This window comes from Octopus sinensis, linkage group LG20 (genome assembly GCF_006345805.1).
Source record: "Octopus sinensis linkage group LG20, ASM634580v1, whole genome shotgun sequence".
NCBI lineage: Eukaryota > Metazoa > Mollusca > Cephalopoda > Octopoda > Octopodidae > Octopus > Octopus sinensis.
Genome location: NC_043016.1, coordinates 28,099,019 through 28,168,977, shown reverse-complemented (window position 1 = coordinate 28,168,977; position 69,959 = coordinate 28,099,019). Strand labels below are relative to the sequence as shown.

The following is a 69,959-nucleotide window of genomic DNA, read 5'->3' as shown; positions in this document are numbered from 1 at the left end:
CGAAGCACCTACCTTGACATGGCACAGACTACAAGGGTCATAGACGCTGCTGTTTTTCATCAGAGAAAAGAAAGAAGAATTGTGTGATTTAAACTGTAAGAGAGATTTGCAGCAAATTAAGAGACCTTGCAACCAAATTGATTGAAACCCTTCTAATGCAATCCAAAAATCAGAACTTTTGCTTCAGTGTAGAACAGACAGTGGTGAAGAAAATACCAGTCAGTACAAAATAACAGTTCATGGCAGACTTCGGGGGAAGAGATGAGGAAGACGGTTAGATAGACAAAATGAGGAGGAGGGGGAAGGGGAAAGAGAAAGAGAGGGGAGAGTGAACGGGAGAGATGGAGAGAGACAAACACAGCATGAGAAAGGTGAAGGGAAAGAGGGTCGGAGGAGTCAGAGAGAGGGGAGAGAAAGAGGAAATTTGTGTGTGAGAGAGAGAGGGGGAGAGGTAAGTTTATTTGAATTTATAAAGGCGGCTACAAAGAAGGAAATAGTGATGTATATATGAAATGAAAATAATATAGTGAATCTTTGTTGAAGTATGCTAGGAAGCGCATTTTAACCCAATTGTCAGCTTTCACACCGCGCTATTTTTCATGGATTAACGGGGCTCCAAAGGAGAATCACGCTGATGAAGGAGGAATTCGGACTGGGGGGGGGGTCAACAAATAGTTTAGTTGTCTGCTCGTGCGAAGCTGAGTGGTTGAGGATCCAGAGTTTGCTTCTGGGGCTGTTAACACAAAGACCTCTACGCCCAAGTTCCGCGATCATTGTCTTCGCAGTTGCAAGTACCTTGTCAGTGTTATGTAATCATCACAACAAACATGAACAATCAACGTTGCCCATTGTCTCCCTTGATACAAGGACATTCAGTAAGTTTCCCGCCACAACAAATACCTTGTACAACAACGGCAGTCTAATAAAGTATCTCGTATCGTTAACACGTTTTTTCAGTCTCTCTCATTTTCTTAATCTTTCATACTAAGTACTCACTACTTCCTTTAATACTCAATACATTATATATATATAACAACAACATGGTGTCAGAATACTAAAAGAACCCAAAATACAGAAACCAAAAGAAAAAGAAGTTGAAATCATACTTCAAAGACGAAATGGAAAATTTACCGCATCCAAAAGACCTAGACTTTAATCAGGAAAATCTAGCCGCAGCATGGAAAAAGTGGAAAAAAGAATTCAATCTCTTTTTGATAGCAACAGAAAGTGACATGAAGCCAGACAAAGTAAAAACTTCAATGTTTTTAACTTGCATCGGTTCCAAAGGCCGAGACATCCATTCCACTCTGGATTTCGATTCACCCGACGAAGAAATGAACCTTCAAACAGTAATCGAAAAATTCGATGCATATTGTGAACCCAGGAAAAACATAACTTTCCTGAGACACAAATTCTTCACATGTGGACAAGCGGAACATCAAAAATTCGATGAGTACGTGGTAGAGTTGCGCCAAAAGGCACAGCAGTGCGAATTCGGCAACCTCACAGACAGTCTCACCAAAGATATTCTGATATGTGGAATCAGAGACATGAGATTAAGAGAAAGATTATTGAGAGAGCCAAATTTAGACTTACAAAAAACAATTCAAGCAGGTCAGAGTGCAGAGCAAACACGACTCCAATCAAGGATGCTAAATGCCACATCCGAAACAAGAGATAACGAAATCTCGAGGGTATATAGTCAACACGACAGAAAAGGCGCCAAAACTCAAATAACTCGCCATATGCAATCCAGACATCAAAACGAACAAGGCGGAAGTGACAGAAAGCCCGCGAAGTTTCAAGCGCCAAGTCAACACTACGTCACTAACTGTCACTATTGTGGTTATAATCACAAAAGAAATAAATGCCCAGCATTTCACAAGACATGTGAAAAATGCAAGAAACAAGGACACTATGCAAAAATGTGCAAATCAAGAAAATTTGTACATAAAGTAGAGATACATACCGACGATGAATCAGATGACGATACACATGCACTCGAAATGATCACTTCAAATAATTCCCGCGTGCACAAAATCGAAAAATTCAAGACTCCAAAAGACATTTGGACAGTCGAACTAAAAGTGAACAACTCGAATGTAACATTCAAAATGATACTGGAGCAGACGTAACCGTACTGCCATTCAGAGAATATAAAATATAATTCCAAAACCACAACTGCAAAAAACCTCAACTCGATTATCAGCTTACAATAACACAGCTATAAAAGTGCTAGGAAAATGCACAGCAGTCATTAAATACAAAGAATTATCAAAACAAATAAAATTCATTGTTGCAAAAACAAACTCGCACGCAGTTATAGATGCAAAGACAGCTAAAGATCTGAACCTAATTCAGAGAATTTCAAAAATAAACTCGTCGAACACAAACGACATAATAGAAAAATATGAAAACTGTTTCGGAGAAATCGGCACTTTGTCAATAACACATCATATCACAGTGGATCCACAAATAACTCCTGTAATTCATCCACCCAGATCGGTTCCTTTTTCTATAAAAGAAAAACTCAACAAAGAATTAAAAAGAATGACAGAATTAGGTATCATAAAACCTGTTAGTGAACCTACAGACTGGGTAAATTCCCTAGTCATCGTTGAAAAAGCCAACGGAAAACTCCGATTCTGTTTAGACCCCAAGAATCTAAATAAAGCCATAAAAAGGCAACATTTCAAACTCCCTACAGCGGAGGACATTTTTGCACAAATGCATAACCCTAAATATTTTTCGAAACTCGATGCATCTTATGGATACTGGCAAATTCCAGTTGACGAAGAAAGCTCCCATCTGTTAACGTTCAACACACCTTTTGGAAGGTATCGCTTCACACGACTACCCTTTGGAATTCACAGCGCCAGTGAAGTTTTCCAAAAAGAAATTGCAAAAATAATAGAGGGCATAGAAGGAGCAAGAAATTCACAGGATGACATCATAATCTGGTCCAGCACTTTAGAAGAACACACAAATAGACTACAACAAGTTTTCGATCGAATCCGAAAGCACGGATTAAAGTTAAATAAATCAAAGTGTATCTTCTATGAATCACAAATCACGTACCTAGGGCATCCATTAACCAGCGAAGGGATAAAACAAGATCCAACCAAAGTACAAGCAATCATTCACATGCCACTGCCAACAAGCAAAAAAGAATTACAAAGATTCCTAGGTATGACAAATTACCTATGTAAATTTTTATCAAATTACTCCGAAGTTACAGCACCATTACGCCAGCTTCTACAGAGTGACACGTTATGGTCATTCGACAAACCACAAATCGAAGCAATAAAAAAGCTAAAAGAAATGATTACCAGAAAACCAGTGCTACAATTTTATAATCCAGATCTACCAATAAAAATAACTACAGCTGCTAGTAAGCATGGGATCGGAGCGATACTTGAGCAGAAACACAACGGAAGATGGCTACCTGTTTCGTTTGCATCTCGTGCAACAACTCAAGCGGAACAAAACTACTGTCCGATAGAGAGCGAAACTCTCAGTATAGTTTTCGCATGCAAGAAATTTCATCAGTTTATATACGGAACTCATTTCAGAATCGAAAATGACCATAAACCGTTGAAGCAAATATTCAAAAAATCGATCACTAAATGCTCCCCCAGAATCCAAAGATTTCTACTAACATTACAAAGATATGATTTTGACCTAAACCACATACCTGGTAAAGAATCAATTGTTGCAAATACCCTATCACGTGCATACCTTGAGCAAAATACTCCAGAAGTATCAGACGAAGATATGAAATCGCACATACATGCAGTAATAAAAAAATACCCCATAACCGACACAAAATTAAACGAGTATAAAGAAGCCACTGCAGACGACCCGTCACTACAGACACTCATCACATATACAAGAACAGAATGGCCCCCAAAAGACAAAATACCAATAAACATCAAACCATTCGTATCCGTTCGTGATGAAATATCAATCGTCAATGGTCTCGTTCTAAAAGGTTCAAGAATAATTGTACCTACGTCATTACGTAGAGAAGCTCTACAGGAAATACATACCGGACACATGGGTATCGAAAAATGCATAGAGAGAGAGCGAAGGAATGTATATACTGGCCTGGCATTAACGCTCAAATCAAAGACATGATTAACACATGCTCATACTGCATCGACTACAAAAACCAACAATCAGCCGAACCACTAATAAATCATGAAATACCTTCTACACCATGGACCAAAGTGGGTACAGACGTATTTCACCTGTCTGGAAATTCGTATGTCACAATTATTGACTATACAACAAGATTTTTTGGTCTACACGAAATAAATGATTGCCAGTCAAAAACCGTAATCAAGAAATTAAAAGAAACTTTTGCTAAATTCGGAATTCCGCAAACAGTTGTAAGTGACAACGGTCCAGAATTCAATTCGGCTGAATTCAAAAAATTTGCAAAAAATTGGCATTTTCATCACACGAAGACAAGCCCGCATTATCATCAAGCGAATGGCATGGTTGAGAGAAATATACAGACAATAAAAAATACGCTAAAAAAGGCATTCAAGAGTGGCGAAGAACCTCAGTTAGCGCTCTTAGCATTACGCACGACTAAATTACAAAGTGGTGCACCATCCCCTGCAAATCAAATAATGAATAGAACATTGCGAACAAATCTCCCAAACTTACTACACGACAAAATTGGTATCAGGCCTCACGAAAAGAAGAAATCAAACATTACAACAGAACTCCCAGAGTTAAAACCACACGACACGGTTAGAATTAAGTTTAACAACAATTGGTTTAGAAGGGGCAAAATAATTAAAAAACTAGAGCAACCTCGTTCATACTTAGTAATAACAGAGGAAGGTAATACAGTCAAACGAAATAGACAACATATTCTTAACACAAACGAACACGTTCGCATAACAGAAGAATTAGATTATGAAAATATATTTCCAAAGTCAACAAACACGCATGAAAAAACAAAAACAGCACAACTACAGAATTCAACACAACAAAATAATAAAACCACAAAAAGTGGACGACGAATAATTATTCCCTGTAGATACAGATGATAATAAAAAATTTTAAAAAAATAAAAAGGGAAGATGTTATGTAATCATCACAACAAACATGAACAATCAACGTTGCCCATTGTCTCCCTTGATACAATGACATTCAGTAAGTTTCCCGCCACAACAAATACCTTGTACAACAACGGCAGTCTAATAAAGTATCTCGTATCGTTAACACGTTTTTTCAGTCTCTCTCATTTTCTTAATCTTTCATACTAAGTACTCACTACTTCCTTTAATACTCAATACATTATATATATATAACAACAACAGTCAGGAGGGCCTCCCAAACAAGCATTATCGAGGTACCAGACATTTAGGTCTAGGTCGGCTCCCATCTTGATAACATTATCTATGCCCCCTGCGAATAGGTCAGGACCAAATGGATCATCCTGTTGGACCTCAGTGACAGATGGTATGAGATGGTCACCAAACGAGAAGTAAGAGGGCTCTCGATAGGCTTGCCAAGCAAAGTGATAAAGTGGTGGGGAATTCTCCCTTACTGCACAGAGGATGACGTCCCGATTGATAGAGTTAAAGGTCTAGTTTGAGGATGACCTCTGGTGATTCAGAGGGCAAGTTGGTGAAATCCCTGGTGGCAAGAGCAGCAGACTCACAGCCTAGCTTAGTACCTACTCCTAATTGAATAGGGGAAAATTCCTCTGGTAGTTAGAAACTGGGGACAGGCACATTTTTACTGCGAGCCGTCGCAGAGTACAACCAACTGCTAGGAGGCAGAGGTCACCGTTAGGCTTGGTGAGACCAAATAGTTTGGCCCCAAAGAACAAGGGACGAATGGAGGCAAGGACACTCTCGGGCGAGAACAAGTTTATGAACTGTGTTAGGTTCTCCATGAGTTCGAGCCCAGCATCACCAGTTGATAGGGAGATACCATCCTTGAGATGCTGAGGTCGTAAGTTATCGATCCCAGCGCCAAAACCCACTGGAAAAGAGGTAATTGCCCTCCTGACATTGTCAGGGGCGAAGATGGGTTGTTGAAAACTTAGTGGGTTGGGCCAGTATGAGTGATCACCTTAGTGGGATGGGCCAGTGTAGGTAATCAGTGTAGATGATTATCAGTTGGTTTAGGGAGTCGGTGGTACACGGGACGAGGGAGGACAGAGAAGAAAGAAGGCGAACAGCCTCTTTAATGTCAAATTCGCTGAATTTGGCATTAACAGCCTTCTTTAAGTTATGTGGTCGGCCATACCTTAGATGAACAGTGGTTGGGGTAGATTTGAACAGCTCGAACTGCTTCAAGGAAGAAGTGAAGGAACCACTATTCCCATTCGACACGTGGAGGGAGATCAAAGGAAACAGGAATAGTTTCTGCTAATCCAAGGTGCTGTTGGATAGGCAGACGTTCTTCAGCAGTTTGGAGAGAACACGGACAAAACAAGTCCGAGCACCCTTAGGGATCCGATTGACAAGCTTCAGCTTGGACAAGCCCCGGAGGGCGGCGGAAAATCTTCAACAGGGATCTGGACTTCAGAGCAAGGCTCTGTCCTACTCAGGACGTCAGAGCTGAAGTGACATCGGTTGTATGTCTAGTTAGAAAAACTTTCGGCTTGAACCCGACGTAGTAATCAGCAATACAACATCTACCACGACGACAGTGCCGACGTAGCTCCTGTGGCAACTTAGACTACACAAGTGTCATTTGATGGTCTTCAAATAGCGATTTGTTGGGGTGCAGAGAACTCAGTTCTGGAGTTGTCCCGGGGTTATACAGAAGTGATGGAAGGAGCCCAGATGGTCTTACCCTCTGTCCCTGGGTTAGAGGTAGATGCCTCATTTGGGACGCCACTGTCTGCAACTCCTTTGCTCCTTTCCACATTCTGGATGTTGCAATTAATGGGAAGGTTACTGCTTCTATAGCCGAACGGAAGACAACCTTGAAGTATCGGTATCTAACAGTGAACTATCTCTTCCAACCTGTGGAGTGTGAGACAATCGGAGGGAATGGGCCACTAACAGCGTAAATCTTGCCAACGTTGGTGTCAGGTGATGCCCGTGGGGGCGCTTGGCTTTCCCAACGCCTTAGCCTCGCTCGTGGTAATGCTGCGAGCGTGCTGGCTTGCTTCAGTACGTTCTGTTGAACCTTGTGGTGTGTGACCAGTTGCTGTGATGAAAAGAAAAAAATCCCCACGTATTGTTTCAATACAGTTTTAACTGAAAGATTTGGAAGAATTAGTTCTCTGGAAATTTCTTTCATGTAAATAAATGCTTATGTGAATTCAAGAATTTGCCAGCAAAATCTTATAAAATGACAATGTTCTAAAGATGTACATGTTTATGTGTTATATATGAAAATAAAAACTTCCATGGCTTGAAAAAAAAAAAAAAATGATTTGTCTTTATATTGCAACCATAGGAAATAGACGAATATAGCCAAACAGAGAATTACTTTTCGCCATAATGAATGATGTCTCTAAACTTATTATAGTTATAATAGTTTCTAGTTTGTAATAAAGTCTATCTCGTTGGTTGTTGTAGTTTAGTCCCAGGTTAATTTAAATCCAGCCGACCTATAATTTGGCTGTTATTTCTAACAGGTCTTGCAGCAGTCTAGCGGCTCCTTAAGTGGTTCATACCTAAGTTGTATGGTTGTCAATAGATGGAAATATACTTTTTTGTCTCTCTTTCACTCTTTTACTTGTTTCAGTCACTTGATTGTGGTCATGCTGGAGCACTGCCTTTAGTCGAGCAAATCGACCCCAGGACATATTCTTTGTAAGCCTAGTACTTATTCTATCGGTCTCCTTAGCCGAACCGCCAAGTTACGGGGACGTAAACACACGAGCATTGGTTGTCAAGCGATGTTGGGGGGACAAACACAGACACACACACACACACATATATATACGACGGGCTTCTTTCAGTTTCCGTCTACCAAATCCACTCACAAGGCTTTGGTCGGCCCGAGGCTATAGTAGAAGACACTGAACCCGGAACCATGTGGTTCGTAAGCAAACTACTTACCACACAACCACTTCTACGCCTGTAGTTTTTTTTTCTCTCTCTAACGAAGGAACTAATTCTCTAACTTGATTGTACGTACCGTTGTGTCTTCATATGGTCGTTTAGCCAGTTAGAAATAGCTGCTAATTCTCTCTACTATAGGCACAAGGCCTGAAAATTGGCAGGAGGTGCTAGCTGATTATATTGACCCCTGTGCTCAATTGCTACTTATTTTATTGACCCCCAAGAGGGTGAATGGGAAAGTCGACCTTGGTGAGATTTAAACCCAGAACGAAAAAACACGAAAGAAACGCCGTTAAGCATTTAGACCGGCTTGCTAATGACTACCTTAGATAATGGCAGAACGCATTACGTAATGTAGTGCAGATAACTCCCGAAACAAGGAACGGTCATAATTTGGAAAACCTTTTGATCAGGATTTTGCTTGAAAACTGCTGATCTGAGGATAAACAATGACGACGACAAGATGACAGTACCAAATCAGCAATACAACATCTACCACGACGACAAGAACATTAACAATAACATGTCACCACCACCACATATTCGTCCGATAAGCAGACTGGTAAAGGTAATGAATATGCACACCCGGTGGTTAGGGTTTTTGTTGCACCGGAAACGGCCAGCAGACTTATTCATCAATACCACATACAACTCTGCTTCCTGCGGTCTGTGGAATATTAACCCTCGAAGTCTATAGAGGGTTAAAAGTGAGCGAGAACGATGATATTCCGGTTGGTGCTTTTGGACTACGTTGAGGATTACGTTGAACAGTTCTGAGGCGGAGGTGTCTTTCAGATTCTTCCTACACTCGCTCAGTGACTGAACATTGCTCACTTGCAAAGTTAAGTAGGGTAACAGCAGGACGAATCCAAGCCCTTCATGAACATCACCATAGCACCTTTTGGCAAGGAAAAGTAGGCAGTTGTATGAAGAAAAATAGTGATGACTGCGGACAGAGCTCAACTTCTGCAGTCAACATTTTAGGTGGTATTTTTTCATTATGAAGTATTTTGTGAACCATAAGCATTGATTTCCACTGAGCAGTAGCAAGTTGGGCGAACTACGACAAACGAAACATTGCCACAAGTTGTGTTGCTGATGATAATAAAGACAAAAGAATACTTATGCAACACAAATGGCATAATAGCTGGTCGAGGTGATGTGTGTAGTGCGACCATCTATTAACGACTCATATCAAAAGGTTGAAATAATACATATAATGTTCCAGTTGGAAAAGAGAAGAGACACAACAGAGTAGAAGGCTTATGAAAGATTTATTGATATATTTACATGCATCTGTGTGGGTTGTATGTTTGCTGTTAACCATGGTGTGAGGTAGCTTACGAACAGCACTATGTTAGAACCTGTGCAGTGTTGCTGGTGCTGTGTATGTAGAGACGTTGTTGACGACGTTTGTGAGAGACATGATGGTGGCGACGAAGATGGAGGTCGCTGTGATGCTGTTGGACAGGTGTTGTCTGGCTGTGTCGTGTGGTCACTGGTTAGACCTTAGAAGGTTTGGAATCAAAAGATTCCGAGATGCGGAGAAGTTAAGTTTTTATAAGTCTAAAATTGGAGTTTAGAACAGACTGTCTCATGTGATCTTATTTAGGGACTTTGATTGGTTGGGTTGCATATTGGCGCGATAGAATAAGAGACAAATTGCGCCAATACCAACCAATCAGAGTGATGGACATAATGGGATCCAAATAGTGTTCAAAGGTTCGCTGTTACTTGCGACGTTCGAATGTATGTATATATAATGGAGAGAGAGAGGAAGTTCACTAAAGTTCGCTACAGTATAAATACTACATGCTATTTTTGATCACGCAGTGTTTGTTGGTAATTTTCTTGCCGATGTGAATATCTTTTATGTGTGAATTCCGTTTACGTTTAGAGGTCAAATTCTGCCGAAGTTGACTTTGTTTTTCATCCATTCGGATTCGATAAAATAAGTACCAGTTGAGGACTGGAATCAATGAAATTGACTTCCCCATCTCCTGGAGTTGCTTGCCTTATAACATGATTTGAAACCAATGTATGAGTGAATTTCGATATGATCGTAATCTAATCCATCTGAAAGGTATTTTTTAGATAATTTCATTAAAAAAGTACCCATTTTTCTGAAAGTGATCTGGAAACAAAATCTGTAGGTATGCCGTCTAGATAAATGGACTGCTTTTGCCAGTTGTGGCAGAATTTTTGGACAATGTCAGGACAATCCAGGATTCATGTGAAGTTTTTCTGATTAGTTCTGTGGGGATGAAGTGAACCGAAAGTAAAAAAGAGTCAGTGACATCAATGGTTTAGGGGCCCTACTGGAAGAGGAAGGGCGAGTGAGGAAGTGGGCGGAAGTAGGACCAGTGCAGGCCTCTTTGGCCTCGGACAGCGTGAGTGGACTGATGCGAGTAGACGTGCGAGCTAGAAAGGGAATTAGCCGAAGATTCTAGCGATATGTCAGACGAGTAGTGCGTCTCAGATTTAACCCAGCTGGAAAGTCGACACTGAGAGGTAGGTGGGTCGCACTTTGTTCCTCGTATTACAGTTCCCTGTATTACAAGCTATTTCGGCACTTGTATATGTGTGTGTGTGTGTAGTGCATCTTGTAGGCATGAAGTAGATTCGATCCACCATATCCAAATTTAAATTAACACTGCAACAGACCTCTTCTCACGGTGGAACAATAGTTTTTTTCTGTGACAGCAGTTTTACATTTTCCAGATTGCTAGGCCGAAATAATGTCTTCACCACTTGACCCTTTCTAACTTCTTCTATTTCAGCAAAAGCTAGAAGATAACAAGACCACCAACTAAATCTATTGCTCTCAACGATATGTCTATCCTTCTGGATAGTTATAAAAGCAAGAACCCCAAACAAAAATCAGTTAGTCACTACACAATATCAAAACAACGGCTAAAAATTTTCTGAAGCAGTACCCCAACTAATTTTATCTACGAACCGCCACTGCTTGTGCCCATCTGTTGCTTGTACCCTGGTCGTGAGGTGTATTAAAATTAACAGCTAAATAGGCCTTAAGTTACTCCCCCGCCATCCATTTTTTTTTTTTTTGCTTAATCGTATGAATTCCAGTGTGTAGAGTACAAATTCGTAAAACTTTTCTGAAATTTTCTGAAATTTTCTGAAAATTTTAGAAAAGTTATGAGGGGTTACATGTCATACGTTAAGTAGAATTTGATTTGTTTAGTTTCATTTAAAAACATGTATTATTTTCAGAATGTTGACAACACGTGCAGTCACGCATAAAATGACAGCTTCTAAATCCTGTTTCCTGACTGGATGAAAATGATCAAACTTTAAACCTCTATAATTTTTGAAAAATATTTTTCTAGAAAAAGTGGAATAACTCCAGTAATTCAGCGCATACTGTTATAATCAACAGCTGTGCAATAGCTCATCTCCAGTCCTTCAACACAAAACCTCAACTCATGAGTAAAGGAGAAACACTACTGTTCTAAGGGGAAGGGTACCACCTTCAAACCATGTCTCTTTCCCCATTGACAGACTCCATGCATCCTCGACGCGTGCATCGCCGATACATATTCCCATCACGCATGGTAGAGAAAAGATGCTTCTTTGTTTTGCATAATTTTCTTTTTGGTATAACACTCTTTTCTTTCAAGTACGAAACCGCATTCTCCTCTGGTGCATGATTTTAGGCTTACATGGCTACTATTTTTAGCACATATGACAACCATCACAATGACTGGAACATATTAGCCAACATGTGCTTTCTCGCAGACAAAAACATTCTCATGTTCGGCTTGTTACTATGGGAACAAGCATGAATGTGTCTGTGGCTTACGAATGGCTAAAATTACCCAAAATTTTCAAACTTTAATAGCTACTAACGTTTCTCGTGACCCCAGCGGTGACAAAAAAGTGGAATGGGAAGAGTAGTGTTAGGGCGGTCGGCAGCAGTGAAATTGGATGCAAGGGTAGCAGCAAAGTGGAGATGGCAGTGCGCACACAACACTGAGACTGCGGGTGATTGTGATCGACCATTTGGTAGATGGAGTTAATGTGGTAATTGGCATGGATATGATCAACCTCTTAGGAAGTATTAGCTGGTGAGATATAAGGGCCAGACATACTGTTTGAATAGGTTGGGTTTCGGACTAAATTCTGCACCAAAGATCGTGGCAACAATGCTCAAAACTATCCTGGGAGAGGTGGACAAGATAAAAAAAGCCCACCAATTCCTATATAGACGACATCCTGGTAGACGAGACTGTAGTGCCTGCCGCAGAAATCATAGGTCACCTAAAGAAGTTCGGACTGACTGAGAAATTATTGGAGCTGCACTGGGGAGTCAAGCTTCAAAGAGACAAAACAGATATGTTGATGTTTCGGAGAGGAAAAGAGATTCCGGAACTGGGTACTGGCATCAACAGAGAACTATTCTCGATGTATAGGAGACTAATGGGTCACTACCCAATTGCGGGGTGACTTTGATCAACATGCAGTTTCGTTAAGAGACAAGCTAGGGAGACAAAGTGGGAGAGAGGGCAAGAGAGGATAAGAGATTCTAGAGAGGGTAAGAGCAGAAGACTCAATAAGAGGAAGCTGGCATGAGCCCAAATTGGAGAACGGGACCATATGGCGCGATGCGAGCAGCATAGCAATAGGGCTTTCCTGGAAATCGGGGGTACCAAAGTGGAGGACGCAGCCTGGCTCGGTAACCAACGTGGCTGAGTTGGACTCAGTGCTGAAGGGGATGAATCTGGCCCTAAGATGGGGGCTGTGCTCTATCGAATTCAGAACTGATTCTGCCAGTGTGCTTAGATAGGTGGGATCAGTGATCACCGATGAAAGGCGGGTTCAAACCAAAGAGGCTGCAGAGATGTCATTAAATCACCGGCTAGGAATTCTGAGAGAGCTAGCTGCCGAATTTAGTTTGATGCAGAGCGTGGTCGTTGTGCCTTTAGAAGGGAAAAAGGCAGACATTCTAACCAAGGTGAAAAAGACCTGGTTGGCGGTGCCGGAAGATTTGGAGCGGGGCATAGCTAAAGTGTGTCGGCTAGGCGACTCGGAACTAAGGACTGCATGCCATGCATCATATGAGCGTGGATAGAACCCTATATTTTGCCAGGAAGGTTGAATCCGAACGTTACTTATCAGAACATTCAAAAGGTGGTCGGGAGCCTAGAAACATCTCAGTAGAGCACAACTGGAGACGATTGGCGGAGGAGACTAACATATTAACTGTCAATTGAAAGACTTTTCCCGTCTGAGACGAAGAGGTCGTCCCGAAACGTCAGATTTTTCTTATTGGTTTGTCATAAGAATTAATCCAAATCCATGAATTTCACTTTTGTTTTCCACTTGATGTAGAATAATAAAGCCCCCTAATTTTTTTATTCGTAATATCTCAATGCTTGACTGTGGACCGGATGGAATGGCGATATGGAGGGAAATGAAGACGGGCACTGCAGATGAGGTTACATGTATCCCAAAGGAGATATTTCTGGAGCGGGGCCCTGTGGACGAATTGCTGATGGACAACGGCACTGTGTTTCGTTCGGAGATGCTCGATAAGTGGAATGTGCACAACTTTTTCGGAGCGGCATACAGGCCGAGAGGAAATGGGATCGTGCAAAGACACCATCGCACGATCAACACCATGGTAGAGAAAGGATGCATCTCACTACTGGAAGCGTTATTTTGGTACAATATATAATATATCACCCCGACCAGGACAGGCCGAGGAATCCATGTCACACAGCAATATTCAGGTATGAATGGCGACATCCGTGTACAGCATCACAACACATTTTGGAAGCGAGAGCCTACTTTCGTGCAGGTAGTAAATGAAGTCTGGGTCAAACCCCAAAGGCACGCTGCACACCTCAGCTTGGCTCTGTGGATGGAATGCTGCGTCAAGTCTTGCATGTTCGCAGAGTTGTCGCTTCGTCGGACGACGAAGGTGGTGAAGAGGAAGCGAGCAGCGCTCTATCCCTGCGGAGATCACACCGAACGAGACGTCCGCCCAGGTGGATAGCAGATTTCAGCATGGAGTGAAAAGAGGAGGTGCTCTTTGAAATCAATGGAGGCGTGTGGGGATGAGGTGAACTAGAAGGAAAGGGTCAGTGACGTCAATGGTTGAGGGGCCAGAGTGAGTGAGGAAGTGGGCGGAAGTAGGACCAGCATAGGCTTCTTTGGCCTTGGGCAACAGGAGTGGACGGACGTGTATAAGCATGCGAGCTAGAAAGGGAATTAGCCGTAGGTTCTAGCGATAAGCCAGACATGTAGGGCGTGTCACAGATTTAACCCAGCTGGACACTGAGAGATAGGTGAATCGCACTTTGTTTCTCGTATTACAGTTCCTCGTATCACGGGTTCTAGACAGCAGTCTTTCTTTACAAAGAGTGGTAAAAGTAAAGACCCCGCCCCACCTCGGTCGTGACTCCGAGGCACAAGTTCGGGAAAGGTTGTTGTTTAAGGAAGACCAGCAGTCGCCCATGCATACTAGCCCCCTCTCAACACAACCGATGTTATCCAAGGGAACGGCAAAGGCCGATGCAGCTTGGCACCAGTAACGTCACATCTCATTTCTACAGCTGAGTAAACTGGAGCAACGTGAAATAAAATGTTTGGCTCAAGAACACAACACACAAAAGCACAGCTATATAAGCATTTTCATTCTTTCATTTGCTTATAAGTAAATAAATAAAAGATACTGGAGTAACTGGTGGATGTACGTTTTCAATGAAAATTAAACAATGAAATTCATGAATTTGAAAAAGTTTGTATATCAGAGAGGAGACTAACATATTAACTGTCAATTGAAAGACTTTTCCCGTCTGAGACGAAGAGGTCAGTCCCGAAACGTCAGATTTTTCTTATTGGCTTGTCATAAGAATTAATCCAAATCCATGAATTTCACTTATGTTTTCCACTTGATGTAGAATAATAAAGTCCCCTAATTTTTTTATTCGTAATATCTACCTTTTATCGATCTTGTGGCAAGAAAAGAAATTATTAGATTACATCAAGAAAGAAAGAAAAAAAAAATTGTTTTTTTAACAACACAAAACATCACCGCTACCGTCACCGCCGCCAAGACAATAATATTGTTGTTAAAGCTTTCTGAAGCGGGGGCGGGAGAAAAATAGTAAAATATAAACAAATACAGGCAAAACCGCCGCCGCCGCCATGGCGATCAGATGATTTATGACACGCTTTAGCAGGTTGCTGTCTAACGTAAACATGCGCACTGACGGTTTCTTATCAGACAATTCTATAAGAGTTACCTGCCTTAGTTATTGCTAGTTTCCAACATGGCGCCTTCCTTTATAAGACAGTGTTGTCAAGTGCTCCGATGGCTGCCCGTAGTCTTCATAGCGGCCGTTGTCGTTTGGTCCTATTACGCTTACGTTGTTCAGATGTGTATTTGTAAGTATTTCTCATATGTGTATTTCAATCCTAAAAGTAATTTTTTTTTTAAATTACATTTATTTTAGTTCTTTCTTTTTTTTTTTCTTCTGTCAAAACCTGACTTTCGTTTTATAAAAGAAAGCGAAAACGCAATATCTACTTTGTATTTATTTATTTACACATCACATTTCCTTAAATAGATACAAGCTATATATATGTCTATATATATATATATATATATATATATATATATATATATATATATTCGATGCGATTCTATTTATATCAATTACTTATTTTGGTAGTTGGGCCGTAACGTTTGTTTCTTTTCCTATTTAACATTGCTAAAATGATCGTCTCCAAAAACAAAACACATTTGTTTAATATAAGATTTATTAATTTTTTTTTTGTTATTACATTGTCACCTGTTGGTAGACAGTGAACATTCGATTGTCAATTGTTTCTTATTCTTTTGCTTTTTACCGTAAAAAGTCGCATCACAAGCGTCATATCATTAGAAAAAAAACATTATCAATGTATGCTCTTTCTTGATAAGTTCAGAAATATGTTAGGGTTGGGTATCGAAATATTTTCTTTAATTTTGTTATTTGTCGATAAAACAATTTCCGTATCGAATTCCTTTTTGAATTCAGTTTTTGATAAGAATATTTCCACAGTGATAGATAAATAAATAAATGAATAAAACAGAATAGTCGACGTGACATTTAGTATTAAGTTTAAAGAAAGGAAGAAAAAGAAAGCAAAAATTAGAAATAATTTTGTGTCAGTTATGTTTGGGTATCCGAAAAGTAGAATCGTCCAGTTCAGCCTTCTGATGCTGTTCGGAATCCTGGCAACTGGAACCATTCAACACAAACACAGAACCACTAGGATGATGAAGGCGTCTGATTTACCAATTCTATATTTTAACGATGTCTTCTTAGTTCAACATTAAGAGTAGGATTGATAAAAATCTGTAATCAGGATGTTGTGACGTCCATGCTTGCCCAAAGAACATTAGCGTCTCCAGTTGCAGTTTATATCAAGAGGAAATGTCTAAAATCAGGTCGTGGCAGTATTAGTGTGAATAATTATAATAGATTAATGTTTTTATAATGAAAAACAATAAGCCTAGGCACACTTTAAATGTCACGTGCAGGCGTTTTATTAGTAAAACCTTCAGAAAACAATAGACAAAGTAACTTAGTATTTTTACAAATGTCAGTCTTTGTTTAAGTTGGTGCTGATGAACAAAATACGTTGTGATGTTGGTGGCGGTGTAACTTCGTATCTCTCGATTTAGCAGAAGGCCAGTTTCATAAGGAGAATTACCGTAATCGATTGAATGAAAAGCGGTTTACTACTGAAATTAATTTTATCGACCCCAGAGGGATGAAAAGCAAACTCGTCCCTGACGTGTTTTGAATGCAAAAAAGATCGCATTTTAAATAGTAATGCAGTATTTAAATTACTGTTCTCTATTTACTCAACCACCGCCAACGCTCTAGCTATTGTACACATACACTCCTTTTTTTGATAAGAGAAATAACAACCAGTTTCAACTTTATACAGGCTAATAGAAAGGTGCCCAACTACTAATTTAAAGGTCATAGACTGAAATAAGTATTGTGGTGTTTTCAATTAGTAGAAGGACCTTTGCGGCATTATATTAGGGCCTTTACGCAGTGTTTATAAAAGAGGGGTTCAGACTTTGAATTCTTGACTCATAATTGATAGTTTAATATCATCATTACTCAACTTAAGAAAACACTCCTATCTCGTGTGAGTTTTTTTTTTTTTTCCTCACCTATTGGGTCATCTAGGCGTAAACAAGTTAGTAATATCAGTGTAAATATTGGAATTTGCTGAGTCACCTAACACAGAGTAGTAACTGATATAATAAAAAGTTAGAGGTGAAACTCTTGTTATTGTTTACTGTTGTAGTATGAAGGATCACCGGATTCCCTATTGGATCGAATTTGAATTTTCTAAATTGCTTTTTATACTAATCCTTTAGCGATTTCTTTGGTCCTTAGCTATCAAGATTTTAAAATATCAGCCTATATTTTCCGCGTTTAAATCTTGTTTTGATCTTCTAAATCATATCACCAGGTTTTAGCATTTGTTTTTCTATCGTAGTGTGTTGCCATACAAAGTATGCTTTGGTCTTATCTTTCACCTGTAACACACACACACAGCTGCCTCACCTTCCTTTGTCTTCTGTTATGGCCATGGTCATCTTTCATAACTTTCGAGTAACAGTGAACTAAATTAGTGACTGAAAATTTCACAGTTCATATATTATCAAACACTTAATCTCTGAATGACCCAAGTTCACTTGCCTGTAAAGAGTTCCATGGATATTGAGTTCAGTTGTTAGGTAGAAACTATTGGGCTCCATTTGGCTAAATTAACTTACATACACTTAATCCCAACTGGATACACTGAAATATACCTCTGTATACTCACGTATGGTGTGTAGTAAGTAGTTTGCTTACCAACCACATTGTTCTGGGTTCAGTCCTACTGCATGACACCTAGAGTTAGTGTCTTCTACTGTAGCCTCGGGCCAATCAAAGCCTTGTGAGTTGATTTGGTAGATGGAAACTGAAAGAAAGCTATTGTGTGTATTGTATATATATGTGTGTGTTTGTTTATCCCCCACCATCGCTTGACAACCGATGTTGGTGTATTTATGTCCCTGTAACTTAGCAGTTTGACAAAAGAGACTGATAGAATAAGTCCTGGGGTTGATTTATTCAACTAAAGGTGGTGCTCCAGCATGGTCGCAGTCAAATGACTGAAACAAATAAAAGAATATATATGGACATGTTACCTTGACATGCTTAGGCTCTTCATCAACATCTCTCCTTCAAGTACCATTCTCCCTACCAAAGTATAATATGGGGTAGGACTGCACCTCTTCCTGCACAACTCACTCCTCTGTCTCTTTTTACTCTCTGAGTCACTAAATTCTGGATGCTATTTTTTCACTTCCTCTCCTATTACTCCCTTTCCTTGCACTGTCTCTATTAGTCTGTCTCCTACTGCCTTTTTTCGGCTATGAACCTCTGTAACTTCAACAATATGAACTGATTTTGATACTGATGAAATATATATATGAACAGGAGAGCACTAGGTCCCCCCTATTTAACCCACCTCATCACTAGACCCCCCTCATTTCGTCCTTACTGCCTTGTCCTCCTCTCGTCACATTACTCTCTCTCCTTCCCAGTTTCTATAGGTTTATAGATCATAAAAAGGGGTATTACAGAAATAATCCTTTCCGCAGTATCCCAGTGTACCAGCTGAATGCAACATTTCTGAGGGTCATGCAATGGAAAGACAGAATTGATGTAACAGAAAATAAATTTGGCATTGAGCTTCTAAGTTTGTGTGTGAGTTATTATTGTTGTTTGAGATCCCACATAGCATGCTTGCTGAACAGTCATTATATGAAAATATATTTAATGGATATTTAAATACTTAGCATGGGTATGGCTGTGTGGTAAGAAGTTTTCATCCCAACCATATAATTTAGGGTTTAGTCCCACTGAGTGACAGCTTGGGCAAATGTCTTCTATTATAGCCCTGGATCAACCAAAGCCTTATGAATGGATTTGGTAGACAGAAACTGAAAGAAGCCCATTGTATGTGTGTGTGTTTGTTCACCACCACCACCACCACCACCACTTGACAGCTGGTGTTGGTTTATTTATGTCTGGTACTTATTCTGTCAGTAAAAGAGACTGATAGGAAAGGTGCCAGGCCTTAAGAAATAGTACTGGGGTTGATTCATTCGACTAAAAATTCTGCAAGGTGGTGCCCCACCATGACCGTAGTTTAATGGCTGAAACAGAAAAAAAAGGAAAGATACTTAAATTGTGCTGTAGAATAATATTAAAGTTATACCACAATATTTTCAACAAGCAAGGACAGAATTACAGGTTTTAGATTAGTTAATCATTCTACAGTAGCTAATGTTGAGCTATTACTAATCAACAGTCACATGTATAGACATGACAAATGTTAACCAGATAAAATTATTTGACATGTGATACAGTACAATACGTGAAACAGTTCAAATTGATACAAGAGTTTACATTTTGACATTAAAGATAGGAACCTAAATTACAACTTCAGCTCAATAGGAGGTATATGAAATCTAAAGTTCCATGAATCTGTGCTTTTAAGGAAATTATCAATCCTCAAATAGTTTTGATATTTTATTTGATGGTCCATTCTGAAAATATTTGGTACTATGTGCTCTTAAAAAAAGATCTGCAAATCTATGTACAATTATTTTATCCCTGTAAAGTACTGTGTTTATGATAGCGGTATAAAATTTTGAATGTCAGTTTAGAGATAACTAAAATATACTTGAGAATAAACAAACAAGGAAATCAAATATATCAAAGTTTATATGATATCAAATGCATGAATTACAAAGACCACACCTTAAATCATTAAAAACTCCAAACAGTTGAAATTTGAAGAAGACAAAGATTTAATGCATTAAATGAAAATGAATTTCATTTGAAATTAGAAAAGAAACCAAAATGCTTTCTCTCACCTCATTACTTTATGCTTAGGAAACACAGAATACAAAGCAATGGCTATCCTGGTCAGATAGTATATCATTTTTCAAGTTTAAAGGAAAGTAATTCTGTTTTGAGATGAGAATAAAGTTCTACTATCCCCTTGTATCATTTACCAGCACAACTGAAAGAGGTTGTGATGCAGTTTGTTTGTAAGCTGTATTCTAATGAGTTCTGCACTGATGATATCAGTTTTGATCTCGTACAAGTCTACATGTTCTATCACAAGAGCAGGGATGTGTGGAGATGAGTGATGCCTTGTGCTAGCATATCAAAAAAGTGATTTTCATGCAAACATTAAAATTAACATCTTGCAAACCAATGATGATCTGAGCAAGGTCCTTGCAATCCTAGATGGATTGAGAAAAACAGAAAGCTAGTCCCAGTTTAGTAGAGGATGTCTTCAATCTTGACATAAGATACCCTTCAACAAAGACATATTAACTATACAAGCATAAGCAAGTAATTAACTTTTAACCTGTCCCAGATGGGGATAGTAGAACATAGGGGTTAGGAGATGAAGTTATTTCAATTTTGTTGTTTGTTGCGAGGGGAAAACCCTGAAATTACAACAGATAAATAATTGGATAAAATAATTAATTATTGAAAATTTATAAAGCAGGGAATGCAATTTTGTATGTTTTCTCATTATTATTTATTTTCAGAAACCATTGAAATATGTAGTTGGCAAAAAGCATGATTCTTTATATTCACTTTTCACTTGGGGTTGAATGACAGATATCACAATTTCTATTTTCAGCTATCTCTATTTGAGGCTGTTTAATATTTCACTTAGTTGTGGTATAGTTTATTGTACTCTGTCCATGACCAACACACTTAACTGTCAACAGTCCAATCTACCTAGCTGTAAGTAGGTACCACAGTGCGGTATAGTTTACTGTACTCTGCCCATGACCAACACACTTAACTGTCAACAGTCCAGTCTACTTAGCTGTAAATACCACAGTGTACTCTGTCCATGACCAACATACTTAATTGTCAACAGTCCAGTGTATCAAGCTGTAAGTAGGTACCACAGTATGGTATAGTTCACTGTGCTCTGTCCTTGACCAACACATGATACACTGTGATACTTACAGCTAAGTGGACTTAATTGTCAACAGTCAAGTGTTTCAAGATGTAAGTAGGTACCACAGTGTGGTATAGTTTATTGTACTGTGTCCTTGACCACACATTTAACTTGTCAACAGTCCAGTCTACCTAGCTGTAAGTAGATACCATAGTACCATTCTTTATTATGTCTTTGAATTAAGTATCAATGACAGTCCATTCAGCTGTGATTTGGCCCTCTCAGCAAAAAATGACTTTTCCTTTTAGGCAATGAGATTGTATCACCAATGTCATAAAGGCTGTGTTTTTACTTTTCTTTAGATTAATACATTTAATCCTATTTATGTCAAGTGAAGTCACTTTCCATAAATTAGCGTCTTATTGTCCAAGTTTCCATTAAACCAAGAGGTTCATGAAAAGATGTGTGATACTTTTTTTTATATATAGCAATTTTTATAGTCCATCATCATCATTTAACGTTCGTTTTCCATGCTAGCATGGGTTGGACTGTTCGACTAGGGTCTGGTAAGCCATGGAGGCTGCACCAGGCTCTAGTCTGATTTGGCAGTGTTTCTACAGCTGGATGCCCTTCCTAACGCTTACAATTTTTATAGTTATTGTAATGAAAATAATAGTGAGTTGGGGTCATCATCATCATCGTTTAACATCTGCTTTCCATGCTAGCATGGGTTGGATGATTTGACTGAGGACTGGCGAACCAGATGGCTGCACCAGGCTCCAATCTTCATCTGGCAGAGTTTCTACAGCTGGATGTCCTTCCTAACACCAACCACTCTGAGAGTGTAGTGGGTGCTTTTACATGCCACTGGCACAAGGGCCAGTCTGGTGGTACTGGCAATAGCCATGCTCAGATGGTGTTTTTTATGTGCCACCTGCACAGGAGCCAGTCCAGCAGCACTGGCAACGACCTTGCTCGAATGCTTTTTCACGTGCCACTGGCACAAGTGCCAGTAGGACGACGCTCGTAATGATCACGCTTGAATGGTGCTTTTTACGTGCCACCGGCATGGAAGCCAGTTAGCCGCTCTGGTAACGATCATGCTCGGATAGTGCTCTTAGCGCTCCACTAGCATGGATGCCAGTCATCGAATTTAATTTTGATTTCACTTGCCTCAACAAAGCTAGTGACATGCATTCTTATTTGTCCAGCTTTGTTAGATATTGTTAAAATGTTTTGTGTGTATCCTCTTCCCTACCTGGCTTTTCTGGTAATTTTTCCACTTTAATTAGATTCTTTTACTTGTTTCAGTCATTTGACTGTGGCCATGCTGAAGCACCACCTTTAGTTGAACAAATCGACCTCAGGACTTATTCTTTGCAAGCCTAGTACTTATTTTATCAGACTCCTTTTGCCGAATGGTTAAGTGATGGGGATGTAAACAAACCAACATCGGTTGTCAAATGATGGTGGGGTGGACAAACACAGACACAAATACATACATATATATATACGATGGGCTTGAATCTCCTGCCATTTGGCTCAGCTTGAAGAATCCATTTTGTAATTCTTTCCTGTGACAATCTAATCCTGTCTGGTACCAAAGCTCTGTCGTCTTGTTGCAGAGAAACATTGGCTTGACCTGAAGAGACTCCCTGATCAATGTTACTTTATCAAATAACATCACTCCAGTGGTCCTTCAGAGGACCCCTATTTGATCCACTTTGTGATCATACTCTTTTGGTCATTATCCAACATTTATGACCATAGGTGAAGAAAGGTGCAAAAACTGAATTGAAAGCAAATTTGGTTGTTTTTTTTATCAATCTCTTCTGTTCTGAGGATTGACTGCTGAAGCTGGTGCTTTACTGATTGCAATATTTCAATTATAACTAACATTATTTTTGTATTGTTCTTCCTTCTTCATTGTAGAACAATTAAAAGGATTAGGCAGTAGTTATTTACATTTTAATATTTTAAAATTCATTTACTGCTTCTATCCTACTTTGTGAAGAAAAAATTTGGTGGGGGGGGGCAGTTAATTATAGTTTGAGAAAAATTAATGAAAATGTAATTTGAACTGAATTTGTTGTTCCTGTCTTGGGAAGGATGTTGAAGACGGGGCAAAATGAAGAACACAGGTGGCATGGGGGCCTGTACGGTTAACAACCACTGCTGGAGCAAGGAAAATGGTCTTGGAATGTTTGTTGTTGATCTGTTCAATTTACAAAATCAAGTAAAATATGGTGGAAACAAAAAGAGAAAATACAATGATGAAATAACAATAAGCATCTCTTCCTGAATAGATAAATATTGTGTAATAAGTCAATATAATTTTAATATAATGCTACAACTGGTGTTGCTGTTGCTGCTACTTCTACTATTTCTACCACCACCACTGCTACTACTACTACTCCTGCTGCTGTTGTATTTGATGAGATATAAACATGTGGCTATTTCATATTGTACTCACTTGTAATTTAATAGGTTCTGTCTAAATGAATATTTAGTATTGTTCATAGTTGGATGTTTAGTTTGTGACATATATACACACATATATTGGTTCTGCTGGGAACATATCTAGACTGTGTATATATCCGCTTATATAAAAAATTGTCTTCGGTGTTTTGTGCTGCGCTTATATATATCCGGTGCATACCAAGAGTAAATACTGAGCATGTGCAGTAGACATTAATATACAATAGATAAAATTGACATGCCTGAGTGTGTGTATTTGTGTGTGTGTGTGTGTGTGTGTCTGTGTCTGTTTGGGGATGGGGCAGGAGTTTAGGATGTGCAGGTGCTGACTGGTGATACAGAATGGAGAGGAGAAACAAAATAGTAATAGACAAGAGAAGAGTGAAAGAGAGATGGAGTGACATATGGGTGAGTAGGTTGGAAAAGTTTAAGTGGAAAGACATAGTGTATGGGGAGAGTAAGAGGTAACATCCTTCCACCATTCATTACATTCACCCTTCAACTCCTCCCCATCTCTAGTCATCATCTACTCACCCCCTACTAACCATCTCATATTTATCATTAACTCCCCCCCATTTCAACCCTTGTTTATCTTCAGTATATTTGTACTAGTCCTTGTCTCTTACCATCCCATGCTCTCTCTATACACCCTTGCAACTTCTACAAACAATTTCTCCTATTCTTCTTCCTCCAGGGCCCTATCTCAGACACTTTGTCCCCCAAATCTTTCTTTCTCTTTTCAGCTCCACCCCAGTTACTCACACCCACTCATGTTGAATGTAAGCAACCCTGTATCTCCTCTACAGGAAGAAACTCATTCTGTTCAGGACCAACCCCTCATATAACATAAAGCTGCCTCCTTCTCTACTGTAGCTCCATTCAGTCAATGGAGATCTTTCTCTTGCAAGTTACATGGTGACCTCACAAGTGCTGGTTCCACAACAACAACAAAAAAGTACCATTTTCAGTAAAGTGGTTGACATCCAGCCATATAAGAGGGCATCCAGCCACATAAATTTTGCTGAATTGGCATGTGCTGGATGCATATAAGTACAGCACAAAACACCAAGGCCAAAATTTGTGTATGGTGGAATCTCAGTATTCTCTTGCAGACATTCAAGCACTGCTCTATGACCTACCAGATCCTGTCAAACCAACCATTCAACCCATGCTGACATGGGAGATAAACTAAAAGAGGAGGAGGAGGATAAATACACACACACACACATATCATTATATATCATATTGAAATATATGTGTATGTGGTGTGTATATATGAATGTGTGAGAGGGAGTTGGATTTATGTTATGGAATGGGGGAAAGACCAGTGAGAGAGAAAGGGCCAGAGGAGAACAGATTTCATGCTGTAGATGAACTACATGGTTACTCAAATTGTAGAAGGTAGGGTGGGGTTGGCCAGAGTGGATCTAGGAAGAGATAAAAAGTAGTGGTGATGAGGTGTCTGGGTGAATCCTCAAGACAGGGTAAGTAACCGTGGGTGAGGACAGGTGTTAATAAAAAGCATATGGGAGAGTGAGATGTGGTTAGAGAGAGGAAATGAGTGAGAGGTGAATGTAATGAAGAACAAATGTTGAGGGATGATAAACAGTGAGATGGGTAAGAGTAGGTGATAACTGTAGAAATGGGTGTGTGGCTAACAATATATGAGTTGGGAGAAGGTAGGAGAGATACAGAGATATGTACTTGGATAGGCTGTATGTTGGGCAGACACAGTAAATAAGAGAAGGAGAGATATATGGCTGTGGAGGAGAGTTAGTTTTGGGGCTTAGCAAACCTATCAGTATATAATATGGGTGGAAAGGACATATTAAGAATGAAAGAAGGAGCAAGTGAAATGGTTCCAGGTAGTGAGCAGGAAAACTGTTATTGGGGAGAAAAGTTTGTGATATATGCAGTTCTGCTCCTATTTAATTACAGCAGCAGAACAGTTAGAGAGATGATGGGTGGTGGGGATGTTGTGAGGAGGAAATTAGACAGAGAGGTAGTGCAGTAGTGTACTTTGTGCTTCCTGAACCTTGCAAATTATTTTATTTTCTAATTAAAGTTTGAAACCTAAGGTCCAGCTGTAAAACATGGTAAATGTTTTTATTTTTCATCCCTTTGAAATTGCTCTTAACTGTGGTTTGGACTTTTTGACTGTTCCTTCTAGTAGGTAAGGTGACCTTTTATGGCTCACCTCTTCTGTGTTTAAATGTACACTAATTTATATATATATATATATATATGGTTCAGATGTACAGAAAACAAAGGACAGACAGGTAAGGGGACAACAAGCCAGTCTATTAGTTTGATGATATATATCTTAATATATAAAATCCATTCTTTCTGTCTGTCTGTCTGTGCACTTATAACTGAAGTATGGTTCATCCGATCGCACTGAAATTTTAAACACGGATACATGAGAGAGCATGGCATTCTGTAATCTAAAAAGATTTTCAAAGTGAGAATCGCTATTTTTGTAATCTTTATGTCCTGTTTGTTCTGCCATTAAAACAACCAGTTACTCAGATAGTCGGCACATACCATTTCACTAGCAACAAGGGGAGTACAGGATGACAGTCAGCTAAGACTGTCACTATGCTGTCTCTCTTCTTTCCTCTCTCTGTGGGGTTAATAATCTTAATCTTTAGTTACAGTTTCTCAATAAAACTACATAATAGGCAGAATGGTTGCTATTTCTACCAGGTCTAGCTATCATGTAGAGGTCTCTCTACATGTGTATATTATATATATATATATATAATATAAATAAAATACTTAAAGCAACAGACATCAAGTACAAAAGGCAAAGTCCATGCAGTGTCATGGGTCAAAAAAGTTTCCAACTTCTTGCCTAATGCAAGCACAGAGCAATCTGTTATCTCTTACACTATTTCAGTATTATGTCTGTATTGTAATGTGAGATACTGTTCTATATATTATATGTTCCTTATGCTTTCCAAAAACTGAGTTACAGATTTTGACATATGGGATATCGAAAGATTCAGTACTATTTTGACAACAAATTAAACTTAATTTCCATTCACATATTTGCATTTCCAAAATTTAACATAATCTTTTCCATAAATCAACTATTGTAAAAATTTTATATGATGCCACATTTTCTATATGCGTGTGTACCTTAAAAGACATCAATCATCACGACATACACCTTCACTCACTCACTCTCCCTCACATACACACACAGAAGCATGCATGCATGCACACATACACACACATCCATTTCATATAGACGTACATACGTCTTTCACTTTCTTTCTCTGTTCTTTTTGCTTTCTCTTCTTCCAATTTCTGCTCTCTTCAAATGAAATTTTTACAGATACAACTGCTTACAAAAATAGGGATTATTGTACAATTTCTTTCTATGTTCATAATTTTTTGTTTACAATATTGGGGAAAATATGCCACCAAAGAAAAGATGTAATCTCTCCAGAAACAAGTATAAAGCAAGGAGGATTGTAGAAAACTGAAGGTGAGAGTCTGAAGAGAGAAGCTAGATGAGATTTTCTCAAGATCAGCAAATGCATGTTGCAGCACTTAATGCTGGATCATTAAATCAATGATTAGACAGAGGTCCAATAGAATACCTCTCTGAAACAGGCTACGTACAAATTTGTTCTTCACAACTCCTGAAGCTGTTTTCGGATATGATCTATCCCATTCTTATAAAAATAATAACTCTGTCTGAATTGTTGTGCTAAACACAAATTGTCTTTTCTGTAGAGCTGTAAAATTTTCAAATGAAACAAATGGTATGTGCTGCTCAGGTGGTCAGGTAACATTGTCAGCACTACCGGCTTCTTCTCAGCCTCTTATGGATCTTCTTGAAGGCATTTCCATCCAGTCAAAGGATTTTCTGAACAATATCAGACAATACAACTCTGCAAATGACACCGTTTGTTGCATCTAAGAAGATAGATAAACATGAATTTATGCCAATGTTCAAAGTTTAAGGGCAAGTCTATCACCTCATTGGTTCCCTGTTACCCACAAATGAACAACCACAGTTCCTCCAAATTTACTTTATGAGTGATGAAGGACAACAAACCCAAAGAAGTGTCAACATTTCAGATGACGGATTTGTTAGACACAGCACTGACTGCTGCAAAAGAGAGTATATCCACTGACAGCTTTTTGGTGCATTAAAAAAATCACATAACCCTTACAGATTAGGGCCTGAAATACTCCAAACAGATGCATAGCTTGTTGCTTAGTCAAATTAGCCCATCATTTACTCCACAAATGTTTTGTTGTCAATGCTGCACTTTCCCATATCACCTGTTTCAACATAACTGTAATATATTATATACAAACTATGCCATTGTAATCCTTTAATCCTGGGCAACACCAGGTGTCTCTGCTAGTATATATATATGTTGTGTGTGTGTGACCACCACTTGACAACTGGCATTGGTTTGTTTGTGTCTCTGTAACTGAGCAGTTCGGCCCAAGAGACTGATAAAGTAAGTACAAGACATGGAAAAATAAATACTGGAGTTTGTTTGCCCTAGCATGGACACAGTACATTGACAGAAACAAATAAAAGGTGATAAAAGAACAGTACTGAAAAGAAAGAATGCTTATTTCAAATACCCAAGTCCTTGTTTCTTATAGTAGTAAATTGAGGACACTGGTGCTTGTAGACAATAATTATTCGTCATCATAGGCCCAGATGTCCAGTGTATATTTTTGTTTATATTTTTTATCCAACAACAATAAATTGAATCAGAGATTAAGAATAGCTGGGGATTTTACTTCAGGGTTTATTTAATTGTTTGTTTAATGAATCATCTTTTAGTAGATTTAATTAATCTTATTTACCACTAAAGGTTGAATGAAGATTCATTGATGAATAGGAAAAAATGTGTCACCATCTGTTAAAGATATTGCTTTATTTTTTTTCTTCTCTTTTCTGATATACATTTTAATTGCAATGCCACTGAAAAATTCTATAGTCTATTTGGAATTTCTAGGATTTCAAGGTATCAAATGGTCAACTGAATCTTTTCTTTCTTATTAAGTTGTTAGTTTTTAAGAAATTTTGTCTATGCTGAACATTCAAACCATTCACTAACAACTAATTAAACATTCATCACTTAGCATTCCTCAGCTTTCTAGTAGTTCATGTGTAGGTAGGTGTGTATCTGTTCAGCAGATATACATCATGCTGTGTTGATAAGTTTATGTCTATTAAACATGTATATACCTGCATTGTAGACAGGTGTACATCTATTCAACTGGTATACACTATACTCTACAAATAGGTGTATGTCTATTGATAGACATACATCATGCTGTGTTGTGTAGATGGGTGTTTGTCTCTCAGTACGTATGCAGGATGTTGTGTAGATTAGTGTATGTCTGTTCACCAGGTATACACCTTGCTGTGCTGCATAGATAGATGTATGTCTATTCAACAGCTATACACCATATTGTATTGTGTAGATAGATGTAATAGGGGTATGTCAGTTGAACAGGCATACATCATGCTATGTCATGTAGATGGGTGTATGTCTATTCAACTGGTATACATCATGCTGTGTAGATGGGTGTGTCTGTTCAACAGGTATATACCGTACTCTGTTGTGTAAACAAGTGTTTCTTTTCAACAGATACAGACATGCACTCATCATTATTAGCATACTATTCTATGTGTATAGGTATATATCTATTCAACAGGTGTACACCATACTGAACTGTGTAGAAAGGTCTTTAAGAAGTGCCTATTCTGTGGTTAATTACCATGCCATATGAGTCACAAATTTGATGGCTGAACTTGCTCCTGCAACATTTATTTTCATTTTGAAATTTTTTCATGTCTTTCCATTGTCACTTATCCACCAACATTTCTTTTTTAATTGTGCCTTGCTGCAACAACAACCAAATCTGACCTCTTTTGTTAAAATTGTGCTCTATTCAGCAACTGATATAAATGTTGAAATATAAGCATGACTGCCTCTCCTCTCTGGTGGAACCCTCCGCCTTGACACAGACAACACACATGCACACTTACTCTCTCTCTCTCTCTCTCTCTCTGTACCTAAACAGAATATATGCAGAAAAAAAACTGGTGTGGTCTGAATGTTATTGACAGTTAACGCCATTAAAATTACACAGTAAGCAGGTGATAATAATATCCATGCCTTATGTGTGTGTCCACATTAATATTGATCTATGATCAAAGGGGATCCAGCTCTGTCTCTACTATTTCTTTTGCCATTCCAATATTTTTGTATATCTGACACTACATAGATTGATGTTTCCTGCCTATTTTTTTTTATGATTTAAGAGAATTTGGCAGCTGTTTGAGCTAGTTGAGCAATCACATGAAAGTTTTGATTCCAAACTTCTTATGTTCTTCTTCTCAGGTTTGGTCTTTTATATAGCTTTTTAAATATTAAAAAAAAAACAATGTATGACTTTATATCTTAAAAGTATAATTAGATGATTGTAATTCCTAGTTAAGTAATATATTTGTGACATTGTGTTGATGTAATTGTCTCTATACACCTACTTGTCATTTGTGAGACAGCTAGTGGTAGATAAATGGTTTGTTAGAGCCGTCCAAGCCATGTACAGGGGTGCTGTCAGTAAGGTGAGAGTTAACAAGGATTACAATGATAGGTTTAATGTGCAGGTAAAAGTTCAACAGGGTTTGGTTCTTAGTCCCCTCCCACTCATCACAGTTTTCCAAGTTATAACAAGGAATCTAAGACAAGTTGCTCTTGGGAACTAGTATATACTGAATGACCTCATTCTTGTTCCCTAGTTTGTAGTAGAATTAGAAAAGAAATTTCAGGTTTGGCAGCAAAACCTGAAATCAAAGGGCCTTAAAGAGCAAACTTGCTTTTGTGAAGACCAGACTTCTAGTAAACTGGAAAACATAAACAACTAATCCTTTCAGAACAATGGCCCTGTTCAATATGCAAAGGTATAGGTATAAATTCCATAGCTATGAACTCACAAAAGGTGCAGTGAAATCACAGCTGAAAATTAACAGAGAAAGTAGACTTTATTTATAGCATTTGCTCAAATGCAATAAATGCTAAGAACACAGGAAATAGATTTCCTCAAATCTGCAGAAAGATTCTTTTAGGTAGTGGATAGTTTCTGTTAACATCTTGGAAAAACTGAGATTCTGGAAGCAAGTGTTTGTGTAAATACACATATACATTCCTGGGCCTCTTGCCCAAATTCGTTCTAAAACCTTCCCCATGATCCACCATCTCTCTGTCATTGGTCCTTCCATCACCTGCCTAAACTGCAGTATTCAGCTGCTGTAATTCAGAGCAAAATTGCATATTACATCCTTCATTCTTCACATTGTTCCTCTCCACTCACTTTTACATGGATCACACTTCTGTGTTACCAAATTATCTCTCCTCCTCATTCACCATACATCTTTCACTGTCTCTCTCCCGTGTACTATGTTTGCCTCTCCCTTTACCCTCTTGCAACCTACTTATCCACATGTCATCTCCCTTTCTCTCATTCGTTCTTCTCATCTAATTTATTATAGTATTGTGTTGCACTTCACCTCTTTCCATGCCATCAGTCATCACCTAACCTCCTTTATTTTTCCTCTCCGTCTCATGTATCATTGATCATTCTTTTGCTCTTGCCCACCATTCACTACATCCACCCTTCAATACTACCCAATTTCTACAGTCATCACTCACTCTCCCCTATCTTTCTTTCAACTCATAATTGTCATAACCCTTGTTCATCATTTATTATATTCACCCCCTCATCCATTCCCTATCTCTCACCATCCCACACTCTCTCCATACATATTTGCAACCACTACCCATTCATCCTTCCAGTTCTGTCCCCATTCACTTTTATTCACCTTATACCACAAGAGTCTACCCCGACACCTCCTCACCCCTACTTTATCTCTCTTTCTAGTTCCACCCTTGCCATTCCCACCCTCACTTCCATTATTTAAGTAGTCATGACATTCCCCTACAGCAAGGAACCTGTTCTGTCCCCTTTCATGTTTTAGCATATGATCTCTCAACATCTCTAGTGTAACTCCACTCAAAGGAGATTTTAGTCTTGTGAGCTACATGCCGGTGCCTTGAAACATTATTCAGTACATTCTGTGAAGTGGTTGGCAACAGGAAAGGCATCCAGCTATAGAAACCATACCAAGGCAACCAGTAGAGCACAATGGACCTGTGTGGACGTAAAAAGATAACATCAGCATAACCCATCTGTCATATCTGTAGTATAATGTTTATGTAATTAACTATATACACCTACTTGTCATATTTGAAATGTGGTATCAATGTATGTAATAAATACTATAAGCAGTCAGCACTTCACATATTGCTTTCATGATTTTATTCTCTTTTATCTCTATTTCCCTCTATATGTATCTCTCTGTTTCTTTCATATCCACTTTGTCTTTCTCTATCTCTGTCTGTCTGTCTCTCTCTCTTTCACACACTTCATTGCTCTCTCTCTCTCTCTCTCTCTCTCTCATACACACAGACACACACACACATACATTATTGCGTTCTCTTTTTGTAACAATAAAAATAATCCACAGTTAACAAGTATGTCTGTGTGGTGAGTGACTTGCCTTTTCCTTGACACCAAAGCTGAACATTACTTCCTTCCAATCTCAGCATTTTCTCTCTTAATCCCAAAGTCAATGTTATTTCTTATTATTTCACTACTAAATGTTTCTATATTAATTACTACCCCCCTCCTTCCATATTTTTATTTATTTATTTATTTATTTATTGGTGAACAGTATTTATTGCTGAATTAGCTGTAAATGTATTACTATACACCACAATGTACAAACCCTCACTAATGTCCATCAGACATTCATGCAAAAGTAATTTTTCTTTTAATATTATGTTAGTGCTAAGTATGTTCAAATCCATGCAACCATCTTGGTTTCTTTGAAATTTGTCCCTCTTCCCCCCCCCTCACTTCTCTTCCTCTTTCTCCAGTTCACTCAGTATGTCCTTATGTGTGTTTAATTCATTTTACTACAGTGTCAATAGCCACAGGGGAATTTCTTCAGTAGTCTTATGGCAATACAATGGCAGTGCAGCTTTGGTGTGTAGTAAAAGCATGTGTCTTCTGTTTATTTTGCCATTCCATGTCTTCCATTGAGATATAAAACAATGCTGATCAGGACACTTTTTATTGATGCTACACTTTGTCCAATGGTGATCCAAAGGATTGTCATGTTATTGATCCATAATCCAAACTACCAATTGAGGGCAGTTTATAAGTTACACACACCCTGTCATTGCCGCTAAGTCCCATAAAGCTAAATTGAGAAGACTCTTGAAAGAATGATTCATGTTTCAGGAAATATAACTACTCTGCTATTTAAACTGGCCATATCCATCCAAAATATGCTTCCTGTTTTATGTTCAAACTGGCCTGATCTAACCTCTCATACCTACCATACAATGTCATTCTAAGAAATAGACAATAACATCATCCAAATCTAAAAGCTATGAGATAATGCATAATTTATTCAAAAAATATGGATAAAGCTTTATATATGGCAGGGTAATTTGAACACTATATGGTACATCAGTGTATGAATACAACTGGGTTCCTTACCCAATGATTTTGTCAAGTCTACCTCTGCATTTCCACCTCCTTTTCTTCCTACTTGGACACCTGAGCTCCATCCCTAAGCCCATAGTCACATCCCACCTATTTTTGGAAGGTTAATATATGGTCTCAAATCAAATCAGCTTTCCAGGCAAGTACGTATCTGAAAATAAGAAAAGTTTATTCTTTTACACGTTTTGGTCATTTCACTACAACCATGCTTCGAACACCACCTTAAAGGGTTGTAGTCAGAGAAATCAACCCCAGGACTTATTCTTTGGAATCCTAGTACTTCTTCTGTCAGTCTCTTTTGCTGAACTGCTAAGTTACGGGGACATAAGCATGCCATCATCAGTTGTCAAGTGATGGTGACGGAAGACAAACACAGACACACACATAATAAATAAATAAATAAATACACACACACACACACACACACACACACACACACATATACGATGGGCTTCTTTCAGTTTCTGTCTACCACATCAACTCACAAGGCTTTAATCAGTCCGAGGCTATAATAGAAGGCAGTGGCCCAAGGTGCTACACAGTGTGACTGAACCCGGAACCATGTGGTTGGTAAGCAAATCTTCTTACCACACAGCCATGCCTGATTTGTGAATTAAATATTCCTTTCTGCTCTAGGCACAAGACCCGAAATTTTGGGGGTGGGGGCCAGTCAATTAGATCGACCTCAGTATGCAACAGGTACTTAATTTATCAACCCTGAAAGGATAAAAGACGCAGTTGACTTCAGCAGAATTTGAACTCAGAATGTAAAGACAGATAAAATACTGCTAAGCATTTCATCTGGCATGCTAACACTTCTGCCAGCTCATGCACCTTCTGTGAATTAAATATTAATGAAAGTATGTTCAGGTGAGTGCAGGAATCAAAGTACAGTGTATATCATCACCATTGTAGGGAAAATGATATTTCCATGACAAGACAGTTGGTACCTTTAACCTTCCATTAGCACAATCTTTTCAAGCTTGCCCATACTTTCTTCTTAATATGTAGCTATGGAAAATAAAAAAAAACTACCATGCAGTAGATAAATGTGTCTTGTATTTAACCATAAAAATCTTGTTCAATTTTCTGGAAGTTGCACTTGAAATTATCCCTGATATTAGAATGAGAAAATACGAAAATGGAATATGTTTAAACAACTCTTGTCACTCTCTTGTCCCCACAGAACCAATTTACTGATAAAACTATTTTAGACAATTTCATGTTCAAGTAACAAAAAAGCTGTGTGAACTTTTCTTTAGAGCCTATTTTTTATGCGTTTACCTAAAGACACACTCTCTATCAAACTAATATGGTTAAGTCAATATTAAGTAACTTTGTCATAAATGTATGTTGCGCATCACTCTGTTATCACTTGCTTTTATAATCACAACTGTCGCAATATTGAATTTGTTTTTTTGTTTCTTGTTAAGATCCTTAAATGATTCTCTTTTTTTTTTTTCCAGTTACTGTTGACAGTGTTCTTGAGAAAGGTAAATATCATTTTCTTCTTTTTATAATGCTAAAGAGAGACGAAAGTATTAAAGCTTTACAGCAGTAAACATTTCTGTAGACTCTCTCTCAAAATTTAATATATATATATATTAGGTGCAGGATTTGGTTTGCATATATGGGTCAGATCGAATTTGTTGATGCAGATTTTCTATGGCCTTCTTACTGTGAACTCTCACCTGTTTCCAAGTATGGTAACATTTCCCTATGGCCAAACATAGAAGACTGGAAATGAACAGCGCTATTTATATGATGCTGATGCACATTTGAACCATCACTTGCAGTCAAGACAAGAACACACACACACATGATGGGCTTCTCCCAGTTTCAATATACCAAATCCTCTGGTTGACCCTGGGCTTATAGTAGAAGACACTTACCCTAAGAACCATACAGTGGGATTGAACCCAAGATCACATGGTTAGAAAGCAAGCTTCTCAACCACACTGTCACTCATGATAACAAATATTAAGAGCACCATTTATATACAAAATCATGTATATAGTGGATTTAATGTCATGCCAGCTAGGTTACTGATTTCTGAAAATCAGCATGACAAAATAGTGATAAAACACTGTTATTCAGCATAATAATTTAGTGTCGTTTATTATTGATGTCAGTTGTCTTGCTATAACATTGGAGATCGATGTAACACAATATGTGTATTTAGTCACAGAAACACCAGCTGATTACTGATAAACTAAGAAAATCAATGTGCACAGAATAGTTTGTGTTGTGCTGTTAAGCTAATACCCCCCCCCCTTACAGTTTTCACAAACAAACCACCATTTGCTATGGCCTTCCAGGGAATAGCACTTACCTTCACAATTCTGGCAACAGATGTTTTGTATACAATAGCTGGAACCATCATCATCAATGAAAAATATCAATTAACATTGTGTTCGTTTTGGTGAATGAACTAAGATTTCTTTTGTGTCAGCTGAACAAGTATGTCTCTGTGATTTGTTTTTTGTTTACCTTTAAACAATTTCACCCTCTACTAATAACTGATGAGCTGAACACATTGTAGCATATGTTTTCCCTCTGCAGAAAAGAAATCTATCAATTAAGCACATCAGACATTGTAGTACATGCGAGACTCACGTAAAATTGCAAAGCATACAATCTTGTTTCGACTTCTCTGTTAACAATCAGAAAATAATTTGACACTTTGTAAATGGTTCTTTCATTCACACACGCATACACACAATGAGAATGTTTGAATCATATTTGATTACAGGTTTTGGTGATAGTTTTGCTCATCTTCAAACAAAATTTAATTTCCTTCTGGATTATGTCCCTCTCTGGACTAATTAAACAAGAACCAGTTTGTAGAAAAGGACTCGGGAGTTTTGTGTACAGGATACCCAGTATGAACTATGGAGACACATAAAGTTCACGGAGTCACAGGCAAGCTGACAGAGAAAAACTTCATATAAACAATTGCACGGGAGTGGTTAGCATCGTCACCATCATTTAATGTCCATTGTCTATGCTGGCATGAGTTTCAGGGGTTGACTAGGGCTGGGAAGCTGAGGGGCTGCACCAGACTCTTGTCTGATTTGGCATGGTTTCTACAGCTGGATGACCTTCCAAATACCATCCACTCCAAGAGTGTAGTGGGTACTTTTACATGCCACTGGTGTAGTTGTCATTAGCATGACACCAGTATTTGCCACAAGTTTGCTTGATGGGTCTTCTCAAGCACGGCATATTGCCAAAGGTCTCAGTCATTTGTCATTGCCCCTGTGAGGCGCAACACTCGAAAGGTGCTTTTTTATGTACCATCAGCACAGGTGTTGGTTAGCAGTTGAAAATAAATTCTCAGAGGACTTTCCTAGGAATAGTTGATGGCTTCTGTTACCAAGGTGATCTAATTAACAGTGGAAGGGAGTGCTCTGAATACATAGTAGCCAGGGTAAGAATGGATTGTAAAAAGTTTAGGGAGCTGTTACCTTTGTTAGCACCCCTGGGATTCTTTCTCTTTCTCTCAGTGAATGGTGGATTGTATGATGATTGCGTATGAAGTGTGGTGTTACATGGTGGCTAAACATAAGCAGTGAATGTGAAAGGTGTATAAAGGTTGGGCAGAAAAGAGGCCATCATACTTTGCTGGATGTGTTATTAATGCTAATGTGAATGAAGGACAATGCAAAACTGTGTGTAAGAGAGAAGACTGAAGTGGTAGAGACATGTGATGTGTGTGGAGGATGACAGTTGGATAACGAAGTACTAATGGAAAGATCTTGTGTTAAGAGGAAAACTGAAGAAGTAGTGAAGTCTGATTTCAAGATGCTGAACCTTGTGAAAGAGATGACTGAGTGGTGAGAGGTTGGAGATCTATTCAGGCTATGCAAGCAAAGACATACAGACATAAAATAATAGTGATGAAGATGTCATTTTACTATATTCAGTTCTAGAATGTTCTTGATAAATATTATATGTATGTGTATGTATCTATTAAAAATTTTGAATATCTATTTAAAATTTCATATCTATATCTTCCACAGTATTATATTTACTCTTCTACCATCCTTTACTTATACTGTTTAACTGGTCATATATACAGACCATCTTCACACCAAATGGAAAGGTACCCAAAAATGTAAGTATTGAGTATTTTAAAATGTTCTTGTTTTCTCAATGAAAATATTATTTTTAGACCATTTAAATCTATTTTCAATTTAATACCTTTTTATTCTAGCCTCTACATCTGATATTCTTGTCAAAAAATTTTGTAATTTCATATGAAAGTTGACTGTAATACATCATACTGTAATATCTATCAATACTATGATTGATATTAATGGCAACTGTCCAGTGAAATCAAAATTACTTTAGCAAACTGATAAGAAAAGGAAATTATTAAGATTTACTTTTATATGAATTATCCATTGGGTGTGTCCTATTATAACAGTAGAGGCTATTGACGATAGAAGGTTTTTTTTTATAAAAGTTTTTACAAATTAATTGAATATTTATCTTTCACTTTTTAATTGTTTCAATCATTGGACTATGGCTATGTTAGGGTACCACCCTGAAGGGTTTAGTTGAATAAATTGACCTCAGTACTGATTTTTAAGACTGGTGCTTTTTTTCTGCCACTCTCTTCTACTGAACCATTAAGTTACAGGGTTGTAAACCCTAACCCTGGCATTGGAAGACTCTGTGTGTGTGGAGGTGCATGGCTCAGTGGTTAGTGTCAGGCTCACAATCATGAGGTAGTGAGTTTGATTCCTGGACCAGGCTGTGTTGTGTTCTTGAGTAAGACACTTTAGTTCATGTTGCTCTAGTTCACTCAGCTGTAAAATTGAGTTAAAATGTCACTGGTGTGTCACAAGCTGTATCAGCATTTGCCTTTCCCTTGGATAACATTGGTGGTGTGGAGAGGGGAGGCCGGTATACATAAACAACTTTGTCTGGACTTGTGCCTTGGAGGGGAATTTTCTAGGTACAATTCCATGGTCATTCATGAATGAAGGGGATCCTTTATTATATATATATATACACGTAACCTTTTCCTTCTTTGGTCACTAAAACACTGCTTGCGAAGACCTGTTGAGGCAAGTGAAATCAAATCAATCAAAAGCAAAATCAAAATCGATGACTGGCATCCATGCTGGCAGGGTGCTAAGAGCACCATACAAGTGTGATCATTGACAGAGCGGCTAACCGGCTTCTGTGTCAGTGGCACTTAAAGGGCACCATTCGGGTGTGATCGTTACCAGCGTCGCCTTACTGGCACTTGTACCTGTGCTAGTAGGGTGCCAAGAGCACCATCCGTATTTTTTTTGCATCTTGCACCTTTCAAGTTTACTGAAAAGGTTGCAAGATACAACGAAAATTTTAGGAAAATAAAAATAAGAGATAAGTGGAAATTTTACCGGTGAGTGTATTAAATAATAAGGCAAAAAAAGAAAATGACTCTCCCCAGACACAACAGAATATTTTTAAGTGATTTCTCACTAAACCTGGTGCTTCCTGCTCATATTACCTTTTCCTCGAATTATAAAATGAATAGTTATAACATTTGTTTTTTTTAATGAAATCACTAATTATTGTTTTCTTATTTATTAAGTTTCTTAATTGTTCAGATAGCAGCACTGCTAAGTTTCTATAACATACCTTAATCTATCACATTCTGTAACTGCTTGTTATTTCTTTGGACAGTTCTACCTCAGCCAGCAGGAAGTTGAAGCACTGGATGCTGAATTAAGGGAAGATAATCAAAGAGCCCTCCTTACACATTATGCTAAAAATTTACCTATACAATGTAAAACAATATCTGGAGGTGAGTAATAACATTTACTTATATACTTCGATAATATTTAAAGAAAATAGCATACCCTAATGTACATTCCATTGGCTTATAAAAAATTTTCTTTTTTCTTTTTCTGTTGACAAACTATCACCAGTTGTTGGTTTTCTGCTCATAAAAGATTTTGAAAAATTGTTAAACAGATATTGTGTGTTGTTTCAGAATATATTTCTGAAAGTAAAAAAAAAAAGAATAAAATTGAAAAATCAGTCCTTTCAGCAATCATAATTAGCTCCAAGTTCTAGAAACATCTGTGTTTAATAGTTAAATCTCCTCTTGGATGTGACACTTGACAATCATATCTTTTGTAGAGAATCCTGTTACTTATTTCTCATGAGGCAATGTAGAACAATGGGATGTGTCTAATGTATTCATCATCAACATCATCATCATTTTAGCATCTACTTTTCCATGCTTGCCTGCCCTCATCAGTTTCCAAGTAACATTAATATTTCCCCATCACCTGGGTTGTTCTCACTGAAGATTGGAAATGAAGGACACTACTGACATGCAAATGACACTCATTTACAACTATTGCACAATGCCAGAAGAACACACACACACACTGGGCTTCTTTCAGTTTCCATCTTACCAAATTCACTCACATGGCTTTGGTCTATAGTATGACACTTGCCGAAGATGCCATGCAGTGAGACTGAACCTGGAACCATGAGATTGGGAAGCAGACTTCTTACCACACAGCAACATTTATGCCTATCATTATCATTGCTTAATGCTGCGTGTTATTTAAACAACAAACTTCAGAAATATACTCTGGGTAGACAGGTGAGAAAATATTGATTTATTATGTCAAAACTAGTCTGTTTTATTTTTATTGAGTGTACTTAAAAATAGAAAACTTAAAAAAGAAAGCACAAACAATTGCTTATAGTTTTCAACTATTATCTATCAAAATTAAAGTGACACAATGGTTTAAACTACTATGCGTGGTTAGTTAACTAATTAGTAATTCTTATTTAAACGCATGACTTGGCACAAACTTTACAGTAAGCAACAAGTGAAATATCTAGGTCATATCTAGTTGTTTACTTAATGCATTAGACTGTGTGGGAGCATGTTCTAGATGTCATATCTGAATAGCTCTATTGTTATTTTATAGAGCTATTTCGAGATAGAAACTGAATGACACATAGTAATTCCATCATTATATTGTGTGTTTTTCCATGTTTGTATAGGTTAGACAGATCTCTTTCACAACATCGTGACACTTGTTGTGATCCTTTATAATCTCCTTGGTGATGTTCCACATCATGAAATCAGACTCCAACACTTCTTTCCATGTCATCTTCTCTCATGTTCCTTTCACATGGATCACTTTGTACTTCATTACCCAACTGTCATCATCCATACACATCACGTCTCAACCATTTTGGTATTCTCTCTTACACATTACATCTCATTCTTCTTATACCCAGTTTTTCTTTGTTCTTCATTCACACTAACACCACACACCCAGTAAAGCATGCTCGCCTCATTTCTGTTCAACCTTTACACTCCTTGCACTTTCTTACTCTGGCTACTATGTATTAAGAACAATCCCTTCCATTGTTAATTAGATCATCTCAGCAACAAAACCTATTAACTTTACCTAGGAAATTTTCTGAGTATTTGAAAGTAGTAGGATGTTGGATAACTTGACAAGGCAGAAGAGTCCTAGATCAATGGCTTCAAGATTATTGCAGCCAAGCAGAAGATCTGTACCATAAGACAGCAGGTGATCATCAACAACTGGCAAGTAAGCTGCAACTGTGGGGCAGCCTCATCATCAACCATGCTCATCGCCCTCTTGTACATCACTTGGTACATGGTGTGGAGGCCCAGAGAGGCAGTCTGGTTGGGGAATGATGCCAACTGTCTTACTAACCATCAAAGGCATTTTGTTTCAGAGAAGTCTGAACAAAATAGCCATTGTTGATATGGGAGACTGCTGATGTATACGAGTAAGTAGTGTGTGTTTTATTTCACTGGGTGTTTTCAGCATCTCAGTTAAAATCCCTGGTGAACTTCCTTCTTTCCATGCATGGTTAATTTTCTTCCCACTGCACTGCACCTTGGGCTAGTATCTTCTAGTACAAGTCTGGGTCAACTGAAGTCTTGTGAGTGGATTTGATTGCCAGAAACTGAAAGAAGCCTGTCATTTGTGTGTATGTGTGTGTGTGTCTTTGTGTTTCCTTATGTTGATATTGCATGGAAGTTGTAAACAAGTGTCACCTTTATTGAAATTGTGTCATTCATTTCCAGTCTACTGTGAAAACATGTCCACCATGGGGGGAAATAGTAATTGCTTGGAAACAGATGAGAATTGGTATCAGGAATGGCATCTGGCTTTAGAAAATCTGTTTCAGCGAATTTTGTCTGACCTATGCAAGCATGGAAAAGTGGACAGAAGAAATATGATTTATATATATATTATGGTATATAGATATTTATCTGTTTCTTTCCAGCACCACGATACTGTGAAAAGTGTAAATGTATCAAACCAGATCGTTGTCATCATTGTTCTGTTTGTTCTGTGTAAGTAATATATTTTTGTAATAGATTTATTTGTTCGCTTTTTATTAACTAGTATTCCATGCAAAATAATATAACTTTATATAAATACTTGTTTGTCTTTTTACATTCATTATATATATGGTAATTTGCATCCTAGTTTGACTAGGACTTGCCTAGTTTAATAATCTCCCGGTGTCCCAGCCAGTTTGAGAATGTTGTTTTTTTTTTAACCCAGAAAAAAATTTTATGGTTTGTCAGAAAAATTGCTAGGTACTGATATTAATTAGTTTTCCTAGTACATTATGAAACACCTGTATTGATAACCCAACCAGGATTTGAAACTAAAGCCCTCTGCTTCACATGCATAAACCTAAATATTCAGAATTGTTCCTTTGATTGAAAAATACAAGAAAAAGAAAAAGAAAAAAAACAGATGGTCTCTAAGAAAACCAGCTGGTAACAGGAACTTTCATGGGCCGAGAGAAACAATGGAGTTCTCTAAACTCTGATTTATATACACATTGATAACTGATATTTGGCCTTATATGAGACAAGTTTTACATGAGAAACAGAGACAAACTGCAGAGCTTTTCACAGACAATTCACTAAAATTGCTTGAGGACCTTATACAGCTTGTCACTAAAACATGTCTTTTTACTTTTGATTTTTATCTTTTACTCTGTATTAACCAATCAACAGAGAACTGCTGGATTTTCGACAACCATTCTTTATTACTCTTTCCCTCAAACATACACCTCTTTTGAGAGTATTCATATTTTATATTGTTCATGGATTTTTTTAATTAAGTAACATTGAAGTTTTTAGTTTCATAAATAAGCAATTCAATCTGCATGTTTTACTTGCTATATTATTGACTGTGTATGATTCACTGTGAGTCAAACGCTCAATTCAAATCTTATATTATAAAAGGCAAGTGGATCTCTGTGTCTGTCTTTCCATTGCAATATCTATAAGAGGTGTGGAAGAAGAGGTGGAATCAAAATATATGTCACTATATGTATTTTTAGAAGTGGGGAGAAAGTTATCGAAAGGGAAATAGCGTGTGTGAAAGATAGATAGATAGATAATGTTGTCACCATAGTCTGTCTTTGTTAACATCTATTAGAGGGAGGGAAAAAGTTGTTGTGAGAGAGAGAGAGAGAGAGAGAGAATGTGTGAAAGATAAGCAAAATAAGTTGTGTTGTCACTATCGTAACTAACAAGTTTTGAAAGATAGTTATCTTTTTTGTTTGTTTGTGTGTGTTTGTTTCTGTCTTGGAAGAATAGAAAATGCAGTATACACTTTAAAAAAGACTTTTACTTTGAATAAAATACGAGGAGGAGAAAAGATTGTTGTTGAGAGAGAAATACAGTGTGAGAGAGAGAGAGAGAGTGTGTGTGAGTGCGTAAGATAAATAGATAAACAGGTAGTTATGTATAGTTGTCAGCATTGTAACTTACAAGTTTATGAGAATTTTTAAGTGCAAGTCAGTATTTTAAATAAATGTCATTGTTCAACAGTATTCAAACTGTTAATAATCTTATCTGAGGAGGTCAATCTAAACATTATTTGCACAATTTATGAAGGTACATGCATGATTTAGAAATATTTTTATCTGGCAGCGTAGCAACAGGTATTGAAGTAGTTCATAACAATGGAATTGGATGGCAACAAAGAGTCATGGGAATCCACTAAAGCAGCCAAAAGAAAGAAAAGTTCCTCCTGGTTGGAACATCTCAGAATAAACCAATTGTGAAACATATTTCATATTTTACTTTACTTTGATATTTACCTTAAAAAAATTAGAATGCTGACTGGTATCCGTGCTGGTGGAGTGCTAAGAGTGCCATATGAGTGTGATCGTTGCCAGAACAACAAGCTGGCCTCCGTGCCAGTGGCACGTAAAAAGCACCATTCAAATGTGATCGTTACCTGCATTGCCTTACTGGCACTTATGCTGGTGGCAAGTGAAAAAAACATTCAAGCGAGGTCATTGCCAGTGCGACTGGACTGGCTCCTATGCAGGTAGCACATAAAAAAGCACCATTTGAGCGTGGCCGTTGCCAGTACTGCCTGACTGCACCAGGCTCCAATCTTGATCTGGCTGAGTTTCTACAGCTCGATGCCCTTCCTAACACCTACCTCTCTGAGAGTGTAGTGGGTGCTTTTACGTGCCACTAGCACGAGGGCCAGTCAGGCAGTACTAGCAACGGCCACACTCAAATGGTGCTTTTTATGTGCCACCTGCACAGGAGCCAGTCCAGCGGCACTGGCAACAATCTTGCTCGAATGTTTTTCACGTTCCACTGGCACAAGTGCCAGTAAGGCGATGCTAGTAACGGTTACGTATCACCAGCACTTCATGCCAATTGTATGTTGATTGTAGTTTTGCAAATTTGCATATTTCCTCATCTTTTGAATTAAAGCTGTTTTTCTTACCAAAAACTGCTATTTTGTTCTGACATCATAACATCTGATATATATATGTGTGTGTGTGTGTGTGTGTGTGTATTTGTCATTCTACAGTGATACCTGTTTATTATTACTTATTGCTGTATTTGTGAGGGATATGTAGTCCAGAGAATCAATATTCTTAACTACAGTACTAAGGTGTTGCACTTTAACATCACCCAATCTACTAATTTGGTTATCAATTAAAATGCTTTCTACCTGTTATATTCAAAATTTCCTATTGGTCTTTTTTCTTATTCGTGTTAATTAGTATCAGGAGTACTGTTAAGAGTGAAAAGTCAGGTAGGATACCTTGTGGTGTCTATTTGTCCCTTTTCTTACCCCTAAAAGTTGACTTTGTTTTCAGTTCATCTGAGCTATTTAGCACAATTCAAATACTGGGTTTATCAAATTTATGGCTGTGAACTAATGTAAAGAATTATTTCATTATAAGCATTATATAATTACCTGACTCTCCATCAGTTACAACAATGAGTGTTTCAGTTTAATTTGATCACCTGAACAGCCTGCTTGTGAAATTAATGTCCAAGTGGCTGAGCACTCCACATACCTTTAATGTAGATCTCAAGGAGATTCAGCATGACACAGAATGTGATAAGGCTGGCCCTTTGAATTATAGTTACAACTCATTTCTGCCAGCTGAGTGGACTGGAGCAACAAGAAATAAAGTTTTCTTGTTCAAAGATACAATGTACTGCTGGGAATTGAACTCATGACCTTACAATCATGAGATGAATGTTCTAACCACTAAGCCATATGCCTTCACATTATATAATTATAATTTAATTAAGCGGCTTAAGACTGGTTATTTGGATACATTTCTGCTATATATCTCACAATATTATCTGTCAGGTTTTTCCAGTTTTTTTTTATAAGTGAAGCTTTATAAAAATGGTGACAGCCATCAAAAATTGTCTTTAGGTTCCTTTCTGCCTTATTTCTAGCATTCTTTCCCGGGCCTTTTTTTTTTTTTTTAAATAAAAAAAAAACAGTTTGGTGTTAATGGGTAAAATAAAATCAGTTTGGTGTTGATGGGGGATGGGGAATACAGTTTGGTGTTGACCGGCAAAATAAAAATTGAAATTGTTAGCTATCCATTTAGTTGGTCTTAAATATATTGTCTGAGCAAAATAAACAATAATCAAGACTGCAAGCTCTTTGATCATTGTAGTTCTACTGGATCATGGCAAAATTGTGAAAATTGTGCAAAATATAGCATGAGTAATAGAAATAATATTCTTATGATGTTTTTGTGTGTTTGGACATTATTATATTAATGTTAATGAATCTTGATGTAGATTTTAATTTTTTACCTGAAGAAGAATTGTGACTTCTACTTTTTTATATTTCCAGCTGTGTTTTAAAGATGGATCACCACTGTCCATGGTATGTTGATAAATTCAATTTTATTTGTTGTTGCAGTTTCAAATATTTAATTTCTGGTGTGGTGATATTTTATAAATAAGCAACAAATCAGTTTACATTTATTCTGATTTCTATTATCATAAAAAAATTCAGACCCTTCAAAGTTCAAGTGAATACATTATGACTATACAATCTCTTTATGGGCAGGAAAATGGATCTGATGTGACTATTTTCAATCCCTTTTGAAACAACATATCAAAGACTCTGCACCCACCTGTCTCTCAACAGAACCAAAGTTAGCAAGATTCTCAACCAGTGGGGGGATGGTTATACTCTTAAAGAGATTATATAGGCATTTGTTTCTTTGTCCAGTGAATCCAGTTATACACACTGTGTTAGCTAAAGCTTATACAATTATATAATAATGTTTACACCTGTCAAATTCCAATTTTTTGGTGGAGGAGAGATTTTTTTCTGATTCCATTATTATAAAGTTTTAATAAACCCTATTTATCCTTATTAATGCCTTCTTTACTATCATAAGTATTACATCTAACCTTTTTGGCACCAACTCGCCTAAGACCTCCTGTTTCTGTTATACAAATTTCATGCTTAAAGTGGTCTAAATTAAAATATTCCATCAAAATTTTATGTAAATTTATGCTCCAAACACCAGCTTGATAATGAGTTATTTTACTAAACTCTTCATTATTAACGAAATTTAAAATAAAATAAATAGGCAGTGAATTTCAACAGAAATGTGGTAACAAAGGAGTTAAGCTCTTCAACCTGTTATTTACGTCCCATTTTATTTCTTAAACTTTCATTCCTTCTTGTCTCTTCAGTTTAAGATTTAATCATTTCTGTCCTCCATTAAATGTGAAATCCCTAATGTGGAAATTCAAACTAATTTAGTTTATGCTGCAGATAATTGGGTGTGTTCCTTAGATATAGAGATTATTAATGTAGAAACTAAACTGAGACTGTTAATTTTATTTTCACTTAATCTTTTGAAAAAAGAAATATTATTGAAATACAGTAATAAGTATAGAGTAGGGTGTTATAGAAAAGATTATCATTTATTTGTTGCTTGTTTCAATCATTGAACTGCAGCTATGATAGGGTACTACCTTGAAGGGCTTAGTCAGGAAAATCAACTTATTTTTTTAAAGTCTGGTATTTATCCCATTGGTCTCTTTTGCTGAACTCATAAGTTACAGGAATGTAAACAAGCTAATACTGGATGACAAGTAGTGGCAGGAACATACACGCACATACACCAAGTTTCTGTCTACCAAATTATTGATCAGCTGTGGCTAGAGAAGACACTTGCACTGTGTGCCATGCAGTAGAATTGAACCTTTAACTGCATGGTTACAGAATGAGTTTCTTAATCACACAGCCATACCTGCACCTATTATAGTAAAAAGTTGTTTTAGCAAAATTAGTGACGGTGAATACTAATCTGTAAAAAAAAAAAAATTCTTTTAAATATTTGAATTGATTCTATAACCTTTGCGTAATATCATGTATTTTAACCCTTTGCCTCTGCTATCTACCACATGATGCACAAAATATATTTCTTTAGCATCTGTGCATCATATATGATATACATTTCCAGTTTTTTTTCCTAACTACTAGAATAACTTAGGACTTAATATTACTCAGAACATATGAAACCAGAGCTAACTAAAGGTCTGAAACAAATATAGGCATTTCGGACAAACCTATGAAAATGATTTGGACAGGCAAAGGGTTTATTCATTTTATTCTCATTTATGCTTTTATTTACTTTCTCCCCCACCTTTCGATTTTCATAATTCTTTTTTTTTTTTTCTTTTGACAGGGTGAATAATTGTGTTGGTTTTTCCAATTACAAATTCTTCATACTCTTCCTTGGTTATTCTCTACTATACTGTCTTTATATTGCTGCCACCTCTTTGCAGTATTTTATAGAATTTTGGACAGTAAGTGTAGCTTCCTCTTATAAATCTATTTTTATTCCTTTCGACTCAGGTTTCCAATTAACATGTGAGTTGTTTCCATTAAAGTGTATAATAATTGGTATAAATTTTCACAAGAGCAACAAAAAGCTTTGTTGAGTTAATGCAGTTATTAGAGTGAAATAGAGTGGTTTTAAAAACCTATGGGCATTAAAGACACAAATTAATGAAGAATTGCATGTTTAAAGATTAGAAAAGAATCAACTCTTTGATAGTAGTTTCCAAGAGAAGATTAAGGAAATACACTGGAATCCTAGCTAGAAATATGTGCAGAAAAATTATGCCTTTAATTACAATGAAATTGCTAAATAATAATTTATATATACAAATAATACCTTATCTGTTTCTTCGTTAACTATGAGTTTTAGAGAAGTTCATATTGAATTTTGGTTATTGGCTTTAAACTGAGATAAGCTCTGTTAATACACTGATAGCATCTTTTATAGAATGGGTTGAATAGACTAAGTAGACTGTGTTCTTGTTGACCAAAATAGTTCACAGTATTGCTGACAAGATACAAACCAACATCTGTTGGGTTGATTCTCTGCAATTTTATCAACTTAGCCTGCCACAGTTGCAAAAGTGTAAGCTGAACATAATTCATATGCTGGCAATCAGTGAAGCCACAATGTCTTTTTGTTACTTGATTTGGTATGTAGCTTGGTGATCAGGGAGTCTCTCTAAGTTGAGGTGCTACTTCTTTGCATTGAGAGGTCACAATTCTGGTGTTAATGGACATGTAATTAAAATATTGTTGGAAAGAATTGCAAAACTGATTCTTCAAACTGAACCCAGTTGTAGTAGACCTAGGGGTAGATCAAGAATGGGATGATTGGATAATATCCATAATCTTAGTTGATTAGACTTGAGAATTCAGCTGGAAAGTATATTGACAGTTGCTTCTGATAGGACCCTATGGAAGAGGTAGGTACCTAAAAACCTTATCCCATGGCCCTCTCAAGGATTGTGGGCAAAGAAAATGGATGGATATAGTAATCCTTTAGAATTTTTTGTTCTATATTTGGGGATCCTAATATTCTATGTATCCTTTCTTCATAATTGGAATTTGCCAAAGATTAAAACATTTACCAGATTTTGATTGGAAGAACTGCTAAACTGTAAATAGATTGTAAAAAATTGCTGTCATACATTGGTGACCAGTAAAAGAATTTCAGAAATGATATTAAATTTTACGTTTATTTTTTTATTTATAATTTTAGTACATGTCTGAAATGAGTGAGTGTTAGTTACCAGAATTGAACTTGTTATTTATAATGTTGTGATATTTAACCACTCAATAATAACTTTCATATTGCAAATATGTAAATTTCAGTGAGTCAATGAAAAAAAACTTTAAAAAAAATTTTGTCTCTTGTTTAGGAAGAAATGATGTCCATCATAAATACAGGCATTGTTCTTTTCTGTTATGTAATTGTGTATGTGTCTGTGTATATATATATATATTTAGATACTATGTGTATATGCATATGCCACCCCCATATATATATATATATGTGGTGATGTATGTATGTGTGCAGGAATGAATGTCTTGGATCCTCATTTCAGGATATTTTTTACATCGAAATGATTATGCCTCAGGTCAGTAAAATAGCGCACACTCCACATAAAAATGTTCTGATTATAAAATATCCTTTGTGTGTGTGTGTATATGATATGTAGAGAAACACACACACATATACTCATGCACATATTCAGTTGAATTCTATTTAGTATTGTTTTATGTTGAATGAGAAAATGACAAAAGAAAGCAAAATATTTCTGGAATGCTGCTGTTCATTGACTTCTGTGTTATTGTTATTAACAGCTTCACTGATATTTGGTAATATTTTCTGATGGTGTGATCTTGTAATGATAGTCCTACATACATCACTTTGCTTTACCCCTCCCCCCAACTCTCTCTTTCCAAGTGTCAGAGTATACAAAGACTTGCAGCTTTATGTATAGGTCATAAGCTGACTTTAAAAAAAAAATGAATAAAAATTTTGGATCAAGGCTCACTTGGAACTAAACCACCACTTCCAGATTGATGGTTGGACTCTCTAGATCAAGGGTTCACAACCATTTTTTTTTTATCTCTGGACCCTTTTGATTACTATTTTATTCTAGTGGAACCCCATAGTTATTCAATGTTTAAAAAACTAGTTTTATAGAAATTTTTTTCAACATTCTCAATTTGATTTTCACACATTAACTTGTGTGGGTTGAAGTATGTAAAATGTTAGAGAAAGAAACCTAGTTGTTTCATGTAATACATATATCTAAAGTAAAAGAATTTTCAGGAGCCCTTAAAATACTATTGTAGATCCCCAATTATTTTGTTGTGTGGACACCCAAAAATCATATGAACCCTAGCTGAGAACCACTGCTCTAGACATTGCAAACACTTACTTGTCTAGTGCAGTAATGATTTGCCACCTTAATAATGATAATAATATATGTTGGTCTTTGAAGAGCAAATATAAACTTGATTGATTTAACCATATTTGTGCAGATGGGTTAGTCAATGAGAACAAATTTCAAAAGAGGAACTCCATTTTGGTGGCAGGAGAATGGAGATTAACAGCTGCTAGTACTGAGTCTTTACATAAGGAAAATATTTAAGAAAGCTATTGTGACTGACATTTGGCAATAAAGGGACATTACGTTTTTGACCTCAGCTGACATTGAAATATGAATGTTAATCAATCCATTATCACCATTCCATGTCGAGTTTTTCAACATGGGCAGTTTGTCTGAGGCTGTGTTTTACAGTCACATACCATCCTTGTTGCCAACCATTTTAACCACTTCTGACAAGATGTAGAGACACCAAATACACAAAGTACCTATTCTAAAACTAGGATACAGGCAGTAACATGGTTTCAGTAAGGTTTCTGTTGCCAAGTTCTAACTTTCTCTAAGTTGATATTAAACTGTTTGTTTCTCTTTCTCACTCTCTCACGCGCACACACACACACACACACACACACATGTAATATTATATATATATATATGTGTGGTGTGTGTGTGTGTGTGTGTGTATCAGTATTAATTACATATTGTTAACCCTGCACATACATAATATTTCATGCAACTAGAGAAGCCTTCACTTTCAATTACTATTAATGTTTATGGAACCCCTTAAGTGAAATTGCCTGTTTATAGTATAATAATAATAATAATAATAATAATAATAATAGCAGCAGCAGTAGCATATGTAGCTGTCCTTACACATACTAATAGAATAAAATTTACAGTAGCACATACTATCCAGGCACATTCTGCATTTAAAATTATCTAACATTCAATTGCATAGACTTGTTATTGATATATGTTAATTATTGAATATTTTATAAATGTTAAAACATATTTTGTTATTATTAATATTCTAAAAATCTACATTTAACTCTCAGCTTATTGTTTTCCATTCTCTCTCCCATAATTATGTGTATATGGGTGGAAGTGTGTAATTTTCTCTTTTATAAAATTTATCTTTGCATTAGCTTTCTGTTAGGAAACTCCCAAGTCATTTTGTTTGCTTTTCCTTGTTAGTATGGGTTGAACAGGGACCTTATTTAAGATCGGATTTTACAGCTGGTCACTCTTCCTGTCACCAACCCTTTCCTGTTTCTGAGAAAGGGATCACCATCATCATTTAGCATCTGCTTTCCATGCTGGCATGGGTTAGACGGTTTGACAAACTGATAAGCTGTGGAGCTGCACCAGGTTCCAATCTGATTTGGCATGGTTTCTACAGATGGATACCTTTCCTAATGCCAACCACCCCAAAAGTGTAATCAGTGCTTTTTACGTGCTATCGGCATCAGCCACAACTACGATTTCACCTGGTTTCATGAGTTTTCCCAAGCATGATATATTACCAAATGTCTTGGCCACTTATCATTGCCATTTTTTAATAATCTTTGAAAGCACTGAGTGACTGGTTGCAATGTCAACAAATAATACAAACTTATTGTTTCACTCAGGCAGTGACAAGTGAAGCTGTAGAATGTAAAATATTTGTGCATACACATGCAAGCGTTTGTATGCACACATGCAAATATACATCATCATCATACTAACGTCCACTTTTCCATACTCACATGGGTCAGACGGAGCTTTTTGAGGCAGATTTTCTATGGCCAGATGCCTTTCCTGTCACCAGCCCTCGCCAGTTTCCAAGCAAGGTAATATTTACCCATAGCTAGGCATGTTCTTGCAGAATATTGGAAATGAATGACAGTGAGACCTCTTTACAACTATTACTTGATGTCAAGACAAGGAGACACACACACACACACACACACACACATGTATATACAGATGTGTTTGTGTATATATGTATATATATATATGTGTGTGTGTATGTGTACATACACACACACACACACACACACATATATAAATATACACAAACAAATATATCATCATCATCGTTTAACGTCTGTTTTCCATGCTGGCATGGGTTGGATGGTTTGACTGGGGGGTCTGGGAAACCAGGAGGCTACACCAGGCTCTAATCTGATCCGGCATGCCCTTCTCCACTTACAAGGCTTTGGTTGGTCCAGGGCTACAGTAGAAGATCCTTGACCAAGTGCCAAGCAGTGGGACTGAACCCAAAACTAAGTGGTTGGGAAGCTAGCTTCTTACCACACAGCCACACCTGCACCTATATGCATATATACATATATATTTATATACATGTATATCCATATATGATGGGCTTCACACAGTTTCTGTCCACTAAATTCACTCAGGCATTTGCTGTTATTTATGATAGCAAACATCTTAAAACTATGTAGAATTTTAAAAAGACTTTGAAATAAAATACCCTTGCTTCCAAATTAAGATGTCTTTTTCAACAAATTTAAGGAACAGAAATTCAGATTTTCTAAACATGCAAATCTCCAAATTTATTTCCATTGATGGAAATTAATTAATTAATTGTTAAATTATGAACCATTAATTTGCTCAATTCCTGTTAGACACCCTTTTAATGAAGTGAAGGATTTAATTTTAGAGATGTGTGTGTGTGTGTCTCTCTCTCTCATCTAGAAATAGCTGCTATATCTCCCTCAGACCACTTTAAAAAGAGAAGGGCACACCTAATGAAATCCTAATACCCATCCAAAGAACTAACAAAAAATGATAGGGGGTCATGACTGAATTTCCTTTAATCATGTCTATTCAGTTGATATTGACCTGAAGCTAAACAACAACTCGCAAAAGGTCTTCCTGCTCTCCAAATCTTGTGAGTGAAAGTGAGTAGATGGAAACTATAGAAACCCACTGGTAGAGTGTAACTGTAATCCAGCTCTGTTACAGTATGTTACACTGATTTTACTTGAGAGTTACATTAAGGACACTCAGCTACTTACTCTGTATTTCAATGAGTTGGTCATCCATTTGATTGAACAACTGGACACTCATGGTCCTGACTAATGAAGATTCATTAAGTCAGGACTGCATTACTAACCATTTGCATTAATTCAAATGATGGTTGTTTTGTTTGGACATCATATCTGTATGTTTCCCACTTTACCTGACTGACTAACATAACTTACTCTTACTTCACTGTTCAGTGGTCAATAGTGATCATATATTTATTTGGAAAAAGAGGAGGTCAGTGGCTGATGTTGAAGAGGAAAACATTGAGTGAATTTTATGAAATTTATATTAAATTGAAGGTATAACTAGATATTAATAGTATAACAAAAGTAGTTTGGCTGTTGGTATTATTTTTAGGGTGTAAATATAAAATGGTCTGTCATGAGTATCCAAACACATTTGAACATATATTCATTATTTGTATGTACATTCCCAAAAAATTATACATATACTCACCGTTGTGAGTGTCTCTCTCCAAATAGATCCTTATACATGTACCTGCTATTGTGTGTATGCATCTGTATGTGCATGTGGCAATTGTATGTTATATTGAACATCTTTAAGCAGTATGTATTTTTTCTCCTTATTTATGAAGCAAAATTTTAGATGTTTAGAGCCTGTTTCCAGGAGCAAATATTTGTTTTATTTTTTAATATAAATTCTAAATGATAAAAAAATGAGTTCAGTTAACTTTTAAAATAAAAATCTTGTTTCCCAGTTAGTTGGATACTTTCAACTATGTGTATTACTTTTATTTTTTGTTAAAAACTAAAGTACTGTCTGTAATTATTTCAACCAGCTTCTTTTTCCAGGTTACTGACTCAATTTTCTTTCCATTCTCCCCAGGTTAACAGCAATACTCCTACAGCTGGGAGATTCCACATTCTTTTCTTGTTCTTTGTCTCAGTAATGTTTGGTTGCAGTCTTATTTCACTATTTTGCTACCACATATTTTTGATTCTTCGTAACAGAACAACACTTGGTAAGAATTTCACTTACACTTCAATTCCATCTCTACTTTAAATCTCAATAACATATTGGTGTGAACAGAGTTGAATAAATCCATCTTTTAATAATCCCTAGCCTTTTGTTACTGTTAAAAGTAATATCACCTTTGAATCTTAGATCAGTCCCAGTGAAGAAATGTCTGCAGTAATTTCCTGGAGAACATTACCCTGGTATTACCTTCTCTAGGTCTACCACCTGTTATGACAAGACTATCGGATATTATACACCACCAAAGACAATGTACTTCACTTCTTTCTTGATTGCATTCTTTTCCATCTTGGTCAAATTGTTTAACTAAATTGTCTTCCCATCGAGTGGCCACCTCCAATTTTTTGGATACCACTCGGCAACTGCACTGGTCCACCTGTTGTCTGTGAATCTTGCAACATGTCTGGCCCAACAGAACTTGTACTTTTGATATTCTGCAGTCACGTTGTTCACTATGTCTCATTTTTGACTCACTTCATAGTAGCTTATCTTGCTCTTGTCTATATAAGTGCAAGTATGATGGTACCATTTAAGGGACTAGCACATAAGCTCTTGTCCTGCTTTGCTTCGAGCACTTATTTTATTTAGTTAAATATCCTGTGCTTATGTTTCTGGGATTTAATTGTCCATGTTTTGGTGCATATTCTCTATGTTCCCCTAATAGACATACACCGTTACCCCATCAGTTTCATCGCTTATCACCTCTATTCAGCCTTGTGATATATCTTTGAACTGCGTATATTTTGTTTTAATGTGACTCATTTGAAGGTTTACTGCCAATCTGTGGGTGTCTATGTAAGAAGACTTAAAGTCAGTACTAAAACCTAATCCTGTTAATTTACAATACCATCATTTGTTGCTTACAGCATGGCCTATACCTAACTTATTGTGTCTGTTTACTATTAAATGGTGTAAGCCAACCAGAGAGAATTTAGATCAAGTGATAAAAGCAAAAGCCTAACACATTCTTCTACCTCATCTATATTCCAGAGGCGTTCCGAGCTCCTATTTTCCAAACAGGTCCAGATAAAGATGGTTTCAATATTGGAAAAATGAACAATTTTATACAAGTTTTTGGTGATAATAAATATAAAGTAGCTTTGCCAATTTACACAAGGTAAGATTTATTGATAATACATTTTATATAGCTTATGATATGTGTGTGTTTGTATTGACGGAGGAAAATAATGTTAATTTTATAAAAGTTTTCACTCAGATGTTGCTACAAATATTTAAATTATAGGTGATATAAGTTGGAAGAAATTATTCAATGGTTACTTAAACTTATTAGCTGCCTTTTTAGGAATATGGATTTACTACTGGTGTGATGTGGTAAGAGAGGTAAATGCTAGAACCCTTGGTTGGAGAGCCTAAATGGTGGGAGAAAATGGAGAGAGGTAGTCAGTTGTTGTTTACTGATGACACAACACTAATAGATTTAGAAGAGCAACTGAGGAAACTGGTAGTAGAGTTTGGAAGAATGTGTGAGAGGAGGAAACTAAAAGTGAATGTAGTTAAGAGTAAGGTGATGAGATGGAATGGCTGGTAGGATGGGTGTGAGTATAAATGGTGAGATGTTAGAGGAGGTGAGTGTTTTTAAGCATCTGGGATCACATGTGACAGCAGATGGGTGGAGGTGGTTGAGGAGGTAGGATACAGAGTAAGGGAGGGGAGTAAGATACTTGGAGTTGTGAAAGATATGTTGAGAGATAAAAGGTTGAGTATGAAAGCAAAAAGAGGTGTGTATGAGGGCGTGATTGTGCCAACAATGTTATATGAAGCAGAGACTGGGGAGGGCTGAGAGAGGCAGAAAGGAGATGACTGGGTGTGTTTGAAATGAAATGTCTGAAGGCTATGGTTGGTGTGACATGGAGGGCCAGAATGAGGAATGAGGAGGTGCAAAGATGAGCAGGAATGAAAGAAAAACTAACAACCAAATTGGTTAGATGAATGTTGAGGTGGTTTGGCCACATGGAGAGGATGGATGAGAAAGGAGGGTGGTGAAGACTGATGTGGTAGGCGGCAGATCATGGCTTGTGTGGATGAACTGAGGAAAGCTTTGACAGTTACAGGTGTTTTAGTGAGAGAGGCAAGAGAGTTTATAAATGATAGGAAAGCTTGGAGAGTGTTTGTGAATGGATGAGTGAATTTTGATGTTGCTCAAAGGAGTACAGAACCAGCATGATGCGGTGGAGGTAAACCAGCAGATGCTGTCTGGCCCTGCTACTGATATTGGAATTTGCGCTCTATGCCTTGATCCGAGCATAGAATGGGGCTTTTCCTTTTGAGCTGGGAAAGGAATGGAATGCCTGATGTGTGTCTTGCTGTGGCTACCCACACCTAACAAAAAAAAAATGAGGAATAGGCCTGGGTATATGATATGACTTTAACTTAATCAAATTTGCCTCAAAACTGTTGACTAAAGATAGTTTTAAAAAGCCTCACCAGTCTCAAAGACTGTATTCGGTGGTTTGAATCTACTCAGCCCTCACTGTATACAGTGGTTGATGTTAGAAAGGACATACAGTTACATAAACCTATTCAGCCCTCATTGTATACTGTGGTTAATGTTCATTAGAATATTCAATTACATACACATCCCACCCCCAACCACTTGTAATACAGGAGTGGTTGTGAAATTTACTTCCCAACCACGTGCGTATGGGATCAGTCTCATTGGGTGACGTCTTAGGCAAAAGTGTCTTGTTATAGCTCCATGCCAACCATGGAAGTGGATTTTATAGACAGAACCCCATCATATATATTTGAAGGCGCCGAGCTGGCAGAAACGTTAGCATGCCGGGCGAAATGCTTAGCGGTATTTCGTCTGCCACTGCATTCTGAGTTCAAACTCTGCCAAGGTCGACTTTGCGTTTCATCCTTTCGTGGTTGATTAAATAAGTACCAGTTACGCACTGGGGTCGATATAATCGACTTAATCCGTTTGTTTGTCCTCTCTGTGTTTAGCCCCTTGTGGGGAGTAAAGAAATAGGTGTTTCGTCTATCTTTACGTACTGAGTTCAAATTCCGCCGAGGTCGACTTTGCCTTTCATCCTCTCGGGGTTGAGAAATTAAGTACCAGTTACGCACTGGTGTCAATGTAATCGACTTAATCCGTTTGTTTGTCCTTGTTTGTCCTTGTTTGTCCCCTCTATGTTTAGCCCCTTGTGGGCAATAAAGAAATAAGAAACCCATCATATATGTTTGCGTTCACTACCACCACTACTCAACAACTGCTGTTGGATTGGTTACATCACAGTAAAAGAGGCTGATAGAATAAATACCAGGCTTAAAATAAGCCCTGGAGTCTATTTGTAAACTAAACTCTAGCATGGCTGCAGTCCATTAGCTGAAACAAGATAGAATGATAAAAGATTGATTGAGTAGATACATATCTATAATAGCATCCAGAACCTTGTTTCATCTGTTTGTACCTAAACAGTGAAGATCACCTGTTGAATATACACATCCTGGCAGTTGAGAAGTGTGTTCAGGTGTGAATGTAATCATTATCATGCAACCAGTTCCTCTTGTGCTGCAGAACCATTAATGACTGCAGTTAGTTTTGTCTTCTGTGATGGAAAGGGTTTGGGCCAGCCCTTATTCTGGCACCTACTGCCATCTCCTAAAAGATTTCTTCTTTAAGAATTCTTGTTTAATTGCACCACCGATCAGAAAGGATTCGTATTGCTATACGTGTGTATGTGTGTTCAGATAAAGGCGTCTTTACACTGAATATTATTTACAACTGTTATTTATCATCTTTTATTTTCAGTTGTGGAGATGGTGTGTCTTACCGCTCTAGAACCTCTACAGGAAGCTGCTATCAGACTATGGGCACAAGCGCTGGGTTGTTATTATCTTTCTCTGTTCATTGCTAATAATACAATCTTGATTGTTCTCAACTGTAAATTATTTCATGGGAGATAATTGACATTAGTTTGGCTTACTATCCTAGATTAGGAGAGAGTGAGAGCGAGAAAGAGAGAGAAGTTGTATTCATAATTGAGATGTCACTGTCTCGTTAATGGTAATTAAGTGAAAATATAGTTTATGATAAAAACTTTATAAAGCTGAATGTTGAATTATGTATTACAAGCACCTTGTGGTAGGTCCATTTCTCTTTTTTTACAAAAGTAAAAAGAAACACAAACAAATGGACCAGTGAAAGAGAAACTTGTAACAGTAAGCTTCCCATTTAGTAACCATTGCTGTTTAATTAATAATGATGATGATGGTTGCATTGTAGTCATACATGAAGTTGACAGCCAGAATCTGCAAGGGATTGAGTACAAATAGAGGAAGCATGGGTAGAACTGAAACTAAGAAGAAAAAAACGGTTTAAAATTGGAATACTTTTCCATGAACATTCAAACTTGAACTGCAATGTAGATATTAGTTGTTGACTAATATGGCAGTGGATGAAGAAATTAGTAGAGTATTGCACAAAATACCTTGTGGTACTTCATCACTCTCAGTTGAAATCTCAAGCAAGTCAGCTTTGCCTTTCATCCTTCCAAGGTCAATAAGTACCAGTCAAGTGCCATTGGACTGGACACTTTGTTATCAAGTTCACTTTACTACCACATGATTTCAGATCCAATCTTCCTTCTTGGTGCTTGGGCAAGAATCTTCTTTAGTGTTGAAAGATATGTTATGAGGTTCCAAAGTATGCATGTTGAATAAACATCAGAAGGTATGATGTTAACAAAAATATAGTTATTTATTTAGAAGTGTGTGAATGTAAAACAATAGAGAAACATTACTGACTTGAAGCTGTGTAATGGGACATGAAGAAATTGGTATGACTTACAATATATTTTAGTTTTGATGGCATTTATGCCGCAGAATGTATTGGGTTTCATGATGATGATTATGAACACCATTACTGTCTCAGTGAAGAAAGGTTGAATTAGCCCTTATGGCTATCAAATCCACCACAGGATATGTTGGTGCTGAACTTAAAACAGATGCCACATTGTAGTAAGTGATGTTGCTTTCTCAGCATCAAATCTGCAACTAACCTTCCTCTTTGAAAGGCGCATATTTTATTGCTGGGTGGAAGTTACTACCTGTATTACTACATCGTCAGCTTCACTGGCTGGCGTCTGCCAGCCACAGCAACAAAGTTCCTTTCATGTCTCACTACACTTCAACTATTGAGTTGACCAATGCTTTGTGAGTGGATTTTAGTAGAAGAAAGTAGTGCAGAAGTTTTGTGTGTGTGTGTAGATCAGGGGTTCTCAACCATTTTTAATCTATGGACCCCTTTGATTGCTATTTTATTCTGGTGGACCCTCATAGCCATTCATTGTTCAAAAACTAGTTTAACAAATAAGCTTCTTTCAAAATTCCTATTTTGTTTTTTTAACTTGTGTCGGTTGGATTATGTGGAATGCTACAGAAAGAAACCAGGTTGTTTCTTGCAATACTTACATCTAAAGCAAAATTTTTTCAGGAACCCTTAAAATACTATTGTGGATCCCCAATTTACTATTTTGTTGCAGAGACCACCAAAAATCTTATATAAACCCCGGTTGAGAACCACACGTGTAGATAGATAGATAGATAAATAAATATATAGACTGATATACACATGCACACACAGATATATGTCTTTAAATACATATCTTTGCATAACATTGTAATTTTCTTTCTTTCCATTTTTTAGATGTCTACCATCTCATCTACGTGAATCTGAATGTACTCTTGTCATAGAGCCTAACAACGGAGATTATTATGATGATGACCCGCGACCCCTTACTTCATGATTATTTACAGACCGTCCCACCACTACCACCACCACCACCACTGTCTAGGTTACTTTGTATATTGTAACCGTGGCAACAACAAAGTTATCTGTCTTTTCTTTGTTTCTTTGAAGTTTTTTCTTTGTTCATTTCATTTGTATGAAACCCCCTTTTTTTTTTCTTTTTTTTTTACCTTCAAAATATTCATTTATTTTCAAATTATTCTAATGAAGGAATGACACAAAACAAATGACATTTGATAAAATAACTATAACTTATCTCCCAATTCATTTTTTTTTTTTTTCCTTCTGTTTTGTCATCTTACTACATCACACATATATATACACATATGCACACACGCACACGCACACACACAAACCAGCTCCATCAATAGCTGGGACCATAGACTTCAGTTAACATTCTGAAATTGCTAAGTGAAATCAATGCTGCTTGTTTCTGTAACTACATCTACACAAACTACAAAACATTTGAAATATTTAAATTGGAAACAAAATTAAACAAAATCATCCCATAAGAGGCACTGAATACTGGAGAAGAACAGTTTATACAGCCCGAATTTGTGGCCTTGTTTCATTCTTTTGATGCGCCTGAATCTCACCTCTTGTGTTGTTTTGTCAAAGCTTCGCTAAATTTAATTTATGTGTGTTTGTGCGTGTGTGTGTGTGAAAATTTAATGCTTCTTGAAGGACACTACTATTTCTCATCCTGTGATTAATGTTGACTAACTGCCAATCTATAAAGATGTGTATATACATATGTACATATCCACACACACATATATACACACATGCTTATATACTTATATAACATATATGCACAAACATGTATTTATGTATGTATATTTATACTTGTTCTTTTTGTCTGGGGAGGTGGGTTGTTGTTTTTTTTTTTTGCCTTATGGGTTCATGTTATATACTTTAAAAAAATATCTGTGTAAAAGAATTCTTAATTACTTTCCCCAAATCTGGTTTCTTGTTAAATGAAGTAATTAAATATAGAATCCCTGGTTTATTGCAACAGCATCATTGTAGTGGCGGGGCTGGTGTTTGTGTTACTGGTTAATGTCCCCCTCTGATTAAATGACATTCGCAGTAGTTCATTATCAGTTTGTTCAGTTCCTTGCATCTCAATTTCTCACTTATCATGAAATATATGAATCTGATCTTTGATCTATATGGCCTATTGCCACATGACAAATTACCATAGTGAGACTCATCCAACCCATGCTGCCATGGAGTAATAGATGTAAATTATATATATATGTATATATATTTGTTATATCTTCTCTAAGGTTCTTGAAGTCACTCGCCCCCTTGAGTTATGTGCCATCATTGAAACAAATTGCCAAATAGCTTTCATCTTCAGTGAAGGTCACCAACTTTGCCTTCAGTATTCTCAAGTGATGTTAAATATCACAGTTGATGAACTGTGAGGTCAAGATCATCAACATTGTCCAGATTCAGATATTTAGGCCCTGTTAATGTCTTGATCACAGCTGCTTGGTGGTGAGGTATTTGACTTGGCTTAAGGATGTAGTCCATTACAATCATAAAGAGAAAAAAGGGTTAGTGTCTCTATAAAGGTTACTTGCTGTTATTGGAAACTCTTTAAATTGGACTGTTTGTTCTTTGCATAAGGCTTGATGGGTTTTCATGCATGGTGGTGATGGTTTGACAATCTCTTGTGAGACACCAAAGTTTGACAGAACATAAAACATGCCCTTTCTGTTGATATTATGAAATTATTTAGCAATTTTGATTTATAGACTCATCCCACCAATTTTTGCTATTGTTATTCAATACAGTGTAGGCTTTGTTGCTCATTGCTATCATGTTGAGCTGATCCTTCAGATGTTCTGTTTTGGAAACTTTTGTATCTAAAAAGATGAAGACAAGATCATTCAATTATATTGATGCTTTTGACACACAACATGAAAAATGATTATTTCTCAAAAACCAGTGAGAGGGTAGTTTCTTGATATGGCACGAAATGCATCTTGGTTGGAACCACTTGGAGAAATAGAATTTTCTCCAACAGACAGCCTCACTACTTGTGATCCTTCATAATCTCTTTGAAGAGGTAAGATCAGACTTCATCACTTCTTCCCATGTCATCCTCTCTCACATGTCTCAACCACTTCAGTCTTCTCTCTTACAACATCTCATTCCTCTTATACCTAATTTTTTTTTTTCTTTGTCATTTACTCACACTAACATTTCACATCCAGCAAAACCTGGTCTCATTTGTCTCCAAGGTGGCACAAGACTGAATTGAAGATAAATCATGTAATGTTGAAATGTTGAGCTGATTTACCAGGTAAATTTGGACAAAACAAGCAAGGAATAACAGTGTTCATGAGATAAGTTATATCAATAGTTCAGTTCAAATATTATTTATTATTATTATTATCAACTTGAATCAATGAAGACAACCAGTGTTCATTGGTTGTCTTCATGCCAATAATATCAGCCAATTCATGCTCCGTTATCATAAAAGAAGGAAGGACACATTAGATAATGTATTCATAGATATACGTTGTCTGCAAAAAGTTGAAGGCAGAATGTTGAAAGTGGAAAGAGAGCATGGTCATAAGTGATTATAGACCATACAATCTGGGCTGGTGCTAAATTACTAATTTAGAAATTTTAAAATATGATTTGCACTTGGTAAAATTATTATTTAATCAAATTTTTAAGGAAAATCTATCAAAAATACAAATGTACACGTTTCATAATTGTTTGAACAAAATATAAACCAACATTGATTTCTATTTAATTGTTGACTTGAAAGTTACATATCTCACACTGCATATGTTGTTGTTGTTTAGCGTTGGCTTATTCATCTCATTGAGTACATTTATGAAAGCTTTTGACAGTGGAAATGTTATTTACCCCTAGCCCTCATCAAGCAGACCAATGAAAATGTTTAAGCCATGACCTGTTTTTCATTAGACACAGTATATCATGAACTATGTTATTTAATGTGCCCTTGCATGTTTTTAAGATTATTTGGTGTAATTTGAGGGAGACTTGGCTGTCATTTCTAGCAGGTCAGATGACCACATAGAGGGTCTTCCATTGGTTCCTAGATGCAACTGTGACTTCACATTTCGATGCATCATTCTTCTCTCTCTTCCCACCTCCTCTGTTTTTGTCAACTTCTTTATACACTGGTTCCAGGTGAGATTTAAAAAAAAATTTAAATACTTCTAATATAGCTTCCTTCACCAAATTGGGCATTTTCATTGGAGCTCCTTCTTCACATCTTATCTCTTCTTAAACAAGTTCCGTGAATTTACTTTATCTAAAGGAAATATAAAAAGGAAAAAATATGTTTATATTTCTTGTGAGAAACAAAAACCAAGGTCCATCAAAATATTAAGTTGGGATTGATGACAACCAGGTCAGAAAGATTCATTCAAATATATTTTTACAAAATCAATGTGATATTACTTTTTACACTAGATTGACAAAAACTCCCTTCTCTGGTAGCTGATTCAGTTACAAAAAGGAGTCAAAAATCCCGAAATTCTGCTTTGTGTCAATGTGTGTGTGTCAGTCTGTCTGTGTTCCATTGTTGTTTATGAAGATAAATTTTCTTTAAAACTAATGTAAATTTCACAGTATTTTGAGGGTTTTGTTGTCTTTTTTTTTTCTTTTTGCTTATTTTATGTTGGTAATACTGAAGCTTCAGTCATTGTTCCTGGGTTATCATAATGCAAAAGTTCTTTGTGGTCCTCTGCTTACTGGCAAACATGAATTCTATAGCGTCATATATATATATTAATTTACAGAGACGTATGTGTGTGTGTGTGTATATTATATACATATGAATGTATATTTATATATATATCATCATTACTTGCTGGCACGGATAGCATGGATTTATCAGCTCTGAGGTTTCTATGGCTGAACATCTTTCCTAACACTAACCATGTTACAGTGTGTAGTGGGTGCTTTTGTGGCACCAGCACGAGTGAAGTCATTGTGCATCTTGCATGACTAAGATCTCCTTTGAGCGGGTGGGGCTACAGTAGAGAGGGACGCAGCTTTAGGTTAGGAAATGCAGAGTTCAAGTATGGAAGAAAGAATCAAAACAGAACAGGTTTCTTGCTGTAGGGAACCTACATGACTAGTATGGAGCTGGCAAGAGGGTGGAGTGTCAAAATATAAAGTGAGTAGACATGGTTGGGGACAGAAAAGGGATTGTGGCTGGGTAGAAGTTGCAAGAGTGTGTGGGTGACTGAAGAATTGAATAATGGAAATAAGTGAGGGGAGTGAATAAAATAAATAAAGAATAAAAGTTGAGAAGTGTTCAATGATAAATATGCATTAGTGAGAAAGTATGGAAGAGACTGGTAGCTGTAGTGAAGGGTTGACAGAAGTAAAGAGGTGATCAATGAAATATTTGAGATATGGGGGAAGTCACTGAGTTTATTAGGTTATGATTGACTGGAGTGAGGAGTAGCAGAATAGTAATAATACAGTGTGTGTATGTATGTATATATATATATATATATATATTATATTTTATTTATTCATGCGTCCTTTTCAAGCCTAGCCAGGCTCATGGGACCGGTTTCCTGGTTTCTGTGGCGTATGTGTTCCCCCCCAGCTGGACGGGACGCCAATCCATCGCAGCATTAATCAAGAAACAGGAAGAAAGAGTGAGAGAAAGTTGGGGCGAAAGAGTACAACAGGGGTCACCACCACCCCTTGCTGGAGCCTCATGAAGCTTTTGGTGTTTTCACTCAATAGATACACACAACACCCGGTCTGGGAATCGAAACAGCGATCTTCCGACCATGAGTCTGCTGCCCTAACCACTGGGCCATTGCACCTCCATACATATATATATATATATATATTACCATCATCATCATCGGTTAATGTCCATCTTCCATGCTAGCATGGGTAGGACAGTACCACAAGAGCCAGCCAAGCCAAAGCCTGCACCAGACTTCTGTGGCCATTTTGGCAGGATTTTTACAGCTGGATACCCTTCCTAACACCAACTACTCAACAGAGTGGCTCAGTTTTAGCAAGGTTTTTACAGCTGAATGCCCTTCCGAACACCGGCCATTTTACAATGTGGACTGGGTGCTTTTTAGTGACACTTGCACTCTAAGGGTCACCAAGTACTTGCAAGACAAAATCTTTTAAGAGTGGAGGAGGTGATGAATAAAAGGTTATAGTGAGACAGATACAGGTGTCTTGCTGAAGAAGGAAAGATCAGGAATGAAAGCAGAAACAGGTGTGGTACTGCAAAGAAAGTACATGGTTGCCCAACCTGAGTGAAGTGCAGGAGAAGGAAAGAGAGTGGGAAATCACAGGATGGAGATGGTGGCAAAACGCCAGGCATACTCATATATGTATATATGTTTATTTCTGTGTTCCTTTCTATCAAAGAGCGTAGGCTCGAAATATAAAAGATTTTCTCACTTCCTGAGTGTTAAACTAATGCATCTGTTTGTTGTTTACACACCTGTCTTCGTCTTTTGTTTTTGTGTAAATTCTCACTATATATATGTATGAGAGAGAGAAAGAGAGAGAGAGAGAATGATGATGTATGATTGGGTTGGTTACAAGGGAGTGAGAAGAGGCAGACTTAATATGTGAGGAGATGAGAGATGTAGGGTGGCAGGGAAGGCTTGAGGAGAAAATCAGGTAGGGATCCCAATTGTGTGTGTGTGTATGTGTGTGCATATACATAGGTATATATAATTAAGGTGTGTGTGTAAGTTTGTGTCTCCTTGTCTTGGTGACACTGATACTCATTTACAACTACCACATTGCATGATAGTTGTAAATGAGTGTTAAGTGATAATGCCCTAACCCTATAATTATAATGTCAGTGTTTACCTACTTGTTCTATTATAAATGCTTTGGTATTGATTATTCATCAATCAATGATTATAATGTCATGCACTCTCATCTACGATCTACAAGGGCTATTGCAAAAGTTTTGACCCCCAACATATTTAAGAATACTTTAATTTTTCATCAAAGTCACCATTAACCTCTCTGCTCTATAAGACATATTTAACAGCAGTGACCTTATCCTTAGGGGTTATTTTCTTATTACTCAACTTGCTTGCAGTTTGTCTATGAAAAACTGCTTTCCTTGAAGATATTCAATTGGTCAATGTTTGACTGTTGAAAGGTACGAACAGCACTCTTCACAGTACATATTTCACCTGAGGTCATTAATTTCCTGTGATGCAGTCATCTCCAGAATATTAAAATAAAAATCTAATTACAGCATGAGGCTTTAAATGCTAATTGATCTTGTAAAAATCACAAAATATTTCCATGCTATAATTTATAGCTTATCTACTTCAAAATCCAACTTGCCAAAACAGAAATGTTATAAAAAGCAATGAAAATAATTGGGGATTTCTATCAAAGGACCATAGTCAGAGTGAAAACTTTTGGAATGTCTATTGTGTATTGAATTAACTTGAAAATTGTAAATGAATTGGTTCTTTCAGCTATTTGAATATTCTTTTTTTTTTTTTTTTTGTGACTGCCTGATAATCTATATTATTGATAAACAAAAGGGAATTCATCATTTCATGCCAGAGACCAAAGAATTTTCTAGCATTTTGTATGTATGTATGTATGTATGTGAGTGTGTATGTGTGTGTATATATATATATATATATGTGTGTGTGTGTGTATATATGTGTATATATATATAATATATGTATATATATATATGTATGTATATATAACTTTTACAAGAGTGGTGACGGACTTTGAAGTCATTAATCACCCCTTTTCTTGCAAAGGTTTAATAAATATATACTCTACAAAAAATATTGAGTTCAGTTTAATGTAAAATTGTTTGTATTATAACTCTCCATGAAAACAGACATTATATATGCGTGTGTGTGTGTGCGTGTATATATATATATATATATATATGTATATACAGAGAGAGAGAGAGAGGTCACACATACAATTCTTCTACCAGAAAAAAAAAACTTTATTATATATGTCTGGGCCTTTTTTCCATTTACCAGATGCTGAAGGGGCCTGCTGAAAACCTTAAGTATCTGTTCTTAACAACACACTAACATAGCAACTAATTTTGCAATATAATCCACTTGCTGCTGTAGAACACTACTAGACCTCCTCAAGTTATACTGATTATATTCATCTACTTAAAGACATATTGATAAAAGTGATCAAATACCTTTGTGTTGTGACAGATCAATTATTGAAGACAGAGTTTTTAGCTTAAAATGTTTTTATCTTTACCTAAATAGAAAAAAATTTATTAAATCCTTACTACATTCGCTGTTTAGCAAATCATTTTAAAATCATCTTGAAGATATTATTTAAGAGAGAAAAAAACCTTGTCAGACACAACTACATATCTTGTGTGCTTTTATTTATATTGTTTTCTATGTTAATGTGTGTGTGTGTGTATATATGAATAAGAATGTTTGTACAGTCACACATACACACACATATATGCTTATATAATAAAGTTCACACACAAGCATGCTTTGGTATTAAGTTGTTGATATACATAAATGTACATAAAAGGAAATACACAGTAAAGTTTGTTTTAAATGTGTGTATTGTTTGTGAAATTGTTATAAATTATGTTTGCCAGCATTATGAAAGGCTGGATTGCATTCATTCATTAATGTAAATCTAATGTTCTTAAGTAGCCAATAATATGGGGGTTTTTGTGTGTGTGTTGAATTGTCTTGAAATATGTTTTGTGTGGACTTGCTTGCATATATTACTAAACATCTGTTTAAAAATACATGTTTACATATACACATTCAGCCTCTGAGTGTGTGTCTATGTATGTATGTATGTACGTATATCTGTGTGTGCATATGTATGCATATGTGTGTGTATATACATGTGTGTGTGTGTGTGTGTGTATATATATGTGAATATATATGCCCATACATAAACATATCTCTCATCATACATGCATATGCACATGCAGAAACAGACACACAATTTGAAACAAATTTGTCAATCCTTAACATCTCATTTCAAATTTGTTTGCTTTAAACTATCTGCTGTAGGTGTTTTTCTTTTGTTTTGTTTGTTTTTTTTTTGTTGTTTTTTTTTCTTTTTCCTTTTTTTTAAGAGTATTTAGAAGTCTATTGTTCTGCTCACCAACCATTCAAGTTGTCTTGGTATTTGAAGACCAAACATTTTTAACATTTGCAATGCTAAGAAGAAAAAAAGAGATGGATTTGTAAAAAATGTTATGAATACATAATACATTAAAAAAAAAAAGTTGAATATATATACATATGTGTTTTAGTCCATTTATTGCATGAATTTATATGCAATTTCATCACCAGAGATAACAGATCTAATGACAGCAGTATTAATTGTTGTCCACAACAGCAATTGTATATTTCTGCTCTTAGTTCTTCCTTGACCAACCTTTGAATCATCTTTACATGCATTTTTTTTTTTATTTGTTATACTTTACCTGACCATTTATTACCTGTAATACCAGCAGGTAACCTTTATGGGCAATTATTGAGTTTCTGTGTCTGATGACTGAACTATCTCAATTACCTTCACTGTAGTAATAATGGTCGATCGACTAATTTCTTCAAACTCATTTCGCTGGCAGTCATAAAGGCTGCTTCAAAGACTCCACATCATAAATACTCCCGGGGTATCCAGATATAGTTATTTTTATAATTTCTAATAAATCTTTGCGTAAAACTCAATAAGATTAAGAAATGTCAATAAGTGAAAATACTTAGTGTGTCTCACTGAATATTGTTTATTCAGTGTAAACATACCACCATATTGGAATAGTGTCCAATAGTTGTTATATTATTGGTGCAATTGTAGCTGTGTGCTAAGAAATTTGCTTTCCAACCTCATGCTTCTGGTTTAGTCCTGCTGTGTGTTATCTTGGGGAAAAGTGTCTTCTAGTATAAACCTAGAACTGGACCAAAGACTTGTGAGTGGATTTGGTAGATGGAGACTGAAAGGGAGTCCACTGTGTGTGTGTGTGTGTGTGATCAGGATCATTTAACATCTGTTTTCCATGCTAGTATGAGTTGGATGGTTTGAACAGGAACTGGTAAGCTGCACCAAGCTTTAATGACAGGTTTGGCATGGTTTCTACAGCTGGATGTCCTTCCAAATTTCATGTCACTGGTGCTAGTGAGGTTGCCATGTAACTTGCAGGACAGAAAATGAACAGGAGGGAAAAGGAGAACAGCTCTTGCTACTAGGAGAAACATATTTGAAAGGGGAAGGTGAATGACACGACCAGGTGTATGATAGAAAAACAAGCACAGTTGTCTTACTTTAGAGGAGATACACTACTGAAGGAGATAAGCCTGTGGTAAGTGATGGGGTGCTAGAACAAACTCACAAGGAACAAGAAGGTGACCATCAGAGGACAAGGACAGTGAATTGTGGGAGGGGATGAGAGTGGATAATTTCATAAGAGTGTAAGTGAGGAAGTAACAGATTGTTAAAGGGTTGGGGGGGGGTCAATATAATGAGTGATAAACAAGGGTGGTGGTGAAGCTGATGAGAAATATCTGTATGGTGAGAGATATAAGGGTGGCTCGGGAAGTAGAATGGGTAAGAAAGTAGAAAATAGGAAGGATATGCAAGATGTAGGAGTAGTGGAGAGGGAGATATACGAGGGTATGCTGAAAAGTTCTTGGCTTTGGGTAAAAGAAAATTCAGGAGGATCAGTTAATTCTGATTTTATTCAACAGATTCACACACTTATTGCAGTGGTCCTTTAGTATTTCTAAGCCCTGAAAAAGAACTCAGAAGGTTGGGCCTCCAACCAAGCCTTTAATGACATCCTTAAAGCCAGGAACTTTTCAACACCCTCTTGTAGAAGTACATTGAGGATGATGGCAGATATGAGAGTTAAGAATGGGGTATAGCTGAAGAAGAGAGCAGTGGCTGAAAGTACAGCTAGGAGGTGATTGATAGAAATAGTGAGGGCAGGGATGAAAATAAGGAATGGAAGTGTTTCTATGGGAAGGAGTGGGGTGACCAGAAGAGAAGGTATATGATATGTGCCAGTTCCGCTGAATAGTACCAGATTTGGGGGAGTGAATCAGGAAAAATATTTGGTGTGTCTGATAGAGAGGATAACCAAGTGGTTTTAGGATATCATCGGGCATGTATGACAAAGTATTAATGTATTAAGACAAAATTAGGCACAAGCAGTATGGGGTATGCAAGGTAGAAAGCTGCTAGTATGGTCATGTGAATGAGAACAGTTGCATAAAGAAGTGCTAATCACTTAAAATGGATAGAATTTGTGAAAGGAGGAGACCCAGGAAGACATAGAATGAAGTATTAAAGGCTGATCTCAAGATATTGTGCTTTACATGGGAGAAAACAAAGAACTAAGATGATTGGTATTTTGCTGTGCTTGGCAAGACCTGTCCTTTACAGCAAAAAGGATATCCTAAAA

General features: G+C 36.9%; 1 protein-coding gene across 2 annotated transcripts; it reads left to right on the top strand.

The window, feature by feature from the left end:
• The first annotated feature begins 15,314 nt into the window (after positions 1–15,314).
• LOC115222481 (palmitoyltransferase ZDHHC2) lies at positions 15,315–63,785 on the top strand. Of its 2 annotated transcripts, none has more exons than XM_029792707.2 (11): positions 15,315–15,461; positions 34,637–34,663; positions 37,193–37,287; positions 38,853–38,973; positions 41,466–41,535; positions 45,341–45,373; positions 47,199–47,319; positions 53,590–53,725; positions 54,730–54,856; positions 57,515–57,589; positions 59,411–63,785. In XM_029792707.2, exons 1-11 carry the CDS (start codon positions 15,347–15,349, stop codon positions 59,508–59,510), a joined length of 1,020 nt encoding a protein of 339 aa, XP_029648567.1. In that variant the 5' UTR covers positions 15,315–15,346; the 3' UTR covers positions 59,511–63,785. The 2 variants fall into 2 exon arrangements, with proteins under 2 accessions (XP_029648567.1, XP_029648566.1); XM_029792706.2 differs by having other exon boundaries at positions 57,515–57,592.
• Positions 63,786–69,959: the final 6,174 nt, after the last annotated feature.

Bases quoted from the DNA above. Each gene is read 5' to 3' on its own strand.
- LOC115222481 (XM_029792706.2), top strand. From the start codon at position 15,347: ATGGCGCCTTCCTTTATAAGACAGTGTTGTCAAGTGCTCCGATGGCTG. The intron at 15,462-34,636 runs GTAAGTATTTCT...TTTTTTTTCCAG, and splicing joins CGTTGTTCAGATGTGTATTT to TTACTGTTGACAGTGTTCTT. The intron at 57,593-59,410 runs GTTATTATCTTT...TCCATTTTTTAG, and splicing joins ATGGGCACAAGCGCTGGGTT to ATGTCTACCATCTCATCTAC.